Source organism: Euphorbia lathyris, chromosome 4, assembly GCF_963576675.1.
Source record: "Euphorbia lathyris chromosome 4, ddEupLath1.1, whole genome shotgun sequence".
Classification (NCBI taxonomy): Eukaryota; Viridiplantae; Streptophyta; class Magnoliopsida; order Malpighiales; family Euphorbiaceae; genus Euphorbia; species Euphorbia lathyris.
Window position 1 is genome coordinate 96,599,998 of NC_088913.1, and position 71,261 is coordinate 96,671,258.

At 37.3% G+C, this 71,261-nt stretch overlaps 4 protein-coding genes across 19 annotated transcripts; 2 read left to right on the forward strand and 2 right to left on the reverse strand.

Annotated features, from left to right (window-relative positions):
• The first annotated feature begins 2,890 nt into the window (after positions 1–2,890).
• Positions 2,891–9,290, forward strand: LOC136226211 (uncharacterized). Of its 5 annotated transcripts, XR_010687629.1 has the most exons (5): positions 3,286–3,400; positions 4,487–4,678; positions 4,755–8,104; positions 8,652–8,808; positions 8,925–9,290. XR_010687629.1 is itself a non-coding variant. In XM_066014560.1 (4 exons), the coding sequence occupies exons 3-4, from the start codon at positions 4,558–4,560 to the stop codon at positions 7,781–7,783; spliced, it is 3,150 nt and encodes a 1,049-aa protein (XP_065870632.1). In that variant the 5' UTR covers positions 2,891–3,090; positions 3,187–3,275; positions 4,487–4,557; the 3' UTR covers positions 7,784–8,348. The 5 variants fall into 5 exon arrangements, 3 of the variants coding, with proteins under 3 accessions (XP_065870632.1, XP_065870631.1, XP_065870629.1); XM_066014560.1 differs by lacking the exons at positions 3,286–3,400; positions 8,652–8,808; positions 8,925–9,290 and adding exons at positions 2,891–3,090; positions 3,187–3,275 and having other exon boundaries at positions 4,755–8,348; XR_010687630.1 differs by lacking the exon at positions 8,652–8,808 and having other exon boundaries at positions 8,925–9,286.
• Positions 9,291–10,017: 727 nt separating this feature from the next.
• On the reverse strand, positions 10,018–20,628 carry LOC136226212 (uncharacterized aarF domain-containing protein kinase At5g05200, chloroplastic). Its single transcript, XM_066014561.1, has 11 exons — positions 20,469–20,628; positions 20,278–20,386; positions 18,947–19,089; positions 18,204–18,317; positions 17,590–17,778; positions 16,999–17,154; positions 15,277–15,542; positions 15,077–15,174; positions 13,285–13,463; positions 12,779–12,895; positions 10,018–10,392 (listed from the first exon to the last, which is right to left on the reverse strand). Exons 1-11 carry the CDS (start codon positions 20,544–20,546, stop codon positions 10,204–10,206), a joined length of 1,638 nt encoding a protein of 545 aa, XP_065870633.1. The 5' UTR covers positions 20,547–20,628; the 3' UTR covers positions 10,018–10,203.
• Positions 20,629–21,773: 1,145 nt separating this feature from the next.
• On the reverse strand, positions 21,774–28,336 carry LOC136226539 (uncharacterized). Of its 9 annotated transcripts, none has more exons than XM_066015091.1 (7): positions 28,083–28,330; positions 26,308–26,466; positions 25,577–25,703; positions 24,468–24,604; positions 24,163–24,238; positions 23,919–24,045; positions 21,774–22,163 (listed from the first exon to the last, which is right to left on the reverse strand). In XM_066015091.1, exons 4-7 carry the CDS (start codon positions 24,501–24,503, stop codon positions 21,962–21,964), a joined length of 441 nt encoding a protein of 146 aa, XP_065871163.1. In that variant the 5' UTR covers positions 24,504–24,604; positions 25,577–25,703; positions 26,308–26,466; positions 28,083–28,330; the 3' UTR covers positions 21,774–21,961. The 9 variants fall into 9 exon arrangements, with proteins under 9 accessions (XP_065871163.1, XP_065871157.1, XP_065871160.1 ...); XM_066015085.1 differs by having other exon boundaries at positions 24,451–24,604; XM_066015086.1 differs by lacking the exon at positions 25,577–25,703 and adding an exon at positions 22,974–23,043 and having other exon boundaries at positions 22,024–22,163; positions 23,948–24,045; positions 24,451–24,604; positions 28,083–28,336.
• Positions 28,337–32,503: 4,167 nt separating this feature from the next.
• Positions 32,504–59,365, forward strand: LOC136225839 (uncharacterized). Of its 4 annotated transcripts, XM_066013961.1 has the most exons (21): positions 32,507–32,661; positions 33,118–33,239; positions 34,214–35,024; positions 35,155–35,358; positions 35,482–35,543; positions 36,586–37,048; positions 37,449–37,649; positions 39,594–39,849; positions 40,790–41,030; positions 41,610–41,779; positions 47,286–47,846; positions 49,308–49,474; positions 50,857–51,073; positions 51,188–51,388; positions 51,966–52,082; positions 52,447–52,689; positions 53,568–53,769; positions 54,614–54,813; positions 56,537–56,688; positions 57,082–57,346; positions 58,656–59,365. In XM_066013961.1, the coding sequence occupies exons 3-21, from the start codon at positions 34,216–34,218 to the stop codon at positions 58,911–58,913; spliced, it is 4,989 nt and encodes a 1,662-aa protein (XP_065870033.1). In that variant the 5' UTR covers positions 32,507–32,661; positions 33,118–33,239; positions 34,214–34,215; the 3' UTR covers positions 58,914–59,365. The 4 variants fall into 4 exon arrangements, with proteins under 4 accessions (XP_065870031.1, XP_065870034.1, XP_065870032.1 ...); XM_066013959.1 differs by lacking the exon at positions 33,118–33,239 and having other exon boundaries at positions 32,504–32,661; XM_066013960.1 differs by lacking the exon at positions 33,118–33,239 and having other exon boundaries at positions 32,506–32,661; positions 34,084–35,024.
• The last annotated feature ends 11,896 nt before the right edge of the window (positions 59,366–71,261 follow it).

Below are 71,261 nucleotides of genomic sequence, written 5' to 3' on the forward strand. Positions count from 1 at the left end.
TTGTGATTGGACTTAAAGCCATACGTATTGACTGTGGTTTAGGCATTTTGTCGTTGGGCTTGGGTTGCTGTTCTAATCATGAGCTTTGATATCAGCCCTTATATGGTCGTTTATCTCAGAAAGGGGTGATCATGACGTCATCAATATGATATTATTTTGTATGATATCGGTAACATATGTCTGAATGAGTTTTAAAATATAAATACACCTCTTCATTTTGACAATTTTTATAAATTTTCTTTTTTTTTAACAAAAAATATTATATTTTTTTTATTTATAAATCTATACTATGTAGACTTTATTATAGTTTTCCCTAGTTTTACTAGGTCCACCCCTCATATTGGATGGGATTAATGAATTAAAATATGCAAAGGAAAATATACTAAACTGATCCTAACCACCACATTATCATGCATGCTTACTTAGTGGTGGGATTTAATTAATCCAAATAATATCTTAATGGAACTCTTTGCTAAAAAAAATCAATTGGTTTGTTGAATTTATAGAACATTTTGATAACCCATGGTTAGATTGGTATGATTAACTCTTTAAATTTAAACCAGGATTTGGAAAAAAATTAAAATATATACTCTCTCCGTTTTATATTACATCTCTTTCTAAAGAGTTGTATATAAATTAAGGATATTGGAAAAAAGATTTTGCTGCCCTTTATTTATTGATTATTCCGCTATTTATTTATCATATAATAAGTCCATTTTTCTAATTACTCTACATAAACTCACGATTTCCGTCGAGTTTGGACGGTGCGAGCTTTTGAGGGATTCAGCATATTGATGTGGATATTTTCATTTCCGTGAAGACAAAAAAAAATAATTTTCTTGACTAGAAGAGAGAAAGTAAAAAGTAAAAATTTACAGAAATCGAGTTCCACTATGTTCTTTCAGGTTGAAAACCGAGTTGGGAAGAACATGTTAGAAATGAATTTTGGTGTTAGGGAAGAAGACCGATTTGGTGATTCTAATGATGGAAATCGCGAAATGGGAGAGAAGAAAATCGAGTTTGAAAGAATCTACTGAAAATTGATTTCTTAACTTCTTTTTACTTTTTACTGTAAACGTTTATATTTATTTGTCAATGTTAATAGGTCAAATCGCCTAACGATGCGTGCCTCCCAAAGTTGACAAAAAAGTTAAATAAATGATCAATGTGGAAAATAATTGATCAAATACTTGATTTTTAAAGCATGTAAAGTTCAAGGATTAATTTTTGCTTAAATATAACATAGTTAATAGTTTTAATAATAAAATAATAAATAAAAGATGAATATAAAAAATATTATTGAAGACGATGTGTATTACTCACCCTTAAATCAACAAAAATCAATTATTCACATAGAGTAAACTAAGTGGGTGTTTGGTTGCTCCTTTTCATATTCATGTTTACCTTTTCACTTTAAAATGAAGAGTTTTAGGTATTTGTAGCGATGACAACGAGTAGGGTATCCGCGGGTAGTGTCAATCCCAAACCCTTACCTGTTTATTTTTTAATTACACGTTCCATTATCCTAACGGGTATATTTTTGCATCTCATACCATTTCCATTTAATTCGCGGGTACCCACGAGTACCCTTATCTGTTAAGAATCAATAAATAAAATAAAAAATATTACAAATTTAAAAAAGTATAAATTTATTAAATCATTTATCTAAAAATTGAACAAATTGAATCTTAATCAATAAGAATAAGTAGCTTATTGATACTCAATGGTTGAAAAATAAAAGGTTGGGGTTTAAAATCTCAAATATTACAACTAAAAAACAATAGATTTTTTAATATATAAAAGAGTTATGATGGGTAACGGGTACCGGGTACCCTAAGGGGTATTCCCATACCCGTCCCATTACCCTAACAGGTAATTATTTTGATCTCATACCCTTTTTTTTATAAGGTACGGGTAGTCCCATTAGGGTCGGGTAGTGTCGGGTACCCGCGGATACACTGCCCGTTGCCGTCCCTAGGTATTTGATTAGTGACCCCCTGTTTGCCTTTTACACCTAAAACGCAGCTTTTTACAAAAGCATAGAATCTCTGTTTTTTTTTAAAACAGCATTTTCAGACAGCAAACAACAAACCGTAACAACAAACAGCAAATAGCAACATTAAACACTAAACCGTAACAGCAAAACAACAACAAACAGTAGGCAAAACAAACTGGCCCTAAAAATCTCTTCAACTTATTGGTACTCAATGGTTGAAAAACAAAAGGTTGGGGTTTAAAATCTCAAATATTACATCTAAAAAACAATAGATTTTTTAATATATAAAAGAGTTATGATGGGTAACGGGTACCGGGTACCGGGTACCCTAAGGGGTATTCCCATACCCGTCCAATTACCCTAACATGTAATTATTTTGATCTCATACCCTTTTTTATAGGGTACGGGAAGTCCCATTAGGGTCGGGTAGTGTCGGGTACCCGCAGATACACTACCCGTTGCCATCCCTAGGCATTTGATTAGTGACATCCTGTTTTCCTTTTACACCTGAAAAACAACATTAGTTGTTTGGTTTAGTGACCTCATGTTTGTCTTTTACACCTAAAACGCAGCTTTTTACAAAAGCATAGAATCTCTGCTTTTTGAAAAAACAGCATTTTCAGACCGCAAACAACAAACCGTAACAGCAAACAGCAAATAGCAACAGTAAACACTAAACCGTAACAGCAAAACAACAACAAACAGCAGGTAAAACAAACGGACCCTAAAAATCTCTTCAACTGATATTAATTAATCAAAATTATGCATAATCATGATTATGTGACACAAAACAATCTTATCTTACAAAGTAAGCAAACCTGTTTAAGAAAATGATTAAAAAAAAAAAACTCTGTTTTAATCCCCAAAAAAGAAGCAGCATCAATATAACGGTCCAGACAGGGAAACCATGAACACCACACCACAAACTCCCTCCCTCTCTCTCTCTCTCTCCCTCTCTCCTATTAATAAAAAACACACACGTAGAATGAACAAGTAAGCACTGAAAAAAAGTTGGTTTCCAAGCTTTAAATGCTGGTCGGCGCCGACTTATTCTATCATCTCCTCTAAACTTCCGTCCGACGATGGAAAATGAGGTACAGAAGAAGAACAGTGGACTTTTATTTTCATTTTCCTTCTTTCCTCTAGGGTTGACTCCATAAATCAACATACTAATCAAAATTATTGATTAGTCTTTTTTAACTTGGAGTTCAAGATCGACCTAACGAGAAATTCAGGAAAGGAAAGCAGAGATTGAACTTCTCTCTCACGAAAAGAACAGGTTCGTTGTTATTTCCTCAGAATCCCCCAAATTCTGCATATATAGTATTAGAAAAGTAATTAGCTCATATCATAGCACTTGTTTTCTTCAATCGATGAGTTTCCAGATGAAATTGAATCTTTTAGGTATGGATTTGACCTTTTTTTTTTTTTTGTTTATTGTTCTTTTCACTGGATTTCATGTTTTTTAATGGTGATATGTTGTTTGTTTCCTGTAATTTGTTCTCTTTTGTTTCGTTGCTGGTTTCTGGTTCTTGTTCTCTTGTTTTGTTCTTTTCTTAATTAAATTTCTGTATTCCCTGATGCCCCCAATGTTTGGATCTGTGCCGTTTTTTTTATTTAGTATTTTTAGCATCTTTTGGTGATCTCTAAAACTGTTCCTTGTTTTACTAATCCTTGTATGCAACTGCAGTTTGTCGTTGACCACGGCATCAGTGGCTTTTCCGGGTTTCGTGTCCGATTCTTTTCGTTTTCATTACCATTTCCTAGCTATATTGTTTTAGAAATAACATTTCCGGCGTCTTTTTCCGGTTCGGTTACGGTTTCCTAGCTATATTTCTTTAGAAATAATGTTTCCCGTGTTAGTTTCGGTTTCAATTTCAGTTTCCCTGCAACATAGTGGTTGGCCTGTTATATGTTTGTTCAAAATTGGTCTGTCTCATGTTAAAAACCAAGAATTTCACCTGTATTCTTCGATAAATGATCCAAAATCCCTGCTCAAGGTCAACAGGAATGATGCATATTTTCAGGTTCTGGTGTTTGATTTCTCTTGCACATTGTCTTGCTTTCAAAAGAGTTCCCTGTTTCCATTTCCATTTCACGGTGTTCGTGTCTGTTTCCGTGCAACATAGTTGTTGACCTTTTAGATGTTTGTTTAAAATTGGTTTTTCTCATGTTAAATACCAAGAATTTCATTTCACCGACCTGAATTCTTCGATAAATCATCCAAAATGCCTGCTCTAGATCAGCAGGAATGATGCATATTTTCGGCTTCTTGCGTTTGATTTCTCTTGCACATTCTTTTGCTTTCAAAAGAGTTCCACAAGGATGCTTTACTTCATTCTTTTACCTCTTGGATTGATAGTTCTTAACATAAAACATAGCAAAATTACTGAATTTTTTAGTCCTATACTTGCTGAGATTTTACAGTTCGCAATTATCAAGAACCATAACATAAATTACCTTCTAATTTGTGGTTGAATCTGTTATCAGGTATTAGGTGCCAGAATCAGAGGCGAAAACCGACGCCTAAACTAGTTGGATTTACGCAAATTTATAAGAACATGAGCAGTGGAACAACAGTGAATGTTCGATTAGTTAGATGTCCTAAATGTCAACGTCTTCTCCCAGAGATGCCCGACATTCCTGTATATAAGTGCGGGGGCTGTTCCACAACTCTTCAAGGTACAAATCTCAATAAGAACCATTCTTTCATTCCATGATTTTGACAAGATTTTAATGAATCCTCTCCAACTTGCAGCAAAACGTCGAAGACAAACGACGTCCAGCTTACCCGAAACACATGCTGAGGAGACTAACAAATCGGATCGTGTTTCTGAAGTTAAGGAATCAAGCAGCTCGAGCCATGAAACAACTCTTCATCGTGCAGAGGAATGCGCTTCGGACCAGAACTGTGGGACGGATCAAATTCAATCTGGAAATATTAACGATGACGATTTCACAGGAAAAAGCATAGTGAGTGAGAATGAAAGCAACATGAGTGATCAAAAGGGTTCTGAGGATAATATTGATGGTGTGAAACTTGAATATAACGGGTCAAATGACAGCCAAAAGAACGGAAATAATGACAATGAAGCTGGAGCAACTGATGCTGAGCAAGTTATGGGTGCACCTTTATTGACCGAAGTCAGCAACAACGGTGGTCATCAAAATGATTCTTTGACTGCGACTTCCAGTGAAAGTGGAAGTAATGACAATGAAGCTGGAGCAACTGATGCTGAGCAAGTTATAGGTGCACCTTTATTGACTGAAGACAGCAACAACGGTGGTAATAAAAATGATTCTTTGACTGCGACTTCCAGTGAAAGCGGAAGTAATGACAATGAAGCTGGAGCAACTGATGCTGAGCAAGTTATAGGTGCACCTTTATTGACCGAAGACAGCAACAACAACGGCGGTCATCAAAATGATTCTTCAACTGCGACTTCCAGTGAAAGCGGAAGTAATGACAATGAAGCTGGGGCAACTGATGGTGAGCAAGTTATAGGTGCACCTTTATTGGCCGAAGACAGCAAGAATGGTAGTCATCAAAATGATTCTTCGACTTCGACTTCCAGTGAAAGTTGTTCATCTAAGGAACTCGCTTTTCTTGAGAATGGAGAGCTTCTCCAGTCCGCATCAGTGAGGACGCATTTAAAAGTCGAGGATAATGATGAGAGCTCATCATTTGCAGATAAGGTAAAACCAGAGGCAGAGACAGACGCAAACAGTGAGATTGATTCTACTCGCAAGAGATCAAACAACGGGGAGCTAGTTGATACAAAGGAAAGTGCTTCAGTTATCACTACTCGCTCGCCATCAAGAGAGAGCTTAATATCAGATGTGTTTGTATCATCTCCCGATGAACAGCTTAAGCAGCCTCAAGAAACTGCTCACTGTGCCAGGGAACCGCTGGAGCAGCCTCAGGAAACTGCTTTCCATGGCCTTGGTCGTTTAAGGTCTACAGATACATATTATGCTTCTTCAAATGAACAGCTGGAGCTGCCTCAGGAAACTGCTCTCCACGGCCTTTACCATTTAAGGTCTACAGATACATTTTATGCTTCTCCAAATGGACAGCTGGAGGAAACTTCTCTCCGTGGTCTTGATCGTTTAAGGTCCACAGATACATTTTATGCTTCTCCAAATGAAGAGCTGGAGCAGCCTCAGGAAACTGATTATCGTGGCCTTGACCGTGTAAGGTCTACAGATACATTTGACCCCGTCAACCCTAGCTCTGAGCTCAGTGCTACTCTTGTAGATCTGTTGAAATCTCCAACAACTAGAAGTACCCGTGCTTATTATGATGATGGTGTCTCTTCGTATGAAGAGACTGGTGATCAATTACCTAACCGGTACAAGCATGGATCTAAACACGCTTATAAGGTTGCAAACCATGTTGGTTCCGATGTGAATTCCAGAAGGGATAGAGTCCCCATCAGCAGCAATTACGAAACACAACAGCATTTCAGGAATGCTGCAGCAAATCTACCTGAGAGGCCACGCTATCCAGGTAGAAACTGGGTAAATTCAGAGAGAGATGAACATCTGCCTCATCATTCTTTCCGTAACAGGGAGTCTCTGGCTACTTCGCATCAACTTCCGAATGAGTTGTATTACACTTCCAACATCGACAGGCTTGCAAATACGGACCAGGAGAAGCTGAAACTGTTGAGAATGGTTTTTGAATTGCAGGATCAACTCAACAAGGCTTCTCTGAATGATAAAGCAAGTGGTACTTGGAAAGATCATCGAGCTCCGATGTACTGTAACCATGAGGTTGAACCGGAAGAAAGTTTCCATAACTTAGTCCATCCGAGATATTCTGGACAACAAATGAGAGATGGAAGCCACTGGTCTCAACAGAGAAAATACTCACACATACCATTTTCAGCAGAGGCGGCAATTGGAAGGCACCAAGCTGATCATTCCTTGTGTTGCTCCCCCCAAGAGCGGAAATGGTCTGCGCAATTGCCTCCTTCTGGCCTTGGTTACAACGAGGGACGTTGCAAGGTACACTCTCGTCTCAATCGTTACAGTTCCTATGGCTCTTGTCCCTCAAGTCCTCAACGGCACGTAGACCCTCAATACCCTCAATTCGCTATGTATAATCGTGGACCAAAGCCTGACGACCAGAGGCACAGAGATTACGGGGTTAGAGAGTATTTCAAAGAGAAAAACCATTTGCCTAAGCGACACCTCAGGCCCTTAGCAGGTGGAGCACCGATCATAACTTGTCCTCAGTGCATGAAACAGCTGATGCTACCTGCAGATTTTCTCCTCTTGAAAATGCGGTGCCATCGGTTAAAATGTGGTGCTTGTTCAGAGGTGCTTAAGTTTTCACTTGTAAAAAACACTCATCTAATACCTTATATGCCGGTAGCAGAAGCCCCTCCACCAAGCGAGGTTGATGAGCATAGCGACGCTATTCATAGAAGAAACTTCACTTCAACATCTCATGTCACTGATTGTCCTTCTGTATCGTGTTCTGATGACTGTGGACGGACTTTCTGTAAAAGCTGTTCCCAGCGCAATGGTCTCGAAAGAAAAACATCATATCATTCGGTTGAGCATGAAAAAGAGAGAAAGAGGTCTTATTTGAATGAGACTTCAATCAAAGGTAAAAAACCTATGGAATATGAATCAGCTGGTCCTTCTACTAGTAAATCCCAATCAAAGATTATACCATCAGAGATTGAGGAACTGCGAGAAGAAGCAGAAAGAGATGAAAGTTCGCCACTTCATCGACTGATGGGTTATTCGTCAGCTCGTGAAGTGATATATAGTTAAGCGTGTCAGACAAGCTCATCCTATCCAGAAAATGGCCTAATGTACATCCTGATTCATGTTGCTCTCTGAAGTGGCGGAGCCAGGATTTGAGATTAGGGGGGGACTAATTTTAGTCCAGCAGTGGGGCGGCAAGAGAGGGGCGGACTTTGATGCTGGCGGCGCGGTGAACGAAGAAAGCAAGGAGGAGGAGTGAAAATAAAGAAAAAAGAAGGAAAGGGTTCAAGGGAGAAAGAGGGGGCTAATTCCAGCGGAGGCAGCATCCTGCTCCGGTGCGTCCAAGCACTGGGCTTCTTCCGCCACTGGCTCTCCGACAAAGTTACGGTACGCTTGATACTACGTTTATGCACGGAATCATTGTGCTTTCTGTTCATTATTTTATTTTTTCTTCATTTTAGTACAGGTTAAATAGGATTGATCTTAGTTTTTCTAAGGGACTTTTAGTATATTATAAGAAAGATTTTTTATTTATTTTGCAAGTGTAGATGTTCCACAGAAAATTGCAGTGTCATTTGTTTATCGGGATATGTTCAAATAAAACCTTTGTGGTTTGACGTTGTGACGATCTCTTATTTGTGGTGGTTGGTACCATTAGCAATTTTGGGTTGATTTTGTAAAATTTGACCGATAACGATAGAATTTTTTTAAGAATTAAAGTTGTTAAGTAATATATTTACGAACCACATTTTCTATTTTTTAAAATCATTATTTTGGAGCTCTCTCTCTCAGCATTAGCTTTCTTTCTCTAAATATTAATTTTCTTAAAAAATTTCATTTTGAGGCTGCTAATGATCAAAGTTCCATCTTTCTCTTGTTCATAAATATCTCAGCAAAGATCATATATTTAGCAACTGTCGGCTTTGATTTCCAGGAAAATATGTTCAACATTGAACTATTGCTGTTTACTCGTATGGAGAAGAAAATATGATAAACATACTTGTGAATCTTGCAAAACTATTGTTTCCACCATATTTTATCCGATTGGGTTTCTCGAGTCAATTCGGGGCACGGGTTAGCCGGAAGGATATGTATGTAATTTCCATTCTCATGTAAAAGAAGTATTTTTATCTGGGAATATTTTTTAATTTTCTTTAATCATAATTTTCACCATGGAAATTATTAATTAGAGGAAAATGGAAAATAGGAATGTGGAAGCAATAAGGTTACACTAAGGAGAAGTCACAAGAGGTGGAGGAAGTCATTTGCAAGTTATAGCTTACTGGGGAAGTGGGAATAAATAGAGGTTACGACATCCATTTACAATCTCAACCGATCAAACACAACACTCAAATGATCAAACTAGCTCAAATAGATATCCTTTATTACATCTTAGCATTGATTCTACACCGAGTTAAACCATCTACTTTATTTTTCATTCAAAAATACCTTTCTCGAATTGTTCTTTTAATTTTCTACAACTTTATCAATACAATGTAATTCTTTTTAATGTCTACTGCTTGTTTAATTGAATCTCATGCCAAGACTGGATTGAGTACGAACATTGTATCAGTTCACGTTCTTTTCTAGAGTCACAATCTCCTGATTGGAAATCAAGATGGCGCAAACATCCTTGATTAATTTCCAATTATTTATCCTTTTCAATGGAAAAACATTCCCAGAATCAAATTCTTGCTATCACTGACCCTTATTGTCAGCGCAAAACAAAATCAGAATCCTCAATCAATTTCCACTCGTTTGAAATTTTGATACAAAAGTCCCCGACACATTCGCAAATCTACGTGGAAGAAAAGGGTAAATTACACCCATGGCCACTGAACTTTACGCATTTTAATATTATTGCCATTGAACTTCAATTCTTAACGGTATGACAACCAAACTTTACACTTTTTAACACCGGTGGCTACTCAACTTTAACCAAGTCCTCAAAATAACCGTTAACGACCTCAAAATAAAAATATTCAAGAACTAAAGTTGTTCAGAACGATATTTACTATGAAACAACATTTTTTTATTTTCCAAAATCACATTTTTTGGAGATTTCTCTCTCTAAAAATTAAATTTCTCTCTCCTAACCAAACAACACTTAAATGACCTCAAAACGAAAATTTTCAAGAATTAAAATTCCTTAGAATATCATTAACTATTCGAATTTTTTATTTTCAGACCGTCAGTTGTCGTTTTGAGGCATTGAGTGACCACCGGTGTTAAAAATTGTAAAATGAATAAAGTTCAGTGGCCATGGGTGTAATTTACCCTGGAAGAAAATGCCATACATATAATATAAATGTATCCTTTCTTCTTGCAGCAATATATTTCATTTACAGAAAACGTGTAGTTACATTTCTTATTTCTGTGCTTCTATAGATTTGTATGAGTAGCTCTAATTATATTATACTATATTTTTATGGTCAAAAGCAAGAGACCACAAAACAAACCTATTGTTTAGACTACGTATGCTCGATTCATTTGAAGGTGTCTCTATATCTGCTGCTGCTGCTGCTTCGACTCGAAACAATTGTAATCCTCTGATCCTGAAGCATGTTCAAGTTCGGGGCTAGAAGCCGAGTATACCGATCGAAATAAAGAAGTTGTTTCAGAAGAAGAGCGAATTCCCTAGGAAATCTGAGTCCATATGATTCACTCACTCGAATCTGTTGAAAAACAAGAGAAACAAACACCAGTTGTTAGATTGTGTACATTATTCCCAGGCAGCTGCAGGAGATTTGCCCTTAACTTTGGATGTTGCAGAACAATAGACTAAGTTATTATAAGAAAATTTGTTATGTTGACACGAGACGAGTAAACTTAAAAGGGATAAGTTATAAGTTATTCCGGCAAAAAACTCACCGCAATGAGTTAATTATACGCCAACTCAGCGCCAAAAGACAGTTGATTATATACTACTAAAAGCTATGTTCGATAAGGATGCGATTTTTTAAACAATATTGTGGCTTAGGATGTGGCATATGGCACAAATGTGGTTGCCACGAGTCTACCATGGCAACCGCGTTTGTGACATTCACTAAAGTTTGAGATCCATTTCACAAATGTCATTTTCTTACAATAAAGTCATTCCGGCAAAAAACTCAACGTAATGTTAATATTGCATAAAAAATAGTTGATTATATGTCAACTAAGCGTCAAAAGATAGTTAATTATATACCAACTAAGCACCATGTTCGAAAAGGATGCGATTTTAAAAAAAAAATTGCGGCTTAGGATGTGCCACATGGCACAAATGTGGTTGTCATGTGTCTACCATGGCAACCACGTTTGTGACATTCACTGAAATTGACGATCTGTAATGTCATTTGCTTACAATAAAGTCATTCTGGTAAAAACCTCACTGTAATGTTAATGGGGGGCACAAAGGACAGTTGAATTATATGCCAAAACTAAACGCCAAAAGACAATTGATTATATACTAACTATACGACATGTTAGATAAGGATGCGGTTTTTAAATTTTTTGTGTGGTTTAGGATGTGCCACATGGCACAAACATGGTTGTCATGTGTCTACCATATAAGCAGTAAAAGTCGGACATATCTGATATGATGGTTAGTTGGCATGCCTATAATGATCATTCTATGCCACGCCAACATTCCCAACATGTTTTGCACACAAATTGACCGGAATGACTCGTTTGAAATCAAATGTGAAATTCAGTGTTTAATTCAAAGAAAATGAAGTTGAGTAACATTCACTGAAGTTTGCACCACATTAACTGAAGGTTGAGATCCGTTTCACATTTGTCATTTTCTTAGAATAAAGTCATTGCAGCAAAAAACTCATCTTAATGTTAATGTGGCACAAAAAACAGTTGATTATATGCCGACTAAGCGCCAAAAAACAGTTGATTATATACCAACCAAGCGCCATTTTCAATAAGATGTGATTTTTAAATTTTTTTTTTTTGTGGCTTAGGATGTGCTACATGGCACACACGTGGTTGCCATGTGTCTACTATATCAGCAGTAAAAGTCGACATGTCCAACATGGTAATTAGTTGGCATATATTGATCTGTCTTCTATGCCACATAAACATTCCCTGGACGTTTTGTACACAAATTGACCAGAACGATTTCATTGAAATTAAATGTGAAATTCATTATTAAAAGAAATTGAAGTTGAGTAACATCAACTGAAGTTTGAGACCTATTTCACAAATGTCATTTTCTTATAATAATGTCATTCGAGCAAAAAACTCACAGTAATGTTAATGTGGCACAAAAGAAAGCTGAGGCCAAAAGACGATTGATTGTATACCAACTAAGCGCCATGTTAAGGACGTAATTTTCAAAAAAAAAATAATTTGTGGCTTAGGATGTGCTGCATGACACAAACGTGGTTGCCATGTGTATACTATATCAGCAGTAAAAGCCGGACATGTCCGACATGGTGATTAGTTGGCATATAATGATCAGTCTTCTATGCTACATCAACATTCCTGAGATGTTTTGTACACAAATTGATCGGAATGACTTCATTGAAATCAAATATGAAAGTCAGTGATTTTATTAAAAGAAAATGAAATTGAGTGACATTCACTGAAGTTTGCACCACATTCATTAAAGCTCGAGATCTGTTTCACAAATGTCATTTCCTTACAATAAAGTTATTCCGGCAAAAAACTCACCAGAATGTTAATATGGCAAAAAAGACAGTTGATTATATGTTAACTAAGCACTAAAAAGACAGTTAATTGTATACCAACTAAGCGCCATGTTCAATAAGGATGCAATTTTTAAAAAAGTTTGAGGCTTAGTAACCACATGGCACAAACGTAGTTGCCATGTGTCTGCCATATCAGCAGTAAAAGTCGGACATGTTCGACATGGTGATTAGTTGGCATATAATGACCTGTCTTCTATGCCACATCAACATTCCCGAAATGTTTTGAGCACAAATTGACCGGAATGACTTCATTGAAATCAAATGTGAAATTCAGTGATTTTATTAAAAGAAATGAAGTTAAGTAACCTTTATTGATATTTGTTTTCATTTCTCAATGAATGAATTAAATATACTATCTTACCACATTAAGAAAAAGTGCATTCATTTGCCTTTCATCAACTAGTACATTGGCAGAAACAGCAGTTGCATTTGTATTACCATCTCTTGCTGTTGCAACAACTACTTCTGTATCCAGTTCCTGCAAAAAAAAAAAAAACATTGTTTCAAAGAGGACCCAAAATAAAAGAATTAAGGGTCAATTTGGCCCCTGAAATTGGCGGATAGATTCAGTTTAGCCCAAATTGAAGTTTAGGTATCAAATCTGTTCTGAAAGTTGGTAATATTTGACAAATTAGCCTAAATACAATCAAGTTCAATACTAAAATATTTGTCATATTTGGGCTAATATGTCAAATATTGACAACTTCAGGGCTGAGTTGATACCTAAACTTTGATTTGGGCTAAACTGAACCTATCTGCCAACTTCAGGTGCCAAATTGACCCTTGCTTCCAAAATAAAATCACAAGTTTGATGAGCATTTCAATGTGAGCTTCATAGCTAAGCATTTTTGAGCAATTAGTGCTTGCCTGTAATGATGAAAATATCTTTTCCAAGTCATTTGCAAAAGCATTGACGTCAACATCCTTACTTGTAGCTCCCATTTCAATCAAGGCAGATGCCATTGACTTGTATTCTTCAGTTGAAATTGATGATAGAAACACTTCCATAGCCGCCCATGTTTTTGGGGATATCCGTCCGACAATTCCTGAAGAATGGATTCTGTGTTGAGTTGAGAATGAATAAAAATACTAGCTCATATGCACTTAGCAAAACCATCATAAAAATATGCAGTATTCCTGAGCTTTTATGGGCTAACCCATAGTTATTAAAGGCACACGGCGCACTAAGACACAAGGGGGTCCTAGAGCCATGGCGCATTAACAAAAATAAAATTTATACAACTATAAATGATAATATTTAAACTATAAGAAATTATAAATTCTAAATCAAAAATACTAAACCATAACAGTATTCTGTTTGTACACATGCATAACATAGTTGTTAATGTTTGTTTAAGTGTTTGTTACTGTTTGTACACGTGCGGATTAGCATAGTAATTCTATACGTAGTCGAACACAATTCTGTTTTTATAAACATAGTACAAACCTAGTAGTGATAGTACTAAGTACAAACATTGTGGAATCAATCAAATATCAATTCTCAATTTTGTTTGTACATGTGCATAATAATTGAGTGCAAACTCAATTCTATTTGTACAAACATAGTACAAAGTACATACACAGTGGAATAAATCAAATATAGATTTAGAATCAGAGCACAGAGCACTAGAACCAAATAGTAAACAGAAGCCGAAGTTTATTAAATCATTGTAATGTTGTCAGCTGTGTGGCTCTGACTCTTACTCTTCCAATTCAAACGTGTATCTTTTGTTTTCTTTCTTTGTTTTTTATTTATTTTGGACCCTTAGATGTGTCTAATCCAAGGGTGAACATAAACCTACAGTAATACACTTTAAAAAACCCTAAATACATACATATGCCACCGAGGTGTGCCATGGCGCGCCTCTGGTCTCTGTGCCTTGGTGCACAAAGGCGCGCCTGGCGCGTCATGGAGGGTGGCGAGGCGCCAGGCCTGGAACCTTGCGCGCCATGCGCCTGAGGCACGCCATAATGATAACTATGGCCAACCCAGCACCTATAGAATTACAGCTTAGACACTAAGATATATTTTCTACAATCGGATCCAATTCTAGCTTGTCTTCCCACTTCAACCGCTATTACTTAATCATGTTCTCAAAAGAAGAATAAAGGCTTGATACATTAGTTACCCCTGAACTTGTCCAAAAAGCTTGATTGCCCCCTGAACTTGCTTAAAATGTAATGATTAAGTCCCTAAATCTATAAAAACGCCATAAAGGTGTAAAGAGTAGAAAGTTAATTTGTTTTGAAAATTTAGAATCGCGAATCAAGCCTTTACTTTTTAAGTTTTGATTTTTTTTTTACCGATTTAAACAAATTGAAATATATATCACTTTAAACAAGTTCAAGGGGCTAATGGATCAGTGTAAAGCAAGTTCAAGAGGCCAATAGGTCACTTTAAAAAAAATCGGCCAATAGGTTATTTTAAGCAAGTTGAGGGGGCTAATGGAACACTTTGTAAGTTTAGGGTGGCCAATCAAGCTTTTGAGATAAGTTCAGGGGGGCTCATGATGTATTAAGCCAATAATAAACATAATATTTAGTGTCTGTTGATTTGCTGATAATGCATTACGTTATGTCAAAAATGATTCTGAGACTTGAAGACTAGATTCCAATTTTTGGAAACAAATCATGAATAGAACGTTCTGAAAAGACATACCAAAATCGAGAAATCCAATACGACCATCACGTAAGATCCACAAATTTCCTGCGTGTACATCTGCATGGAAAGATTCACATGCAAGCAAACTACCAAACCTGCATAGTAATTAAATATACGATTTACGTCTTCTATCTGATACAGGATCTGCAAGATATGCATGAAACCTCAAGAACATGTTAACATCATGGTTAACCTACCACACATTTAGAGCAGTTATAAGACTGGTCTCTGGGCTAGAAACAAATGAACTTATGGAGTCCAGATCAGTAAGAGGCACTCCGTACAGCCTCTCCATGGTCAGAACTCTTCGTGTGCTGCAATGATGGTAGACTTTTGGGGCAGTGGCTTGCCTTGTTAGTCCCATAGCTACTAAATAATTCCTGAAGGATTCAACATTAGCAGCTTCCTTATAAAAGTCAACTTCTTCAAGCATGGATTCCCTTATGTCTTTGACAATAGCAACCTAAGAAAAAAGACAAGGAAACAAAACAAAAATCTAGGGCTTAATATATGTCGGAGATTAATATAAAAACTAGTTTTGGGCCTTAACTACGAGCTTAAACTTTTAGTTCAATCAATTAATTATTAATTCCATGACATGGTATCCGGGCCTCTTAGACCGAGTGGTCAAGGGTTCGAATCCTGACAACCTCATTACACATGGTGTGATGGCCTAGGTTGTTCACGCTTCAAGCCAAGACATTCATGTGAGGGGGTGTGTCGGAGATTAATATAAAAAATACTTTCGGACCTTAACTATAAGCTTAAGCTTTTAGTTCAATTGGTTCCATAACAATATATATCAGGAGCCCCCTGAACTTGGCCAAAACCTATGAAGCACGGACACGGGTGCGGACGTGGGTGCGGACACGGGTGCGGACACGGCAAACGGCATTTTTAGAAAATATGAGACACGGGTGCGGCGGGGACACGGCAAATTTTATATAATTAATTATATATATTAGATATAAAAATATATAAAAAAACATGCTAAATCACAAATCGGAATCGTGATGTTAGGAGAAGAACCCAGGAGAAGAATCGCAGCGCATGAGAAGGAAGAACCCAGGAGAGAAGAAATCGTTTTTGATTATTCCCAAACAAAAACGAAATCGTGATGTTAGGAGAACTGCGATGTACGCAGCACAGGGGTTGAAATCGCGATTTGCGCGGGAAAGAGAGAAGACCTAATTCTAATTCGTGCGATAGAGATTATAATTTAGGATTTTTGACAAATTGCATAATTGATCCTTAAATTTTATAAAAAAAATTTAAAAAAACCCTAATTTTTAACTTTTTTTTTACCCTAGCCGTGTCCCCAGCCGTGTCCCGCCGTGTCCCCGCCGAGTCCCCGAGTCCGGCGAGTCCGACTCGGCCACGGCGACCCGGGGAAGAGTCCGTGCTTCATAGGCCAAAACAGTTGATTGGCTCCTTGAACTTGCAAAGAAATCTAGGTGGTCAATAAGTCACTTTAACCAAGTTCATGGGGCTAACGAGACACTTTATAAGTTCAGGGGGCTAATAGACTTTTTTGGCCAAGTTCAGGGTGCTCCTGATGTATTAAGCCAAAATCTAGGTCAAATACTTGATAGAACTAAGAAATAAAAGATAGAAGGAAAATGCAAGTATTACAAAAAAAAAAAAAAAAAAAACCTCTATGGTAACTAGAAGTTATAGAAGCTATTAAAAATTTAAGAGGTAATGAAACACAAAAATCTAATCTACCATCATTTGAATAAAAATGTTACATGCATCATTAAATTGGGTTAACTTTTGCAAATTTTGAGAATTGTCTATATGTAAATCAAAAGAGTACTGAGGCCCCAAGATATGTAAAATTAAACACATAGAAAGTGGATAATTTACTGGAAAAAATGCAAAACCACTTGCAAAAATAAAATATCAGGTTAACATTTTACCAGAGATGCTCGGCTGAGATCAGGGCTTAAGAACTCCAATATGCGAGCGACAACATACACGAAGTTCAAATCTGCTACTAATATATCTTGTATTCCAGGCTTGAGGACCTTTATGACCACATCTTCTCCGGAGCCTTTGAGCCTTGCCCCATGAACCTAGAGAGTAGACAATATAGTCAAGAGTCTAACCATAACCACCAAGCATCATAAATCATAAATCATAGGCATAAGGTACCAAAATGACCTCAAGGTTTTTGGGAAAGTACCAATTTAACCCCAACGTATAAAATAACACTATTTTAGCCACAACATTAAATGGTACCAAGTTAGCCCTGCGTAACGAAACTAGGGGCTACATTGGTACCATTTCACAAACGTTGAGGCGTCAAGTTCCGTTATTCGGGACTAAATTGACACTTCCTCAAAAACCTTGAGACCATTTTGGTACCTTATCCCTAAATCATAAATGGGATTATTAGAATTTGATAGGGGATGAGGAAAGGTAGAAAAGGAGACCAAGCTCCAAGCAAAGGAAAATATAACAACACCAATAAGAATTGTAATAATAACAATAAGAGTAAAAAGTGATACCTGTGCTATTGAAGCTGAGGCAATTGGTGTGGGATCAACATATTCATAGACACTTTCTATTGGCTTTCCTAATTCTTCACGTAAGATTGCTTGAATTTCTTGAAAGGGAACTGCAGGAGCTCTATCAAAGCAGTTCTGAAATTCTTCGACATATTCAGGTGGGAACAATGTTGGAGCTGATGCAATGAACTAGAAAATATGCGGGATACAAAGTATTAGACAAATAATAACTTGTGTTATATAAAATAAAGATAGATAATTCCATCGCATTGCATAAAAGAGAAGCTTTTTGAAATACAACCAATAGCAGCTTAATGGGGTTCATCAAACAAACAAGGGATAAGTCCACTCTTTGTGAAGTGTAGACGTCTAAGATTCATAACTGAAAAGAAAGTTTGATGAATTATTTTTTCAAATTGATCCAACTTGCCAATGTTAGGGTAAAGTCACTCTTTGTTGCCAATATTACAGGTAAAATTGTACCATTTAGACGTTAAGAGTAAAATTACTATTGGTTGTTGTCACGTTAAAAGTATTTTTGCACCTTATTCCAACAAACAAATGAATAGGTCCACGCACATGATGGAAAAAACATAAGAAATAATAGGACTTACCTGACCTAATTTAATATAGGTTGCTCCCAAGCGTTCAAACAATCTCCTCAAATATAGTGGGGATATTAATCCAAGCTGCAGTTGAGTAGGCAATCCGGTAGACGAGTTTGCTGACTGCAAATTTAGCAATTGTAATCTGGATTAGTTTGCTCAGTGCCACTGACAACCTAGAATCAGCCTTTTAGGACCTCAAGGATTAAGTTAAACGAATAATGAGAAAGGGAAAAATAATCTTAATGCTAAAGAACTAGAAGTGATTGCAAAATAATCTTACTTATTCATACAATTACCACCAAAATGAAGTTAGATAGAAAATAAAGAGGCTTAGTACATCCCTAGCCCACTGTACTTGGCCAAAAAAGTCAATTGCCCCCTATACTTTTAAAATGTTCAATTTACCCTGAACTTGTTTAAAGTGACCTATTAACACCCTAAAATCCAAATGGCGGAGTAAGAAGAGATTTCGGAAAAGTTGAAATGTGTACAATTTAAGCAAGTCCAGGGGGCTAATAGTTAGATCAGGGAGTCAATTGGTCAATTTTAAGCAAGCACAGGGGTAGAACTTTTTTAAAGTACAAGGGCGGCAGTTGACTTTTTTAAACAAGTAAAGAGGCTAAAGATGTATTAAGCCAAATAAAGAAGTTCGAACTCATATTTAATAGTATCATCTTTTACTCATTTATTGCATATGCAGAGTACAATACAAGAAGAAGAAAACAGAAATGAAAATCTGGGTAGGCTACCTTTGAGACATCAGCTAGCCACTCACTACCAACCCCTATAAATGCCTGAATACCTTGAGCCAACCTTAAGGCTCCGCGAGGTCCAGTATCAATAGATGTCTGGATAATATCCTCCACCAATTTAGGGAAGTTTTCAATGCTTTCTGAAATTAAAATTATGTCAGCTAGCTTGTATGTGAATTTATTGTAGAATGAAGTGTACTTGTAGCTAATTTTGAACAATGCTCATCCAAAAGCAAGGCTTTGGCCTTTGGCAATCATGACAACAAATATGAAATCAACCATAAAATTGTCATACTATTTAGCCTTTTTTGCTTTTCAGTAGGGTTGTAATTGATTTGAGCCGAGGCCTGCTCATGTTCGACCACAAAGAAATTTGACGAGTTCAAGCTCGAGCCTGAGCTAAAATCATTTTCATGAGCTCATTTATTTATTTACACGAGCAACTCATTTATTTGTTTACGAGCCTTGCTCACGAGCAGCTCATTAATTTTGTTCATGAACTTTGCTCACGAGTAGCTCATTAATTATGTTCATTTGAATTTTTTTTAACTACATAGTTTTGAAACCCTTAAAACTACATTGTTTTACATTTCTCCCTTTATTATTGTCATGGAACCGATTGAACTAAAAGCTCAAGCTGATAGTTAAAGGTCCACTTCATATTAATAGCTGACACACCCCAACACGCAAAAGCACACTTGGGCTTGAAACGTGACAACACAGGCTCATATTACCATGTCCTGCAAATAACTCAACAAATGGAGCTGCCAGGGCTCTGATACCATGTCATGAAACCGTTTTAGCTAAAAGCTCAAGCTGATAGTTAAAGGTCCACTTCATATTAACAGTGGACAATTATAAATACTATTATGAAAAAATAATCAAATCAAGCTTTCTCACTAGCGTGTTCATGAACATGAACATTATCTTAGAGCTTGTTCATAGTTTCGCCGTGCTTACCAGTTTATTTATAAATCAAGCGGAAGGAATAGGGTCGAGCTTTTATCAAGCCAAAAGAGCGGCCCAACTTATTTACAGCCGTATGCAGTAAACATATGACTATAGGTAAATTCCTATGCAGTAAACATCAAGTAACAAATGTGATGATCTATAAAAGAAGAAGTAGGTTACGAATTTGAGAAAACATGTAAAGAAAATAACTCAATTGATTTCGAGGAAAGCTAGGAATAAGCTATGAACATTTTCACAAACTTGCAAACTTTCCCCAAATTGAAGTTCACTTCTGTAAATCCACAAGAGATAACAAGGCCAGATATCTTAATTTCAAGAAAAAAATACAATCATGGCATTAGATATTTCAGGAATACCTTGGAGGCGAGAAGAGGACCGATCTTGCGCTTGTGAATATCGCGCAAAAAGAGTAAAAGCCTTTGAAGAGAAATTGAGTTTCCTCGATCTGCTATTTGGCACAGACAACTGAGAGGCAATAATCAACACAATCGAGCAGAGATATTAGAGGGGAGACACGAATTATTGAAGAAAAAAGGAAATTAATCACCTGAGGACAAGAGCAGGGACTAAACAATGTGAAGGGTCGGCCTCTAAGGGCTGATAGAGAAATCATGGCCATGGCCATTCTTTTTGAGTAAGTTCTGCAGAAATGGGAAGCTGATGAGTAGAGGAAGCAGTTGCAGAGTGGAAATATCTTCTCTGGTACGACGGGGACACGTACCGCCGGAAATGAATAAAAAAATATGACTGTTAGTAGGCCACGTGGCTGGCAGTTCATTGCTAGGTTTCTGCTGGGTAAATTACACCAGTGATCATTGAACTTTACTATTTTTACATTATGGCCACTGAACTTTAATTTTTAACGGTATAACCACTGAACTTTACATTTTTTAACACTAGTAGCCACTCTACGCCTCAAAACAACTTTTTCCGGCCTCAAAATAAAAAATTCGAATAGCTAATGATATTCTAAGGAACTTTAATTTTTGAAAAATTTCATTTTGAGGTCATTTAGGTGTTGTTCGGTTAAGAGAGAGTGAAATGTTAGAGAAAGAATGCTCAAAAAAATATGATTTTGAAAAATAAAAATATAGTTTTATGGTAAATGTCGTTCTGAACAACTTTAATTTTCGAATGTTTTTATTTTAAGGCCGTTAACAATCATTTTGAAGAGTTAGTTAAAATTGAGTGGTTATCAGTAGTAAAAAAGTGTAAAGGTTAGTGATCAATACCGTTAAGAATTGAAGTTTAGTAATCATAATGTTAAAATGAGTAAAGTTTAGTTTTGTTTTAGGGGTTAAATATATTTAATTCATTTGGAATTGTTGTAATTTTTGGAATTATACCGTAGTAACATTTGAAGGCCCAATGTTATTTGTAGGATGGGATGGTTGATTAGTGTAGCGGGGCTCGTAAGCTCTTTACTTGAGCAACGAACTAACGACCCACATTTTGCTCTATCGGACAAGGGTGGATTCATGTGCTTGCATACTCATATGGTAGAATTCAATTTTGTTGTCTAACCTTTTCTTCTTCTTGTGCCCCTCATAGGCACGAGATGAATCGCGCAGCGTCTCTCGTGTTTCAAGTAGACCTGTCTACAGTCAAGGCCTAAATTGATACATTTTTTTAAACGTTAAACCTATATTGGTATTATTTTGTACGTGGAGCCTAAATTGATACTTCCCTAAAAATCATAGATCTATTTTGATACCTTATCCCAAAGTTCAATGATCATATCATTAAGAATTGAGGTTCGGTGTCCACAATATTAAAATGAATAAAGTTCAGTAACTATGGGCGTAATTTACCCATTATTCACCTATATAATATTCAAACAACAAAAGGCTACTGCTCCAACTCGAATCAAGTAATTTCATTCTTAAAAAGGAAGACTTAATTCTGTAATTCTGAATTAATAACAATTTCTTAAGAAATAATTTACAAATGAAGAAAATCCAATACAAAATTCAATATTTTCATGCACATTTAGCATTTCAAGTAGCTTGAATGCAATGGAAGGGCTTCATGTATGAAAATCTAAGAATCTGTATCTGATCCTGAATTGGATTCGGAATCTGATTCGTACTGAGGCGGCTTCACTCTATTTGTATTCGCTTCTAACGGGGGAAGGCCATCTTCATCACTTGAATCAAGTTCATGATTAACTTCTTCCTCCTTGATGCTCTTCTGTAGACTCCCATTAGTATCATCCGAAGTTGTCGACTTGAAACTTTCAGGCCTGCATTCCGGTTTTTAAAGGCGGTGTTGAAGAAGATGAACAATTTATTAACAACAAAGAGAGGATACAAATAAAAGAACACGAAGGAATAGAAGATCGCAACATGAAGTGTCGAATAAAGCATGAGTTAAATGCACCATTGATCAACTTTCATAGTTATCTCAAAATGGCTACAATAAAATCATTGAACATTAAATTGTCTCGATAAAGTAACTCATGTGACTTCAAAAGCAAAAAGACACTGCAAATATGACGTGGCTTCCACATAAGAAGTAATCAACTTTCACCGCAAACCGAAATGACATGCGACCGCCACCTATCTGAGCAAAACGACATGTGACCTCCACCTAGTTGACACAGTCAGCTAGGTGGCAGCCACGTGTCATCTAGGTAACCGTAACAGCCAGTGTTATTTCGATCAGCGGTGAAAGTTGACTGCTGATACAACAGCCACGTCAATTTTCCGGTGTCTTTTTGCTCAGAGTGGCTTTGGCTTTTATTGAGACAAATTGAAATCGAGTAACCATTTTGAGACAACTATTAAAGTTCAATGACCAACAACAGTGCATTTCACCCAAGTTAAATCTCATCAACATACTAACTTAGCACTGTTCTCTAATACCGAATTTCATTGTTTAATAAGCAATAAGGATTGCAGATATGTGCTTCCAATGATAGTATGCTAACCAAATAGGCAAAAATGGCAAGATTTAGGCAATCTAGACAAGAAGAACGAGAAAAGAAAATAATCAATCAGTAAAAGGACGACAATTAAATGTACCAAATTCCGAGCCATATCTTACAACGTACTTATTAAAGACGCACTAAGATGCCAAAAAGTCCTGTAGCCTATGAGCATGGCACAGCAACACAAGACGCACTAAGAAAAATAATAAATAAAATCATAAAAAACAACAATTAACATTTCTAAAATGCAACAAATAATCAAATACTATATCCAATTATCCATAACCTTAATCATAACATGCATGACATTTATTCCAAATCAACTACTAACTCTTGAGATTAAAACATCCTATTTATAACTTGGAACCCTATAAAACAATTTGTAGCTTCAAAATTTGCACCTAGGCACACGTCCAGCAAGGCGCTAGACTCAGAAAGGCCCACTCAGGCGCGTGTCTGTATAACGCCGCTTTTGGTTTTTCAGGCGACATGCCTGGGGCTTAAAGCCTTTTGCGCTGGAGACGCGCCTTTGACAACTATGTCTTACATATAGAAAAAGTAAAATCACCAACTAATTCTCTTGGATTCAATAATTCAAGAAGTCCATTAATAGCCACTTCAACAGAAACAAAATACCAGATTAATAGTATGTATGCCTATGAACCAAACTGATATCAAGACTTAATGCAAGTCAATTTGGCCCCTAAAGTTGGCAGACGAGTTCAATTTAGTCCAAATCGAAGTTTAGGTATCAACTAAACCCTGAAGTCGGCAATATTTGACAAAATTGACAAAATTTATGTATTGAAATTGATTGTATATAGGCTAATTTGTCAAATATTGTCAAATTCAGGACTGAGTTAGATACCTAAACTTTGTTTTGGGCTAAACTGAACCGTCTACCAACTTCAAGGGCCAAATTGACCCTTAATTCAAGACATAAATGATCATAACTTGTACAATTATATTTCAAGTCAAGGAAACATTTGAAGATTAGATTTATTGAGTGAAAAATAGAGCAAGAATGCACGGATTATGTCCTAGTTTCGGGATGCAGAGAAAACAAACCACTCAGGAGATTTCTGAAGAGCACGAACTTGTTCGTAAAAGAGAACTTGAGAAACAATACTTCCCACCTTGCTGCCTGATTCTAGAGCTTTTTCTTTCCCACTTTCATTAACAACAACAAAACTACCTGTTTTCAATCAATCCATAGATGAACAATGTTGGAATTCCACATAAAAGCTATCTAATTCAAAAATTAATTCACCAAAACAAAGAAGAGTTTAGTGTTATTTGAAACAAACAAGACCTCGTTTCATCCACATGCTCTTATGGAACTTAGCTGGAAATAATGCAAGTGACTTTTCCCCTCTTGAATCCATCACCTTGATCAATAGATATTAAAACAGTTAATACACCCAACATCAAATACGAAGTAAAGATGGAAATGGAAGCTAATTTACACAATTTAGGAACAAAAAAATGGTGGTTAGTCGTAGGAAGCGATTTCAGTTATCAACTATTATGAAGAGATAAGTAGAAAGAAGAAATTTGATCAAATAAGCATTAGCCCTCAAATAAGATATGGAAAAAGAACCTCAATAAGATTGGAACCTCGAAGAGACACAACTTGCGCGATGCTTTGGCCATCTTCAAGAGTCAAATAATGTTCCTTCGTGGCTCTCTTCAAGTTCTTCCTGCCTCCTTTCATTGTTCTTCTACTTCAATTAGGGTTTTATTCAGGGACGGATCTGAGAAAGGGGACAAACTATATATGTAAAATAATAAATTTGCAAAAAATCAACAATAACAATATAAATTAACTACTCATAGTGATGAACTTGTCCATAACCGAAGATTATGGTCTATCTGCACTAGAGAATAAAATAACTTAATTCTACAACTAAATTCGGAAGAATGTTCAATGCACAAACAAGACATTAACAAGCAAACTATATCCATGAAAGCTAATCTGAATATGAACACAAATCAGAACATATATGGTATCACAACGCTATTCAAACTATAATAGATAAACTCATGAACAAAGAACTTAACAGGAACCTTATAAACATTATGATGTAACAGTACGTACGGGAACAAAAGCAAGATGGTGACTTTGTTCTTCAGTTTCAGACTCATTTTGACCAAAAAAAAAAAATTAAACTTCTCATTTACCCACTGATCACTAACTAATACTACATTTGGAAGTTCTTTCCTCCATTGACACAAATTTCTTAAGTTTTCTCAGTAAAACAAGGATGGGTCCTTAGAAGAGAAGAAAAACACTGTAAAAACTTGATTTCCATAGTCGTAGTAATTACCAAGAACACTATAAAAACTCAATTGCTCTCAAAAGAGAAAAATCTAAATATTTTAGGACGTAACAATTCCATTAATAGGAGCTAGAACCAAAACAATAATCTAGACCAGATGCAACAATGATGTTACCAAAAGAGCCGGAAGCATTAAACATTAAAAAGGACACATGACACATAATATTGTTTAATAGCTAAATAAATGAAGCAGCAAAAACCCAACAAAAAACTTCAAGAAAACCCAAAGTGAAATGAAGAAAAACATCTAGTAACAAAACATGTAAAATGAATGTTAGCAATTAAAAAGAAGAGATAATATATATACAAGTAACAGCAAATGGAGAAGTTTTAAGAAAAATTAAACCAAAAAACCATGATGGTAATTAAATAATATAGCCTTAATACATAATTTGCCTCCGAACTTGTCCAAAAAATTTGCCCCCCTAAACATTCAAAGTGCCTCGATAGTCCCTTCAACTCTAAAACCTGTCGATGTTAGAACCCCGTGTAGTCGTTTAAATTTTTCAAGGACCTGCAACACACTGCATGCAGTTTAGTTGATTACATTTTAGGAACTATGGGAATATTTTACAATGTTATCAGAACCGGACCGGATATCGAATCGGATTTGTAACTGGGTCACGGGTCACTTGATCGGACTGGAAGGCTCGGATTGGTCGGACCGGATGACGTAATAAATAAATAAATATATATTAAAATTATATTTATATATAAAATAATTATAATAAGTCTATTTCAAAAAAAAACAAACATTAAGAAAAAAAGTAGTAAAAATAGTAAAAGCTAATGCTATAGGAACACTGATCTGAAATCATGGATTACATGCCATTAATTATAATATAAATATGCAACTTTTCTACTATCTATATCTTTTAATCATGGATTAATTAATTATATAAAATATGCAACTTTTCTATTTGTATATCTCAACTTGCATCACAGCCTAATAAAATTCATAAACGACAAAGCACTCAAAATTAGACGCATTTCTGTATGAATCAAAATTGGATGTTAACTTTGAATCAAAATTACGAAATACATTGATTCAATACTACCATATGCATCATAATAGTATAAACCATTCCAAAAAAGAAAAAAGAAATTTACCCACAAACCTGTGAAGCGGTGCAGTAGGAGCCGTGAGAAATTTCCACAAACCGGTCGGAGGCTTTGAGGCGGCGCCGGCGGCGGAAGCAAGGTCAGGCAGAAAAAAAGAGGGTGGCGGCAATGAGGGGGCTGGGTAGATCGATTTAGGGTTCTGTTGTATCTGTTTTCTGTCAAATATTTTTTATTTTTAAGTTTTTATTAATTTTTAACCAAAAAATAAAGATAATTTTAGTTTAAAAAATAAAAAACCGGGGTCACACCGGTTCCCGGTTGGACCGCCAGGTCCCGGTTTGACCCCGGGTCTCTCCGGTTATTTGAGTATTCAAATAACCGGAGTGGTTCGGACCGGTTTCCTGGCCGGTTTCCGGTCCGATCGGTCGAACCGGCCGGTCCGGTCCGAACCTACCTGATAATATTGATATTTTAAGCAAGTTGAGCGGGCTATATATATATAGGAACATTTTACGCAAGTCAGGGGCTATGGGATACTGTGAAAGTTCACAGTCAATCAAACTTCTTGAACGAGTTCAGAACAAAATGATGTATTAAGCCAATAATATAACATATTCAAATACAACAGCCAACCGTTAACCCCTATATTTGGTTTTTAACCATTAACAAAATTTCAAAAAATCTAGACTACTAAAAAAAAAAAAAAGGGCGGCCCGGTCGCATTACGCGTCCCCGCTGAGCGAGGGTACGGGGAGGGGTCGCACCACAAGGGTGTATTGGGGGCAAGCCTTCCCTTGCCAATTTAATTGGCAAGAGGCCGCTCCTAAGACTCGAACCCGTGACCTCTGGTCACACGGCAACAACGTTTTACCGTTGCGCCAAAATCATTCAAAAATCACATGCACCGAAAATTATCTGCTAAAACAAATCACATGCACCGAAAATCATTCAAAAATCAATACATGAATTGCATAACAAAGAGAACAATGAGAACTTGCACACTAAACTCAAAATCCCCAATTTTGAAAACCTTGGAGTTTAATTGAAATGCAATCAATTGAATTAACTAACCCCTAAATAACGAAGATGATGAGCAATGAACAAGCTCAGCTTTTCTCCTGGACTAGAACCTAATTCAAGAGAGGAGAGGTAGCAACATGTGGAAGCCTGTTGCGATTTCTCTATTGCTAGGAAAGAAATAGCAGACAGCGGGAAGTAGGGGTGGGCACGGTTCGGTTACCCGGTCCATGAGGTAATAAAATTAACCGAACCGAAACTATAGTTAAGGGTGGGCACGGTTCAGTTAACCGGCCCATGAGGTAATAAAATTAACCGAACTAAAACCAATGGAACCGAAACCGGTCCAAACGTATCAGTTAACGGTTCCTACGGTTAACAGTTAATTTCGGTTTTTAACCAATTTTCAACTGTTAACCAAAATTCAACAAGGTTAACCATAATTTAATCAAGATAACATGTTGAAGATCAAGAGTACCTATCATTGTACTAATGAGTAAATATTAGATAGCATTATATATAGAGGTTTGAAAGAGTGAAATTAGAAATTTTACCATACAAGCAGAACAAAGGAATTGGATTAATCCTTAGAAAATTGCGTATAGGTCCTTAAAATTCAATAATTGGGAACTTAAAATTCATTCTAAATACAATAAGTCAATTATAACTAAGGTAGCAGCTGTTCTTGCTTTATTTCAAAGCTCTCTGTTTATCAATGGCCGAAACAGAAAATACCCAAATCCAATCCAGACATTGAATGAAAAGATAAAGACAGTAAAACCAGCAATCAGCAAACCCAGACATTGCTACTTACTTTAATCAACTACAGTGGTGAGAGATCGGAACCACGGCCGTGCGAAACGGAACGGCGATAATACGAAACGACGGTGGTGCGAGACGAAACAACCACGGTGCGAGACGGAGCGACAGTGGTGCGAGAAGGAACGACAGTGCGAGATCGCTCGGAAGGATGGAGGAACCACGGTGCGAGGAGATGGAATGCTTGGCGGCTTCAGAACAGAAACAGTAAAGAATGGTGATAGGTTTCGTTTTGTATATATTTTTTGTCTGATGCCTATATATATTTTGTTGGCAAAAAGCATATTTAAGTCTTGAACTTTGTCTGTTTAAGAATGAAGTTCCTGATCAATTGTTTTTCTATATTGAATCCTTGATCATTGATTTTGTTATGAATTTGGCTTTTATTTACTTTTTCGTCAATTTTGGGAGAGGAGAAGATCAATTTGACGATTCTAACGTTGAAAATCACAAAATGAGAGAGAGGAGAAGATTAAGTTTGGAAGAACTAACTAGAAATTAATTTCTGTAATTTCTTGTTACTTTTTACTCTCTATCCATCCTAGTCAATAAACTTTAAGTTTTATTTGTCCACGTCAATAAGCTGAATCGCCCTAACGATGCGTGCTGCCCATCTCGATGGAAAAGTTAAATAATGGTCAAATCCATAACAAAATCAATGATCAAGAGCTCAATGTAGAAAAATAATTGATCAGAAGCTTAATCCTTAAAACATGTAAAGTTTAGGGCTTAAATATGCTTTTTGCCTATTTTGTTTCGTACCTATACATATTTTGTATATATTAATTTTTTATTTTTTTAAAATAAATATATCTTAAACCGCGATTTTTGAACATCCTGAACCGAAACCGAATCCAAGTATTTTTTCAATCCTAAAACAAAACAGCCGATTCGGATTATCAGTTTTTCGGTTTGGTTACCAGTTTGTTCGTTTTGTTTTTTTTGCCCACCCCTAACGGGAAGGGAGGGGAGGGGTTAGATTTAGGATTTTAGGTTCCATAATTTTTTTTTGTGCTATTAAAATGAACGATGTCGTTTCACACTTTAAGTGAACTTTCGTCTTCAACCTAAGATCTACTTGCAGAATTACTTTTAGGGGTTTTCTCTTCGGTAACAGGGAGTTTGAGGAATCCAACTTGGATGTAAGTGGACCTGTCCATGGATCCAATACCCATTGGTCTGAGGCCCGTGTTTTTTAGGCCGAATTTAGATAATGAAAATTGATTTTAAATTCAGTTTAGCTTAGGTCCGTTACAACCCGTTTATTTTTTATGCGGATTTGGAATTGATAAAAATAGTATGAACTGGTCCACTCCGGTCCATTTTATTAATAGCAATGAGTTTATTTATTTTGTAGTATAAATTTTATTTTTTATAATTAAAAATTATGTATATCATGTAAGTGGTTTATATGAGTTGAGTTTGAGATTTGATTTGTAAACCCGAGCACAATCTGTCTAGTCTAAGCTCCCCTAAATTAATATCGGCTGTACAGGACTTATACTGAACATTCTTACATAAAAGCTCATTAAGTTAGGCTCAACCCGGCCTATGGACATGTCTAGATATAAGACATGTCCATAGGCCTGGCTACTCACTCGATCCGTATTTTTTGGATCGGATTTGAACATTGAAAATTAATCTTAGGTCTAGGTCTGCTAGAGCCTGAAATTTAACATTGAAAATTAATCTTAGGTCTAGGTCTGCTAGAGCCTATCTATTTTTAGACGAATTTGGGATTGATAAAAGTAGCACGGGCCAGTCTTGTTCAACCCACCTTGTTAATAGTAATTAGTGAATTTATTTATTTATAATTAAATATTTAATTTTAAGTATAAATTTTATTTTTTATAATTAAAAATTATACATATTTTTTTAGATTACTTATATGAGTTGGGTTTGTGATTGGATCAATTACATGAATATCATAATTAAGTAAAAAATTACAATTAAATCATATCACCAAACTTAATTCTTAATATGTCATTACTCTCTATATATTATGATTTTACACTATAATTTAAAAATTCTAAACTTCAATTCATAAATCATAAACCCTAGAAAATATATTCTAGACTTCAAATTTATAAATTCGAATCCTTAAAATATATTAAAAGTACTGATTTTATTAGCTTGACATAATCCAAAATTATGACTTGATATAGTTATAAATAGTTTCTAAAAGATGAATTTCTGTGTAATTTTCCCTAGTTTTTAAGCCTAATAGTTCGGTCCGTCTAAATTAACAGCGGACTGAATTGGACTTGAAATGACATATGGGTAATTTAGTAAAAGCACCTATTTTTATATGTAAAGTAGTCTATTGTTTCCAAATGTACAACAGTTCCATTTACACAACTCCCCACTCCGCGCGTGAAATATATTCGCGTCCTCGGAAGTGGTCAGGGAGCAAAAGAGTAGCCATGCTCCTTGTCTAGATGCAGATAGACATGTTCACGGATCGGGTATCCATATTCTTTGGATAACGAAAATTGATTTTAAACCACAGGCTAGGCCAGTCACGCTAAAGTCCGTCTATTTTTTGGACGGGTTTTAAATTGATAAAAAAAATAGTACGGGTTGGCTCATTCCAGCCCACTTTATTAGTAATTAGTGAATTTCTATATTTATAATTAAATATTTATTTTTAAGTTACTTTTTATAATTAAAAATTATGTGTATTTTTTAGATTTGTTTATATGGTTTGTGTTTGGGATTGATTTTTAAACCTGAGTCAATCCAATCCGAATTCGTCTGAATTAATAGCGGCTTGACTGAACTGGCATGAACATTTTTTACATAGGCCATTAGGCCCGGCCCAGCCCAGATATTCATGTGAATTTTCATGCAACATATGGGTAATTTAGTAAAAGCGCCTATTTTTATATGTAAAGTAGTCGATTGTTTCCAAATGTACAACAGTTCCATTTATACAACTCCCCACTCTGCGTGTGAAATATATTCGCGTCCTCGGAAGTGGTCAGTGAGCAAAAGAGAAGCCATGCTCCTCGTTTAGTTGTAGATAGACATGTTCACGGGGTTAGGTATCTGCCCTCCCTATATTCCTTGGATAACACTTAGATAACGAAAATTGATATTAAACCCTCGACTGGTCCAGCCACGCTAAAGCCCGCCTATTTTTTGGACGGGCTTTAAATTGATAAAAATAGTACGGGTTGGCTCATTCCAGCTCACTTTATTAATAGTAATTAGTGAATTTCTATATTTATAATTAAATATTTACTTTTAATTATAAATTTTATTTTTTATAATTAAAAATTATGTGTATTTTTTAGATGTGTTTATATGGTTTGAGTTTGGGATTGATTTTTAAACCTGAGTCAATCCAATCCGAATGCGTCTGAATTAATAGCGGACTTGACTGAACTGGGATGAACATTTTTTACATAGGCCATTAGGCCCGGCCCGGCCCAGCCCAGCCCAATCTATAATGGATATTCATGTGAATTTTCATGCAACATAGGGGTAATTTAGTAAAAGCACCTATTTTTATACGTAAAGTAGTCGATTGTTTCCAAATGTAAAACAGCTCCATTTATCAATGTTATCAGAACCGGACAAATAAATAATATTTATATATTAAATATATATAATTAATTTAAAATTATTTTTATAAATTATATATATCCAAAACAAATTATAAACAACTTTTGGTTTGTTATTTTTTGTCAACTTGAGACTTAAATACATAACGGATAAATAGAATTTAGAATAACTTGAAGTATGTAAACGTATTCTATGACATGCGATCTTTTTAACGGTATATTATAAACTCAAAACGGACAAGTGGTGAATGAGAAATTGACGCTTAAAGTGAACCATTTGAAATACTTTAGAAGAAGATAAAAATAAACTAAACATTCTTATCCCACGTAGGAAAGAAATGAAAATGTTAACTAGTTTATAAGTAAATGGTCTTCACAAGCCTTTAAGTAATTACTAAGGGAAAGACTCTTTTACGCGCGGGGGGTGCAGTTGTTCCACCATCGGTTAGGAGCGCACCCGCACGACGTGGGCGACGCGAATGCCACACCGAAATGAGCTCTCTTAGCCCAGACTCCTTTTGCTTTTTTTTTTTTTTTTTTTTTTTTTTTTGCTATTTTTACCCCTTTAATTAATTTATTTTCATTAATTAAATTAAATTTTTTTTTAGAGTCAAAACCGGTGTGAACCGGGTTGGCCGGTTCCCGGTTTGACCGCCGGTCGAACCGGGCCACTGCCAGTTCACACCGGTTTTTAGAGCCTCCATCGAACCAGTCAAGCTCGGACCGGACTGCTGTCCGGTTCCCGGTCGAACCAGTCCGACCGGCCGGTCCGGTTCGGTCCGGGCTTGAGAACATTGCCATTTATACAACTCGCCCACTCGCGCGTGATTTATATTCGCGTCCTCGGAAGTGGTCAGGGAGCAGAAGAGAAGCCATGCTCCTCGTCTTTTATTTGTTGAGCTTCTTGATTTTCTTTTGTTCGTTGAGCTTGCTTACAGACTAAAAATCTTCAATTCTTAGCAAATTCTTCTCCAAATCGAGCAATTCTATAACTTCTTTCATAAAACGGTAAGCTGCTTTCTGCGTTTAATCACTGCTATATCATGCTCTGGTATTGGTTTCCATTTCTTCTTTGTGTATTTTCAATGTTGTAGTTTTTTCTTTGTTAACATTTGGGAAGTTAAGCTGTTTACTGAATTTACATTCGGCAGTTCATATCGTTCTCTATTATTTCTCCCATTTTCTTCAGAACTATGTAATTGCTTTCCATTCTGTAGCTTGTATGTGTTTTGTGGGTTTCTGTATGAGTCTGCTTTTTTTTTTTTTTTGTTATATAGTTGGCCTCTGGTTTATAATTCTGCGAATTAAGAATCAAAATGGCCTCTCCAGTTGTCAGTTTAGGGCAAAGGGAAGTTTAGGTATCAGCTCAATCCATAAGTGGGCAAAATTTGACAAATTAGTCCAAATTTGAGTTATTAAAACTGATTGTTTTTGGACTAATTTGTCAATTTTTGCCAATTTCAGGGCTGAGTTGATATGTAATGTTCGATTTGAGCTAAATTGACCATGCCAACTTCAGAGGGCATGTTGTAGTTTTTGCCTTGTCAACATTTGGGAAGTTAAGCTGTTTACTGAATTTGTATTTGGTACTTCATATCGTTCTCTATTATTTCTCCCATTTTCTTCAGAACTATGTAATTGCTTTCCATTCTGTAGCTTGTATGTGTTTTGTGGGTTTCTCTGTGAGCCTGCTTTTTTCAGTTGTTATATAGTTAGCCTCTGCTTTATAATTCTAGGAATTAAGAATCAAAATGGCCTCTCAAGTTGTCATTTTAGCACAAATAGAAGTTTTAGGTATCAGCTCAAACCCTAAGTTGGCAAAACTTGACAAATTAGCCCAAATTCGACAAACTTTTAGGTATTAAAACTGATTGCTTTTGGGCTAATTTGTCAATTTTTGCCAATTTCGGGCTGTGTTGATACCTAAAGTTCGATTTTTGCCAATTTGTCAATATTACTTCTTCCACAGAAAGGTAAGCTTTCTGCATTTAATCACTGCTATATCGTGCTCTGCTATTGTTTTCTGATTCTTAATTGACTATTTTCAATGTTGTAGTTTTTGCCTTGTTAACATTTCAGAAGTTAAACTGTTTACTCAATTTAATTTACATTCAGCAGTTCATATCGTTCTCTATTATTTCTCCCATTTTCAGAACAATGTAATTGCTTTTCATTTTCTACCTATCTGTTTTGTGGGTTTCTGTGTGAGCCTGCTTGTTTTAGTTGTTATATAGTTGGCCTCTGGTTTATAATTCTGGGAATTAAGAATCAAAATGGCCTCTCAAGTTGTCAGTTTATTGGAAATAGAAGTTTAGGTATCAACTCAATCCCCAATCGGCAAAACTTGACAAATTAGCCTAAATTTGATAAAGTTGTAGGTATTAAAGTTGATTGCTTTTGGGCTAATTTGTCAATTTTTGCCAATTTCAGGGCTGTGTTGATACCTAAACTTTGATTTGAGCTAAACTGACCCTGACTCCAACTTCAGAGGCCATTTTGACCCGTAATTCATAATTCTGGTGTTAATATGCAAATTTTCTATGTAATGCATATGTTTTAGTGATGGGTAGAAGAAAGCAAGCCCGCCCGCTTCGTTCTGGTGGCTTAAGTATAGCGAACAATGATGCTGTGGAAGCAGAACCAGATAAGCTGAAAGCATCTGAAACTAACTCTGCAGAAAAGGGTGAATCTGTTGTTGTTGATATACCGTTTTACGTGGAAGTTGATAGGAGTCATTGGGGAGCAAATGAGCACCGTGATATATCTGAAGTCGTGTTGAATGATTTAAATTTAAGAGAAGGGTATTCTAATTTCAGAATGAATTTAGAGTTTTATCAGGAGTCTAAGTATTCTCTAAGGTTTCGGGTGTACAATGTAGATGAGTTTGTTCTCAATCATATTAGGATGGGTCATTGGCCGTTATCCTCCAGTGATATATTTCTGGAATTCATTGAGAAATCTATTGTTGAAGATAAGGAAATGCAATCAGTAATTTGCTCTGGTATTTTGGATGGAACTGATGAGGGTATTGTTGGTCTTGTTCACTTGATAAGTATGAAGTTTTTGACATTAAGACCAGTTCTGGAGTTTAATTGCTTGGAGGAGATGACGTCTCTCAGAATTAGAGTGGAGATACTCGAGAAAGCTTTTGACGCTTGTGAGTCCCTTCTAGATAATACCAGACAATTATGGAAGAAGAGCATGATGAATGTAATGTCTTGGTTGCGACCAGAAGTAACGACTTCAGAGGCAAGGTATGGAAGTACTATGGAAATCAACTCGGTTGCAGATATAGAAGATGACACCTCCAACGCTAGGAAACGTGCGCGGTTCGATGTTGCTGCGTTTTATGAAGCCATTAAACCATCAAAGTGAGTGTGTGTTATTTGTTATCAAATCAATTCATGATTAACTTGCCCCCAAAATAACAATATGCATTTCAAGAGATTGTTTAGTCAAGCATGTACAATGAGTTATGTTTTTATTATACTTTTGGTGCAGATCCGATCCTACGCTTGATGATGACCTGCCTGACTTGCTCCCTGAGTTGAGACTGTATCAACGGCGTGCAGCTTACTGGATGTTACAACGAGAGAAAGGAGAATTAAAAAATTCAGATGAAAAGGAAAAAGCTCAATCTTCTCCCTTATGCATATTGGTGGATTTTCTTGACAATTGTTCAACAATGTTCTATAATCCATTCAGGTATGGTTGAGTGACTCGGCATGGATGGTAAAAGTCTTGATTCTCGTTACAAAACCACCTCCGGCCTCTCTCCAAATGCTAATTATATTTAATAGGCTCTCTAATTTTATAATTTGTTTTCAGTGGCAATGTTTCGTTATGTCCAGAGTTCTCTTCATCAAATATCTTTGGTGGGATTCTAGCTGGTACGTCCACTACTATGCTTTGCGCTCCATTTATGTCATGTTTGGCGATAACCTTGTAATTTCCTTACACGCATTTTTATGCTAAGTTAAAACTTCATGAATTAGGGAGTTTTTTTTAAAGGATAATGAAGCCATTTCACCTCTTTGAGAAACTGAACCTGTATGAATAAGGGTTAATAATGTTTTGACTGCTGAGAATTATGCAAGCTCTTGTTGTATAAGTTCTTGCTGTTCTAGTGATACGTTTTTTGAACTTTAAAACTTGATTTTAAATGTGGGAAGAATTAGGGTTTTGCAAGTATATACAAAAGATAGGCTCCTTTCTTAACCATGTTGTTCATCCTGGAAAAATAGGGTAAATTACACCCATGGCCACTGAACTTTACTCATTTTCACTGTATGACCACTAAACTTCAAAACATAACATAAAAGCCACTCAACTTTATGACTATTAAATTTCAATCAACGCCTCAAAATGACTGTTGACGACCTCAAAATAAAAAGTTCTAAGAATTAATGATATTCTAAGCAACTTTAATTCTTCAAAATTTTCGTTTTGAGGTTATTTTAGGTGCTTGTTTGGTTAGGAGAGGGACATTGAAATTTTAGAGAGAGAAAGCTCTAGAGATGATGATTTTGAAAATAAAAAATGTGTTTTCATGGTAAATGTCGTTCTAATTCTAAATAACTTTAATTCTTGAACATTTCCATTTTGAGGTTGTTAACCGTCATTTTGAGGCGTTAGTTAAAGTTTAGTGGCCATAATGTTAAAATTTGTAAAGTTGAATGACTTTTATGTTACGTTTTGAAGTTTAGTGGTCATACAGTGAAAATAGTAAAGTTCAGTGGCCATGGGTGTAATCTACCTTGGAAAAAAATGAAGGTTTAGCTTATTGACATATCTAGAGATTGATAACATTAAAACTGAAACTTAAGCATATCCTAAAATCGTAATATAACAAGAGATGATAAGACGGATTTGTGAGATTTGAGCTGCAGTTGCACATAATCTGATAACATTTATCCTTTATGACTAGCTCAGATGAGATGGGTATGGGTAAGACCGTTGAAGTGCTTGCTTGCCTATTTGCTCATCGGAAGTCTGCAATTGAAGATGAAATCATCATGGATAAGGCACGGGAAGATGCTGTTAATCATAAAGTTCCTCTTAAGAGATTAAAAAGAGAACGTGTTGAGTGCATATGTGGAGCAGTGAGCGAAAGTAATAAATATAAAGGATTGTGGGTACAGTGTGACACTTGCGATGCTTGGCAACACGCTGATTGTGTTGGTTATTCGGCTAAGGGGAAGAAGAAGAAATCAACACTTGAAGTGCAGAAAGATAGAAAGAGAACCACGGTCAAGTTTACTGAAACAGATGGGGAGCACATTTGTCCGATGTGCTCTGAATTGATACAAGCTACTGACTCTCCAATAACGACTGGCGCCACTCTTATTATCTGCCCAACTCCTATATTGCCTCAGTGGCATGCCGAAATTTCACGGTATAGCTTTTACTTTATTGATTTCGTGCATTTTAAGTATCAATATTTAATATAGATTATGCAATTTTATTACAACGGTTATTTACTTTAAGTTACTGAAAACTTGTATCTACTATGTACCTTTCAATGTTGGCAACAATTCCTTTGGATGTGTTTTTTTGCCTGCATTTGTTTTTCCCTACTCAATCATATAACGCGTCTTGATGTATTACAAACTAGGAAGCACCGAAACTTCTAGGAGGTTAAAGTACGAGTGTCGGACACTCCGACACTCCCAGGACACGAACCCGATACTCCAAAATAAGTGTGATCAGTTGCCAATTATGTTACTAACTATGCAATATTCTTCTAATGCATCAGACTGTTATACTGACTTGATTATCTTAATCTGTTTTCTTAGTCATACACGTCCGGGTTCCTTGAAAACGTGTGTATACGAAGGTGTACGGGATATATCTCGTTCAAATACATCTGCGGTGGATATTAGTGAACTTATCAGTGCAGATATTGTATTGACAACATATGATGTGCTCAAAGAGGATTTGTCACACGACTCTGATAGGCATGAAGGCGATCGACATTGTCTGAGATTCCAAAAGAGGTTCTTACAAACCTTCTGATTTGTTGTTTATGTACAAGTGGTTATCTTTGCTTAAAGAAATGGCTCATCTTTTCTGTTGTTTACATCATAAATTTCATAGTACTAGCAGTTCGTTAATTTTGTTCATGAATTTGCTTGCGAACAGCTCATTAATTATGTTCATTTGAAATTTCTTTAACACAAATAGTTTTGAAACCTATAAAACTAAAATTTCACACAAAACTACATAGTTTTACATTTCCCTCTTTATAGAGATACAGATACTATTGTTAAAAAAATTTGAACCAAGCTTGCTTACGAGCATGTTCATGAACATTGTAATCGAGCTTGTTCATGAACCTTGCTCGCGAGCTTTCGCCGTGCTCAAGCTCGGTTTGTTTATGAATCTAGCTGAACACGGTCGAGCTTTTGTAGAGCCGAACGCCGAGGGGTTTATGAGCGGCTCGGCTCATTTACAGCCCTACATGTTATGGAACCAATTGAACAAAAGCTTAAGCTAGTTAAGACCCAATTCGTACTAATATCTGACAAATATCAATCATGAGAGTAATGAATATGTATACAAGTATGCAAACTTAATTTACATTATGTCTTACTAAACTAGAAACTAGAAATCTCTTTCTTATAAGTGATATTACTTAGATAATTTTCATTGATACTTGAATTAGAAAAAGTATGCAAACTAATTGACATTATAGCTGGAAACCTTCATCCTTATTTTAAGGGAAAAATTCATAATAAAGCCCCTGAACTTTTAGGGGAAGTGTAGTGAACATCTCAACTTCTGTTTTGACGTATTATACAATACACTTAATTTATTAAAATTAAAAATAATTGTTTAATAAATTATAGCCCCTGAACTCTTAGATGGATTTTCTTTTTCTTTTGAGTTCAAGGAGCTGATCTTATGATTTTTCTATTTTATTGTTCAATTAGACTAAGGTGGTTTGGCCATGTAAGACGAGCGCTTGATGCGCCGGTTAGGAGGACTGAAGAGTGGCAAAGGGATGTAATGGTGAGGGGTAGGGGAAGACCTAAACAAACTTGGAAGAGGGTGATAGAGAGTGATATAAGTTTATTGGGGATTGAGGAAAATATGGTAGTGGAGGGAGAGAATTTATGTCGCCGACACGACTTGATTTCACGGTTTTATATGATGGTTCATGTTAGCCGACCCAAATCATTTCGGGACTAAGGCTTTGTTGTTGTTTTTGTCTTGTTCAATTAAAGTTTAAGTGTTAAATTTTCCAGTTCTGTATTAACTTTTGATGTCTTTTCTTTTATGGGTAAATTACACCCTTGGCCCTTGAACTTTACACGTACTTTCCTTATGGCCATTAAACTTCAAAATCGAACATTATGGCCCTTGGACTTTTACATTTTACTAAGACAATAGCCCCTTTTAACGTTGACCACGTCAAAATGACCAATGGTGATCTCAAAATGAAAAATCTAATGATTAAAGTTGTTTAGAACCATATTTCCCATGGAACCACCGTTTTAATTTTCCAAATCACAATTTTTTTGATATTTCTCTCTAAACAACCACTTTCTCTCTCCTAACCAAACAACATGTAAATGATCTCAAAACCAAAAAATTGAAGACTTAAAGTTGTTCAGAATACCATTTCTACCGATTATATAATGGAGGGTTACCTGCTATTGGAGTGATCAACGTTTTAGGTTTTGAAGTTTAGGGGCCATAATGGAAGTGTGTGAAAAGTTTAGGGGTCATGGGTGTAATTTACCCTTTCTTTTATGTATGTAATACATATAGATTGTTTCACAACATGATCACTAAGATTGATTGGATTTCAATGATGACATCTATGAATTTTTGTTTCTTTTAACGGAGATATTCGGGTTCACATATTTTAACCTAATTTGTTTTAAATAGGTAAACTCATTACTTAGTCAACATAATCTATGGACACATTGTTGCAGGTACCCTGTAGCTCCAACTCTTCTGACCAGAATATTTTGGTGGAGGGTTTGCTTGGATGAGGCTCAAATGGTGGAGAGTAATTTTGCTGCTGCAACAGAAATGGCTCTTCGCTTATCTGCTAAGCACCGCTGGTGTATTACAGGGACCCCGATCCAACGCAAGCTTGATGACTTATATGGACTTCTAAGGTTCCTTAAAGCTAGCCCTTTCAATGTTTCTCGGTGGTGGACTGATGTTATAAGAGATCCATATGAGGTGAATGAAACTCTCTCGCAGATCTAGTTTTGCTTGGTGGTTTGATGGACATGATTTTAATATTAACGCTCTATTTTTTTCACCACAACCATTTTCCTTGTTTTGTAATGTTTAGGTCTAGGTCTGTAAAAGAAAATAATTCAAAGGAAAATAAGATAATAGTCAAAGTATCCTAAACAGGGCCAGAACCAAGGGGGCTAGCGGAGAGCCCCCCTGTAATTAAGGTAGACTGCTCTGCTGTGGTATGGAGCTGATGTGAGGAAGAAGATAACCTAATTGTAATTATTTTTATTTTTTCTATTAAAATAGAATAACGGAGAAACGACGCTGTTTTATTTATTAAAACAGAGAAAAAAAAAAGAATTTAATCTTGCCTCTTTGCCTTCCCTTTCTTGTGGCTTCTGAGACATGTTCTCTAGAACATCTTGTTTTTGTTTTATATACATATCTGCTTGCTTTCGAGTAATTTTCAGCATGCTTGAAGTTTTATGTAGTTATGAAAATTTAGTTATTAATATTTGAGCCCGGCTCATTTGGAATCCTGGTTCCGCCACTGATCTTAAATATAATTTAAAGCAACTTTTCATTATATTCTAATACTTGAATTAAAACAAAAATACGGACCCTTAATTTTTTTTCCAAGCCCTTGATTCTGTGCAAAGCTCATTTTCCAGTTTTCCAATTAAAGATAAAAAGTTGAAGATATTTTATTTTCCTAAAAATGGTTAATTATTCTCTGCAAAACATACAATGGTTAAATGATTTTTTGTGCTTTGGTTGACAACTGTGTATTTTGGCGCGCGCCTTCATGTATAACCCAGGCTCTGATGTTTTGTTGGCCTCTACTTCCTTAGTTCTGATTCAACTTTGAGGTGCTTTTTTTTTTTTTTCCGTATTTTGTATTTTGTGCAAATTTCATATTTTAGCTCAACCTTGACAGAGGAGAGATGCTGGAGCTATGGAGTTTACTCATAAATTTTTCAAACAAATCATGTGGCGTTCTTCAAAATTACATGTTGCAGATGAGTTGCAGCTCCCTCCTCAGGAAGAGTGTATCTCCTGGCTTACCCTTTCGGCAGTCGAGGAGCACTTTTACCAGAGACAGCATGAAACTTGTGTGAGTTATGCCCGTGAAGTTGTTGAAAGTTTGAAAGATGATATTCTCAAAAGAAACGTCCCAGGTTGTTAATATTGTCTGCACCCTCATAACCATTAGGTAATTACACCCATGGCCCCTGAACTTTGCACTTACTTTCATTATGGCCCATGAACTTCAGAATCGATCATTATGGCCCCTTTACTTACACTTTACTAACATAATGGACCCTTTTGACGTTGATCAGTATGATCACTCTAAAAGCAGGTAAACCTCCCATTATAAAACTGGTAGAAATGATACTCTGAGCAACTTTAATTCCTGAACTTTTTTGGTTTTGAGGTCATTTAGGTGTTGTTTGGTTAGGAGAGAGAAAGTGGTTGTTTAGAGAGAAAAATATCCAAAAATTGTGATTTGGAAAATTAAAAACTACGGTTCCATGGGAAATATGGTTCTAAACAACTTTAATTCTTGAATTTTTTTCATTTTGAGATCATCATTGATCATTTTGACGTGGTCAACGTTAAAGGAGGTCATTATGTTAGTAAAGTGTAAGTTGAGGGCCCATAATGAAAGTAAGTGCAAAGTTCAGGGCTATGGGTGTAATTTACCCTATAACCATTGAATTCTAGTTTTCTAATATTTTTGTGCATTTTGCTACCAGGTTGTCTGCATTCTGATGCTTCAGCTGATACTTTCATCACTCATTCAGAAGCTGCAAAGCTACTTAACTCACTCTTGAAGCTTCGGCAAGCCTGCTGCCACCCTCAAGTGGGAAGCTCGGGGCTGCGTTCTATGCAACAATCTCCGATGACTATGGAAGAAATATTAATGGTAGGTTAGAATATGTAAATTTGTATTTTCTTCAGGCATAGTCATTAATGGCGCGTGCGCCTGAGGTGCACCAAAGGCTCCAGGCCTAGCGCCTCACCACCATCCATGGTGACTGCGCGCGCCTTTGTGCGCCAAGGTGTCACGGGGCACATCCGAAGGCCTAGCCAATGCCCCGTGTGGCGCCGAGGTTTCCCCGAGTCTCGGCCAGCCAACACCATCCGAAGGGGTCTATCCCCTTTTTACCGAAGGCATTCCGTCAATTCATATATCCGTAATCCGTCCCGGGGGGTTTATTGTGGTTAAACCTCGACATAGAAACAACTCGCACTATGGGCCCACCCAAAGTGTCCGCCGGGATTCCACCCGAACGGAGACATCCGCCTCCCTTCCCGAAGGCCGGATGCCCGACTCTCCTAGTCCCTAGTGGACTAGGGTGGATCACTTAAACCAGTCCCGACAACTGGCCCAGGGGTTGGCGGAGATCCGACGCCTGAGACCCTGTCCCCCCCTATAGTGTGTCTTATACCAACTCGGGTCCTGCTGCCGCCAGACATACAAAAGCCCCATACACCACAAATATTCTAAAGGTACGTCTTGAGGTTCCCGTTTGTTCTACTCGTTTAGGGAGATTCCTTATAGGATATATTAAGCCTATAGCCTTTGGATCATGCGGGGAAAGTTGCCCCATTTGGGAGAATTGGCATGGACATTCTCCACGGGCCCGATCTTCCTGCCGCTGCCTCAATTCCCCGCCGATGGCCAGATTTTCCACAATTCTGCCGCAAACCTTCTGCGATGCCTTTGTTGTGCCCATATTAACACCTTGGTCCATGCCATGGGCTGAGATTTGCCTACGGCCAAATCTCCGCCCGTGACACTCTCCCCCACTTGGATTATCAACGACCTCGTTGATGGATTCGAAAGGTGAACATCGTTTCACCCAGAACAACGATCCAGCTTCTGCAATAATCGACCGCGACTTCTTTATCCACACTTAACTCAACTTGCTTCGAGTTCTCCGACCTTTACCCTTTGAAAACTTTGATTCGATTCCAACCACCATTCCGCAGCTTGCCAAATCTTCAATTGATGAAGAACTCTAGCCACTGCACTTGAAAGATTATACTTCCCCAATAACAGCAACAAAAAAGAAAATTCGTCAAAGTTTGAAAAATGTGAAAAATTTCTTCTAGTGTTTCTAATATCATTTATCCGAGTATTCCATATCTTATACGATTATATCTTTATATTTACGGTCCACATAGGGATTATCCTTATATTATACTTACATCCAAGGCCCTTACGGGTCCATTCCCCCTCCCCCACTTGAGGTATCGCTGCCCTCAGCGATAGGGGAGAAAGGGGTTTGGAACACCGATGACAAACCTGAATACCAACTTGGTCCAACCATCGAATCAATTTCCAACTGACATCACAATTCCCAACTGCCGATCCACCTCTCCATAGCTATCGGACTCAAGACATGCTCCTGATTGTTACTTTATCGCATTCTCGACGATTGTCGACGAACACAACTTCGCAATCGCTCTGCTAATAGCATCTTGCAAAACAAACACTAGCACACCGTATTATTTTGAAAAAGTTTTGTGAATGTTGGTATTTCTATACACGATTAACGTGGGAATTACGCGAGTGAAAGTACGATCACCAACATTCACAAAACTTCCATAATAAAGGAAATAATTCATCAAGAAAATATTATAACGTCAAATTAATATAAAAGTTACCACCCTTGGTTCTGCCTCCAATTGTTATCGTTTTGGGCTACCTCGCCATCTCGCTCGGAAGAGTTCGTAGTCGAACTTGAAACCCAGCATTAAATCCCCCAGCATTGAAAGCCAGAACTAAAACCCTGCATTAAAACCCCCAGCCTTGAAAGCCAGCACTAAAAACCCCGGGGTTTTTCCATCGATCGTCTTACACTCTTCCTCCGTCAAACCTTTGATTAAGCTCGTTCTCACGTTTCAGCTCATTAGTAGACTGCTTCTTATCTGGTTGGGGATGTTCCCAGTTTGCTAAAACTTTTGCTTGTTAACTTCTTAATCATCGGACTCGTTGGCTCAATGTGCTCGCCTGTCTCGAGCTTCCTAGAGTTAAAAGTACCTGCATAAAACACATTTTGTACAACAATATGTCTTGCATTCAATATATTCTTACACTAAAACCATTTTCTACGTGAAACTGCATCCTGCACGAAACGCATTCTGTCTAGAACATATCTTGTCTGTTGTTGAGACTTCTCGAATTCGTCAAGCTAGTTGGGCTTCCAACATGCAAAACTACGTTCATTTTGTTATTGAGGCTCCATCATTTCTATTCGACGCGAGGATTCGTCACACCATTCCGCTTCCTTCCATGTGTGCCTCATTAGGCTCGAGGATTGCTCCTTCGTTGAGTTTGAAGGAATGCACGATCCTGGGTTAGACTTTGGTTTAGCTCCGCCCTCCAAAAGGCTTCCTCTTATGGTTTCCTCAAAGCTCACATCATCACTTTAATACCGGCACCAAACACACGTCCGGTTCGTACATGAGATGTTTTGGGCGTCCCCTCCACAGAGCTCACTACAAACTCGGACAAAGATCTACGAATTATCTCGGGCATCCCCTCGATACATTCATAGTCGCACAACAAGGGTACCCCCGACCCTGATTTCAAACAGGCCTCTGCCTTTATATATTCACAAATTGGCCCCCGCCAATAATTTACTCGAGTGATCATGGCCAAATTCACAACATTTCCACTTTTCCGTCTGGGCCCCGGGGCATAGAAATCCGCACATTCCATTATAGGACCACCTTGGGTCAACCGAGTTCACGCAACATGATTTCACGACCTTCTTAGGTCAAATAAGGCCCTACGAGGCCACTGAATATCCCACTCAAATATTCCACCCGATTCCCACGGCCACTTCCAAAGTCTATCTTTCGTAATGATAGACGAGGCAATAATGCCCATCTGATATACATATCTTCCGTATTACCGTCAATTTTCACCGTATGGATAGTTTCCGATTTATCCGTAACTCATTAACGAGTTTTTCCGATTACCCGAGAAGGCACAAGCAATTTTCCATTGAATCCTGGTAGGCCGAAATTCGGACTACCCAACATCCTACTTCGTCAAACCAGGACCCAACAGTCCATTCTTGCGACACTTCGTCTCATCCCGATTCCGACAATCCGCTTACGGACTCTCCCCCACTTAAAGGGGTAGTATCTTGTATCATTTATTCCCGTTGGTCATTTCCGCATTCCCACAAATTGGGTAAAAGTTTCACAATATGGCCCTGGCAACCCACGGGCTTTACATTAGTTCGAAAAGCATCCCACAATAATCTCAGTTAAAAGCATCGTAAAAATATTGTCCGTCACCATCCGAAGGCCTAGCCAATGCCCCGTGTGGCGCCGAGGTTTCCCCGAGTCTCGGCCAGCCAACACCATCCGAAGGGGTCTATCCCCTTTTTACCGAAGGCATTCCGTCAATTCATATATCCGTAATCCGTCCCGGGGGGGTTTATTGTGGTTAAACCTCGACATAGAAACAACTCGCACTATGGGCCCACCCAAAGTGTCCGCCGGGATTCCACCCAAACGGAGACATCCGCCTCCCTTCCCGAAGGCCGGATGCCCGACTCTCCTAGTCCCTAGTGGACTAGGGTGGATCACTTAAACCAGTCCCGACAACTGGCCCAGGGGTTGGCGGAGATCCGACGCATGAGACCCTGTCCCCCCCTATAGTGTGTCTTATACCAACTCGGGTCCTGCTGCCGCCAGACATACAAAAGCCCCATACACCACAAATATTCCAAAGGTACGTCTTGAGGTTCCCGTTTGTTCTACTCTTTTAGGGAGATTCCTTATAGGATATATTAAGCCTATAGCCTTTGGATCATGCGGGGAAAGTTGCCCCATTTGGGAGAATTGGCATGGACATTCTCCACGGGCCCGATCTTCCTGCCGCTGCCGCAATTCCCCGCCGATGGCCAGATTTTCCACAATTCTGCCGCAAACCTTCTGCGATGCCTTTGTTGTGCCCATATTAACACCTTGGTCCATGCCACGGGCTGAGATTTGCCTACGGCCAAATCTCCGCCCGTGACACAAGGCACATAGATCAGAGGCGCGCACGGTGGCATATGTATGTATTTAGGGCTTTTAAATGTTTTATTGTAAGTTTATATTCACCCTTGAAAGAAACAAAGAAAGAAAACAAAAGGCACACGTTTGAATTGGAAGAGTAAGAGTCAGAGCCGCACACAACTGACAACACAATGATCTAATAAACTTCCGCTTCTGTTTACTGTTTAGTTCTAGTCTCTGTGCTCTGACTCTAAATTGGTATTTGATTTATTCCATTGCGTTTGTACTTTGTACTATGTTTGTACAAATAGAGTTGCGTTTTCATTCAATTATTGTGCACGTGTATACTACAAACAGAATGAGAATTGATATTTGATTGATTCCACAATGTCTGTACTTCATACTGTCACTACTAGGTTTGCACTATGTTTGTTCTATGTTTATACAAACAATTTTTTTTTCACAGATGTATACAATTATTATGATAATGCACGTATACAAACAGTAATAAACACTTAAACAAGGCCTAATACAACTTTAGGCCTCTCAACTTGTCCAACAAATTTAACTGCCTTATACTTTTGAAATGTCCTATTTACCCTGAACTTGTTTAAATCGACCTATTAACCCCTAAAGTACAGGTGGCAGAGTAAGGAGAGATTTTGGAAAAGTTGAATGTGTACAAACAGAATGTTGTCATAGTTTAGTATTGTTGTGCGGATTTAGCGAAAGATAAATAAACGGAAAAGCGAAACACAGATTTTACGTGGTTCACCAATGTTATGTTGGCTAATCCACGGGCAGAAGGAGAATAGCTTTTATTAAGGAGGCGGAAATCAGATTACAAATTAGGGTTTACATAATAGAGTATTTATAGTACTCAATCTAACCTAATCCGACTTGGACCCCACGATGTCGCTTCCAAGTAGAAAACCGAAAGCCAATACTAATCCGAATAGGAAACAAGATATACCGTCGGGCCGGGGGCGACTTTGTCCCCCGGACCCCAGGCCAGGAGGCACATCGCCCCCCTGGACCCCCGACTCGCCGACCGCGCAGCGAGACCCCGTTGCTTCCTGTCGTAGTGTGTAATACAGATTCAAGGCATTACGACAAGTATTGATAACATTTTGATTTAAAATTTAATAATTAAATTATTTTGAGGGACTAAACAGTGTATTATTCAAATAAGAGTACTAAATAGTGTTTTAAGTAAACATATAAAGACTAATAAATTATTTACCCTTTATAGTTTTATAGATTATATTTTTGTTAATGCACCTTGTGTCGCTTTGGCGCTATATGGATCCAGGACCCCTGTGCCTTAATGCGTGGGTGCCTTTAATAACTATGTCTTCAGGAACTTTTAGCTATTACTTCTTATTCACGGGGACTTTCTTATGCAGGTCCTTATTAGTAAGACCAAGATAGAAGGTGAGGAAGCTCTCAGGAAGCTGGTTGTTGCTTTAAATGCACTTGCTGGAATAGCTATAATCGAGCAAAAATTTTCTCAAGCTGTATTATTGTACAAAGAAGCATTGACTCTAACTGAAGAGCACTCCAACAATTTCCGCCTAGACCCATTGTTGAATATTCACATTAATCATAACCTTGCTGAAATACTTCCAATGGTTACCAACTATGCATCCCCACTCTCCTCACAAGAAAAGAAGTTGCAACCGAATCTCGAAAATACCTCTAAGATACACAGTGTTGAAGAAGACTCTGATATAAAGGCTGTAAAGAGGCAAAAAGTTAATGGAGAGGACAATTCAGATTTCACTGCTGATGCTGGGAATATATTTCTTCATTTAAATGGTTGCAAGGGAGGGGATGATAAATCTAGTGTGTTATTCAGTGATCAATCTTTGAGGGCATCATGTGCGGAACTAAAACAGAAATACCTATCTGTGTTTACTGCGAAGCTTTCTATGGCTCAACAAGACTTCAAAAAGTCGCATATGCAGGTACGCATCCTCCATGCTAACGTTTGGTATATTGCATCGAGTAAAGAATACGTGTATGCTGTGATTGCTATCAATATGTGTTGCTGCAGAATGCAAATTATTGTCTCTGCTCTCTGTGTAATGCAACCCATGGATTCACACATAGAGTACCACTTTGCAGATACACTCCTCCTGAGTGGCCGTTCCTCTAGCCATAAAGCATAAACCTGTAGTTGTTAAAGGCGTGCAAGGCTCAAGGTAGTGAGCCTTGATTGCGCAAAGGTGAGGTGCAGTCTAAAAGGCCCTCACCTTGTGCACCTCGCATGGGCTTCGGAGCCTGAGTCAAGGTGCGCCTCAGTAACATATACTGTTTTCACTAGGGCTTTTTTCTTTTTTTACTGTTTTGTGTAAAACAAATGGTTGATTAATCTCAACCACTAATCTAATTTAAATAAACTTGATCTTTACCCTTGATCTAAATAAGAATATAAGAGACAAGACAATGAATGGTTATTAGTTTAGTAGCATTAATGAGGTACTTAGGTTAAGACGTTAAGTATATGTTAATGTCTCTATGAAGTATGGACTTAACTTGGTGTTTTTGACATTTAGTATTATGTTTTTATATGGTTTTGTCTTGTTTGTGTGGTCATAAGTGTGTTTTTTGTTTTATGCTGCATCTAGTAATACTATTAGTATAGTGCCTTCTATGCTTACTTTGTTTTTTCCACCATTGGATGATGGTGAAAGTTGACAAAGTTCATCTAATGGTGGAAAAAACAAAGTAAGCATAGCCTCTACCTGATAAATATTGATATGCTGTAACTAGTAATAGGTTATATATATATTTTATTTTATTTTCTGTGCGCCATGTTCCTCAGGCACGCGCCTTGAGCCTAGGGTCCACAACCCCTTAGTGCCTTGGTGTGCATTTAACAACTATGCATAAACCTTTAAGCAGACATTGCTCAATTTTTCAAATCGCACGGCACTATGGATTCTCTCTCCTCATAGAAGCTGTAGGATGCAGGGTAGAACCTCTTGCATTTTAGGATCAGTTCATATTCAAATTTTCTCGTGTTGTTTGAGTTGTTCACTCTATGAAACACCATAAGCCTAATATTCTGGCTAGAGTTGTTTTTGGGTTACACCTGCACTCAGCCCAGGGACGGATCCAGGGGGGCGCTTGAGCACCCGCTGGTTATCAGAAAATGCCGAAAATTCTGTGGAAATTGTGTATAAGGCTTTAATTTTTTATGTAAAAACACCAAAAAAATACAATTTAGCACCCATAAATCACGAGACATCACCACAAGCACCCCGTGGCACTGAATCCTGGATCCGTAACTGACTCAGGCCTTCAGGTATTTGTGAGTGCAGCACGAAACATGTTGGATCACTTTTTTATTATCTCCCACCCTCCATTTTCACTTATTTCTTTTGAACGATCTGAGTGTAATAAATATTCATATTCTTTTGAAGGTTTGTTCTGCATTTAATGAGCGAGAAAATCAGCATACAACATGGTGGTTGGATGCTCTTAGTCACGCTGAGCTGAACAGTGACTTCTCAAGGGACTTGATAAGAAAAATTGAAGACGCTGTATCAGAAACTCTAAACAATTTGAGGTCATCCAGAATACCATCCAGGTCAGCATCTGTCTTTCACTCTAGCATAACATATTTTATAGGATATATGGATGCCTACCACCCTAGCATAACATATTGACCATAGTTGTTAAAAACGCGCTTTACGCAAGGCTTAAGGTAGTGAGCCTTGATTGCACAAGGCGAGGCACAATTTAAAAGGCTTTCGCCTGGGCTTCGGAGCCTGAGTCAAGGCACGCCTCAATAACATGTACTGTTTTCACTAGGGTTTATTTATTTATTTTTACTGTTTTGTATAAAACAAATGGTTGATTAATCTCAACCACTAATCTAATTTAAATAAACTTAATCTCAACGCTTGATCTAAATAAGAATATCAAGAGATATAAACAAGAATAGTAACACATACTGTTTTCACAAGGGTTTTTTTTTTTTTTACTGTTTTATGTTAATGTCTCTATGAAGTATGAACTTTACTTGGTGTTTTTGACATTTAATATTATATTTTTATGTGGTTTTGTCTTGTTTGTGTGGTCATAAGTGTGTTTTTTGGTTTATGCTTTAACTAGTAATAGAGTATTAGTAATATTGATATCAAATATTGACATGCTTTAACTAGTAATAGATATATATATTTTTTCTTTTGCGGTGCCTTGAGCCTAGGCTCCAGGATCCCTTAGCTCCTTGCGCCTTTAACGACTATGATATTGACATGATCCAGTGTAGGACTTTAGACTCTTGATTCCTTGGAGACTACTAATGGTTTATAGTTGAGATCTTTTGAAATGCTTTTTATTTTCAGAGTATTTGACTAGCTTCATGATTCCTGCATTTTTAGGAATTAGTTCTTATCCTTTGGTTTACAATGTGACTTGGTGATTTTTGTGGTTATTTTACGAGTTCGGCTCCGCAATTAATAGGATGACTTAGATTACTAGAGTTCATGTTTTTTTATCATTTCCTTCTTTTGCTTCTAATTTATTTTTCTAATCCTTGTTTTGATTAGTCTTGGAGGTTACCATGTCCCCTGCAGTTGATTGGCTTTTCCTCTGTAAGAAAATTTCCTTAGTAATCAGAACATGATTCACCCAAGATTAAATAGAATAAACAGAAGACCTCTATAATTCACTTAAATATGTAGTTGTATTAGTTTTATCTTGAGCTTGCAAATGATTTAGAGCCAAAAGCACGAAGCATAAGTCGAAGGTACATTTATATCACCAATTAAGTAAGTGATTGAGGTATATTTTTGCTGGAGATGAAACAAAAATGTTATTATATATAACGTTGAAGGTCAATAAATGCACAAAAGATGAATTCTTTGATCTGTTCACCAGTTTTGTGATTTTACGGAGAAGCTAGTATACATAAGCGTTTGTTTCCTTTTTCCTTTTAGTAATTGCACTTCATTTTGTCAACTCCAGTTTCCGAAGCATTAGTGCTTTAAAGTACCATATACAGACTCGTATGGACCAACTCGAGACCTCTAGACAAACATTAATTGACCGCCTTCTGGATATCGATCAGACAATGGAGAAACCAAAAGAAGATGATATAGAACGTGTGAGGTATTGTCGAAGTTGCCAAGCTACTGATGATGGGCCCATGTGTATACATTGCGAACTAGAGGAACTATTTAAGGTTTGCTGCTGAACTGCCTTATTAGTTTGATATTTGGATGTTTAGTATGCTCGATAGTCGAAAAAGAACTAGAGGAAGAGTGTTGATCTTCATAATTTTCCTTTCTTTCATCAGGATTATGAGGCTAGACTGTTTCGTCTTAACAAGTCACATGGAGAGGTCATTACATCTGCTGAAGAGGCAGTTGATCTACAGAAAAAGAACTCTGCTCTCAATCGTTTCTACTGGAATTTATCCGGGCCAAATAAAAATTCAATGTCATCTTCTGATGTTAATGAAGCGTCAAAGAAAAGAGATGTGGGAGACAGAGTCGTGGTAAGTTCATCTCAAGAGGCCTAACAAAATTTGTTTTCTGCAAGTAATTTATCTTTTTCTTGGCATTGCTTATGACATCCAACAAAATGAGCCTGAATTTTCCAGGTCAGAGAATGAAATTTATTGTTTCAAATATTGAATAATGAGACAATAATGACTGGTCATCAATTATCTACATGGTGTTGTTAAATATTATCATAATTATTAAAGGAATACTTTGAATTCTTCCATGAAAATCAGCAAATCCTTGACTTACATCCAGAGTAAAAACTTAGTTTAAGATATGGAGAGGCCTCTTAAATATAGAAACAAGGAATCATTTGACTTTGCAGGAATTCGTGATTGAATGCAAAGGAATATATCAACTCTACATACATCTTAACGAACTTTTCATTTTCTTTTCATGGTTTGCTCAGTGAGATTGTGCCCCCATGTACAGAACATTGTCAATCTTATTTCTTTTGGGAAATCATCTGTGTTGTCATTGTTTTTGGTGTTGTTTATTGCATATACTTCCAGGATCTCACAATCTGGCATATTACTTGTAGTTCTTTTATTAATCGTGTTAATTTGGTAGGTCTCAAAATCACCCTCTGAATTGGAGGTTGTTCTTGGAGTCATAAGGAACTACAGCAAAATTCAGTTGGGAAAGGAGGGAATCTCAGCAGCCAGTAAGCAGATAAACATTCTGGAGGTATGTGTGGTTTTATTCATTTTTTCTAGGATTAAAGCCTCATTTTGCCCGTGTCGAAATCGTGACAGCTGGCAAGAATTAACAACTCCCTCAACTTTCCATCCATAGATGGGCTAAATGTCACCAATTTGTATACCTCAGGGGGCAAATGTCACCAAATCATAGCACAGGGTGTAAAAGGCAAAATTTTGAATAGCATAGTGGCCAAATAAGGCTTTAATCCTTTTTTCTACTAGCAATTAGCAAAACAGCACTCCCTTGATATGACTAAAATCGGCAACAATGTTGCATACTAGCTTCCTATATTGTTAAACATGTGATGATGTTTAATTCTTTTCGATAAATTTTGATTTACTCTGTGAAGGCCATGAGGAAGGAATACAGTAATGCCAGGTCCTTAGCAGTTGCTCAAGCTCAACTTCTGCGTGCTCATGATGAAATTAAGATGGCAACATCACGCTTACACCTACAAGAAGATGAAAATGATAACTCGATTGATGCTTTAGCTTCACATGAACTAGAGTCTGCTAGCGTGCTTCAGTCCAATGAGAAGTTCATTTCCTTGAACCTCTTGTCGCGTATAAAAGGAAGGCTTCGTTACTTGGAGGTACTCACTCAACCTTTCAAAATCCGGTATATAAATAACTATCTTAGTAGAATATGGTAGCTCCTGTTCAGTAGCTGCCTTTTGAAATTATCTCTCTTCTTGCAACATAATGTTTTGAAATTTTGCTCAGCCTTTTGCAAAATCGCTATAAATTATTGTAAAAGAAGTATGTGAAGATTTTAGTATTATAAAATGCCAAGTTTTGGAGCATGCAAAAGCAGAACTACTTGCGAACTTTTGCTTAGAATGTTGGTTAGATTCTATAAAAATACGACACAGGAAAAAAAAACCACTGAAAAACAAGATATACTACACTGAAAAATAAGGTGATGCATTTATGAAATATTGTTCCTTTGCAACGACATCGTTTTTCCCGCATTCATAACAAAAACTAGTCAAGCACCTGCAATGCAATCCAACCCAAATTAGTATCCTCAATTGTTTGACATAATCGTTGTTAACCAAAAATGACGCCATAAAATATGACTACAGTAATAAGATTAAATTAAACAATCCTTAATTGGATTTTATATATCATTTGTTGAGGTTAATTCTATATACATGAAGCTTAAATTAGTATTAGTAGGTTTTAGGATAAGTTTCATATAGACCTGTTCATGGGTCCGGATATTCGCTTGGCAATGCCTAGACCCGTGTCTAATGGGCCGAGTTTGGACAATGGAAAAACAGAACAAGTTAAAGAATTATTGTCTTTCCATTCTTGTGAATTCAATTTCAAATGTTGGTGAACCCTATAATTGCCAGAATTGCTAAACAGAAATTGCAAAAAAAAAAAAATTGTAACCCTTTAAGTTTCGTTAAATTGAAAATGTGATATCGCCTTGGTTTTCATTGTTCTTAATGTATAATATTTTCAGGGTTTGATATCATCCAAACAGAAGCCATCAGAAAGTTCAAATGATTCCGCAGTAACTCAAGAAATGGCTATTATGCCATCATCTACAGAGAAGACAAGTGAAGACATACCTAAGGCTGATGAAGAAGCTTGTCCAATCTGTCATGAAAAGCTTGACAATCAAAAGATGGTTTTTCAGTGTGGCCATTTTACTTGCTGTAAATGTAAGTTGGGCATTACTAGTTTCATTATTGTTTTCGGAATGCCATATAAGCTATGCATGGAGAATAAAAGGAAGAAGGTATACAGATTGATGAAATTATAGTTGTTAAAGGCACGCCTTACGCAAGGCTCAGCCTTGATTGCACAAGGCTAGGCAGTTTAAAAGGGTCTTGCATGGGCTTCGGAGCGTGAGTCAAGGCGCGCTTCAATAACGTGTTCTGTTTTCACTAGGATTTTTTTTTTTTGTTTTTTTTTTAATATTTTGTGTAAAACAAATGGTTGAATAATCTCAAGCAAGCACTAATCTAATTTAAATATACTTAATCTTAACTCTTGATCTAAATAAAAATATCAAGGGACGTAAATATACAAAGACTAGAGAGGGATTAAGAGTAGAGTCACGTAAAGAATAGTCTCCATTCAAACAGAAAATACAACACACAGAAACAGAAGAAACTGCGACACAATGAATTGTTATTAATTTGACAACATTAGTTAGGTACTTAAAAGGTTAAGAGACATTAAATATATGTTAATGTTTCTATGAAGTATGAACTTGGTGTTTTTGACATTTAGTATTATGTTTACATGCGGTTTTGTCTTCATAATTATGTTCTTAGTTTATGTTATAATTAGTAATAGAGTTTTTTTTTTTTTTTTTTTTTTTTTTTTTGAATAAAGTAATAGAGTATTAGTGATATAGAAATCAAATATTGATATGCTTTAACTAGTAATTAAGTATATATTTTTTTTTGTTTTCTGCGCCTCGTGTCCCTCAGGCGCGTGCTTTGCGTTTTGTTTTCAATGTTAACCCTGAGCCAGTTTCCATTTTATGATCATTCTTAGGTTTCTTTGCTTTGACTGAGCAGCATGATAAGTTCCAACGCAAATGGGTGATGTGTCCGACGTGTCGGCAACATACAGATTTTGGGAACATTGCTTACGCAGATGATAGAAAAGACAAATCTTGTCATTCAGCTGTCACAGTCAAAGATTATGAAATATGTGAAGCATCTTTGAGCGTTCAAGGTTCATATGGAACAAAGGTATCATTTATTCATTGCATTATCGCCTATTGATCCTAACGTTTTTGGAAAGTGCAAATTCGGCTTGAACATATGAAATTGTTCAAATTTAACCTTAACGTTTTCAAGCAAGATCAATTTTAGCCTTGTCTAATAGAAAATTTGAACGGACTGGTGTGATAGTTATTTGACTGTCATATCGGATTTTCTAAACAAATTTGTCGATAAACTGAAGTAGTTTTGTAGATTTTTGGTTGGTTATTTGTAACTATTTTAGTAACATATTAGACATTTTAGAGACTTTGACAAATTTTTGTGATTAATTTATATGTGGCGGACAGTCAATTTTAGCCTTATCTAATGGAAAATTTGAACGGACTGGTGTTACTTAGTTGATTGTCATGTCGAACCTTACAAACAAGTTTGTCAATAAACTGAAGTAGTTTCGTAGATTTTTGGTTGGTTTTTTCTAACTTTTTTAGTAACATATTAAACATTTTAGGCACTTTGACAAATTTTTATGATTAATTATATGCGGTAGACTTGGTTTTTAGCATTTTAACAGATTTTGTTGTAACTGTGTTACTGATACAATTAAATGTTTTAGATTAATTGATTTTGGAATGTCCGATGTGATAGTTAAATAAAAGGTGGTACCAAAATGGCTCCAAAGTTTTCGGAGAAGTACCAATTTAGCCCCAACTTACAAAAAAAACACCATTTTATGCTCAACATTTGTGAAATGGTACCAATTTAATCCTGCGCAATGGAAGTTGACACTTTAACGTTTGTTAAATGGTACCAATTCAGCCCCAAGTTCCGTTACCCACAGGCCTAAATTGGTACCATTTTACAAACGTTGAGTGATATCTTGTACATTGGGGCTAAATTGGTACTTCCCCAAAAACACTGAGTTCATTTTGGTACCTTATCTCGTTAAATAACAGTAAAACCTATGAAGCACGGACTCTTCCCCGGGTCGCCGTGGCCGTGTCGGACTCGCCGGACACGGGACTCGGCGGGGGCACGGCGGGACACGGATCGGACACGGCGGGACACGGCAATATGTAAAAGTTTAGGGGTTTTTTCCCAATTCCATCTCTTCTTCTGCGATTTGTACTCTCTGTTTTCCAATTCCATCTCCTTCTGCGATTCTCTGTTTTCCAATTCCATCTTCTTCTGCGATTTAGGAATCGTCGCGATTCTTCTGTGATAAATCTTTCTCTTACTTCTTTTGTTTCCAATTCCATCTACTTATTTGTGATTTAACAATTTTTTTATATATTTTATATCTAATATATATATAATTATATATAAAAAATTTGCCATGTCCCGCCGCACCCGTGTCTCATATTTTCTAAAAATACCGTTTGCCGTGTCCGCACCCGTGTCCGCACCCGAGTCCGTGCTTCATAGAGTAAAACAAGCCTTGTTAAATTTTTGGTAACATAGGGGCTAAATGGGCCTGAGTTGTGCACGTTGTAAGCCCAATGGGCATGCGGGGTGAATTATGCCTTAACTATTAGCTTAAGCTTTTAGTTTAATTGGTTCCATGACAAATTTGATCCATTAAGTACGTTAGGGCTAAATTTGCACTTTCCTGAAAAACGTTAGGGTCAAATTTAGACCTTATCCTTATGTTTTTTATGTACAAAGAGGCTTCATATTCTGCTATAGAATAACTCATTTTAACTGTTCTCTTTTCGCATGTTTTGCATGTTTTGGGCATGTGGGAAAATTGAAGATTGGAGCAGTCACTAGAAGAATCTTGTGGATCAAATCTGCAGATCCTGAAGCAAAAGTTCTGGTTTTTTCAAGTTGGAATGATGTTCTTGATGTGTTGGAACATGCTTTCAATGCTAATGGCATCACATATATCCGGATGAAAGGAGGCAGGTAAAAGGATATATAATTTGTTAAGCATCCTTGATTACGTAATATGGTATTGTTTTCCCAGACCCTAAAAGAAGCGTTCCCTAAATACAAAATTGCTTTTCTTAAAAGCTGGAAAAGCTAGGAAAGCTGCTTTTACGATTGGGAAATTTGTTGTATCAAAGTGCTCACTTCAGTCTTTATTGGACAACTTTGATACAACATAAGAGATTGGGAAATTTGCAGATAAAAAAAAACTTCCATTTTCAAATTGGAATTGTTCGGTATGTGAAAAAATTCCGGTAATCATAAAGTGTTTTACATGTAACCAAAATAATTGAAAAACAAATAGAAATTTTTGAACTTGAGTTGATCTTGTCATTTATGGGCTTCATTTTTGTGGCTTTGTGAGTGTAGGAAAGCTCATATTGGCATCAGCCAATTTAGGGGACAGAACAGCAGTCCGACACAGGCTCGAAAAAAGCGAGGCGAGAAAGAAGCACCAAGATCCATACAAGTTCTAATGCTGTTAATCCAGCATGGAGCAAATGGGCTTAATTTGTTAGAAGCACAGCATGTTGTTCTGGTTGAGCCATTACTTAATCCTGCAGCAGAAGCTCAGGCAATCAGCCGAGTACACCGAATTGGCCAGGAACATAAGACGCTTGTCCATCGTTTTATAGTAAGTGCTTGTGCTGCCTCATTTCATTTGCATTGCTTGAAAATTCATCTCGAAAAACCTAGGAAGCACCCACACTTCTAGGAGGTTAACGAATGCGTGTCAGATACTCCCGACACTCCTGGGACACTTTGGGACATGTATCAACCTAGGAAGCACCTACACTTCTAGGAGGTTAACATATGAGTGTCGGATACTCCCGACACTCGTGGGACACTTTGGGACATGTATCCGACACTCCAAAATAAGTGTCCCCTTTTTTTCTTTTCTTTTTTAATAGGGACACTTTGGAACACTTCGGGGATACGGATTCTAAGTTAATTAACTAGAATATACGAGTATTTTTTTTATTTTACAAAAAAGATGGTTTGATATATACAAAAATAAAATAAAACCCTAATAAAAAAAGAAATCAAAATCTAATGAAAAGAATATAGCAGTCGTCCCATTTTTGGTAGTTTAAATAGTTTGAAGTATTAAATGTTTGGGTAAATACTTTATTAGTTCCTACATTTTTACCTAACATACTGTTTAGTGCTCCTATTTTAATAATACATAGCCCTGTTTGGCAAATAGTTGTTAGCTGATTACATTAGCAGTTTGTTTAGTAAAACTTAGTTGATTGCTAACAGTGGTTTGTGTAGAATGACAAATAAGGACTTGGTAAAGCCTTTATTTGGAGTTAATGGGTAGTAATTAGGGGTAAAAATGTCCTTAAAAATAGATGGGGAATAAGCTAATTGAAAAAGCTACTAAAACCAGCTTTTTCAAAATTAGCTTTTTGGATGCAATAAGCTCTTTCAAACCTCTCTTCACCAAACACCACTATTAGAGGTTTGACTAGTTAAAACCTCTAAAGTGGAAAACCTTTAATTTTACCCCAAAAAACTCTTTACCAAACAGGGCCATAGTTTAGTATTTAAATTTTGTTGTATTCAACAGTTTTAGTCTCTACATATAATACAAAAATTTGAGGGACTTAACAGTTTAATAGAACAAAAGTTAAAGATTAAACGGTGTATTATTAGAATATAATGACTAAATAGTATGTTATATAAAAATGTAGGGACTAATAAATTCTTTAACCTAAATGTTTCTTTTCGATGAATTAATGACTTATTATAGATGTTATTTATGGTTATAATGACTAATGAATGTTATATATATCTACATATATAAATTCACGTCCCTTCCGTATCTGTGTCTCGTATTTTTTTTAAATGTCGGTGTCCGTGCTTCCTAGGAAAAACTCATATTTAAAGATCACACACTCGCATTAAAGATCCGTCTTTTTTTTTTTTGGTGATTTAAGGTGAAGAACACAGTGGAAGAGAGCATATATAAACTAAACAGAAGCAGAAACAGCAGTAGCTTCATAAGTGGTAACACAAAGAATCAGGATCAGCCGCTTTTGACGTTGAAAGATGTCGAATCCTTATTCGCGACCGTAGCAACATCAGGAGTTCCGGAAAGGGACGAAGAAGAACCAACTGAAAGTCTAAGACATTTGCCTCCTGCTACGGCTGCTGCTATCGCAGCTGAGAGGAGACTGAAGGAGAATTCATCATAATTTTTTATGTTTATCGTTATTTTTTCTCCCCGAAACAAGCGCAAAACATCTAATAGATCGGCAAGAAAAAACATCCGACGAGCAGCTGTTTTGTATTATTCTGCTCAGCTTCTCTCTCACCACAGTTTTGTATAGTCCTGTAACTGTTAGAATAGAATTAGCTTCTTCTTGTGTATACCAAAAATGCCAAAATGGCCATTGTAACGGGAAATTATTAGAAGCATCCGATTCTCCATGTCAAATGGATGATCTTCCATACATATTTTGACATGTGTAATACGGACACATATATATTATAAGAGGTTCCACTATTTTATTTATTCAGTGGGGTCATAACACACGTGTCCAAATATGAATTGAGGGTCTTTCAAGTGATATGGAATTAATATAAGAACTCTGTTGTAACAAAAAAAAAAAAAAAAAAGAACCAATTTAAATTGTAGGGTCATTAATTTCCTTGTGTCATCTTTTTATCTCAAATTGTGATTGAATACTGCAGGTTGGTTGGAAACGGTTCCTGAAAATACTCCGACAATTAAGCCAGTGAGAGAATAATAGAGAGAGAAAGTATGTAGAGAGAGATGAGAATACGATCATTTACTTGGATGATGTTATGGTGTGTTTATAGATGTTGAATGTAACGAAATGTCCACAACGCCCTTTTTCCAAATGAAGGAGTGGAGTCAGACGTTATGTTTATTGGTAGCAGTGGGGTCCTTGTATATTTAGCGTATGAGGCTTTGTTGTTCGGACTGTGTCAACTCGACCTGGCTTGGTCTTGTATGAAGTGCCTTATTATATCCAATTCGACATGGCTTGGTCTTGTATGAAGTGCCTTATTATATCCAATTCGAACCATGTTGCCTATAGAGTTGTCCATTCTCTCATTCGATGTAAAAGTAATAATGATAAATAGGTATCGTTATCTAAATATCAAGGTTGTAAAAAATGCCAGTTGCTAGTTGGATGGTTAGAGCCTTCGAGAATTAATCAAGGATTAGTCGGAGATTAATTGGATTTGTATTTTTGTATTTTTTATTTGTTAATCAACAAATTATTGTATAAATTTAATTAAAATATGTATTATACTATTTAAAAACAGAATATAAAATTATTTAATTTAGAAAACACGTATATTTGGAGCATATATCTTCAAAGCTTTCAACAACAATAACATTGAAACAATTCAAAAGTGAATTATAATAAAGAAAAAAATCGCAATAAAAAAATGTTTATCTTCATCATTGTTTAGGTGGCTCGTAGGCGGTCCAGAAGGTCTAGACGGAGCTTAAGCGGCTTGGAGTAAAAAAAACGTCTAGAAAGACTAATCGAAGAAAATCGGGCGGATTTTTGTTTTCGAGCGCCTAGATGGTCGAAACGGCCTTCGTTTTCTACACCCCTCGACTTTCTTTGGTTTGAATTATTACTATTTTTTCAAAGAAAAAAAATTGTAAACAAATATCACTTCATCACAGCATTGTGCAAATTTAAAAAAAAATAAAAAATATTACTTCATCGCAAATTAAATACTAATAGTTGTGAATAAATATTAATAGGCTAATATTCATTTGACTCCCTTTCTTTTTTAAAAAAGTTAAATCAATTATTGAAAGTTTCAAGGTTGATAGTTTAGCAGTTTCCATCCAAATGACGACTGTTCATCTGATAGGCTGGGAAAGACCATGTGATAGGATGGTGAAGTTAAACACCGATGGGTCGTGTAAAGAGGACGGAAGAATTGCAGTCGGCGGTGTATTGAGAGATGCAGGAAGTGCTTGGTTGTCAGGTTTTGCTCAGAATCTGGGTTTGGGCTCTTCTTTTATTGCTGAGCTCTAGGTATCTTTTCTGGGTTTAAGGTGGCATCGGATCTGGGGATTAGGAGGCTGCTCGTGGAGTCAGACAATCTCGAAGCAGTTAAGATGATTTCTGATAAAATGGCTCTGTTGTTTAGGGAGCTAGAATTTAGTTAAAGCAATTAGAATGATTTGCTCCTCATTCGATTCTATCAACTTTTGCCATGTTTTCAGGGAGCAGAATCGGGTGGCAGATCGGCTTGCTGCAGAGGACCATGAGAGGGCTTTGGGCGTCTCTATTTTCTCTTCTCCTCCTGATTTCCAGATATCTTTGTTTTCTGAAGATAATGTAGGGGTTAGTTTTCCTAGACTAATTCTGGGTTAATTTGTTGTGGTGTTTGTTTTGTCTTTACTTTCTTTTCCTTACCAAAAAAAATTAGGAACCCTAAACTACCAAAATCATCAATGAGATCATTGAACTAAGCAAAATCATTAATTAAGTCCCAATCATATCCTAAAATCAGAAATTATTACTATTAGATATAGGCTGTAAGGGTGTTCAAATATGGATGAGTTATTATAACTCATCCATTCTCCACCCATCCAACCCATGGAATATGCATAGATGAGTTTTATGGGTTGGATGGGTTACAAAATAAATTATTTGACTTAGCCAATTAACCCACCAACCCAACTTTAAAAAAAAAATATGAGAAAAAGTGTGAAAATATGAAAATGTCAAAAATGGAAAATACATAAAAACGTAAAAAAAATGGAAAACATGTGACAAATGGAAAAAAGTGAAAATGGAAAAAACGCGAAACAAATGAAAAAAACGTGAAAACGAAAACAGAACATACAAAATGGAAAAGACTAACATGGAAAATGTAAAACAAAAAAAAAGGATAATTTAAGGTTTTTTTTTTATGTTTTTGTAATTGGGTTGGATTAATAATATATTGAAAGTTTGGTTAGATTTAAAATCCAACAAAATCGAATCCAAAATATAATATATTTTAAGAAAAAAGCTTTAATTATATTTTACAAACTTATAACTAGAATAATTATTTTAATTTTATTACCTCAATACAGAAAATACAATACAATCTAGCAATTTATATAATACAATCTAGTAATTTATATAACTTCAATCTACCAAATCGATTTTTTCTTTTCTGATTTTGAGTTGGGAAAAAACCCTAGCCGCCACACCTCGCCCGCCCCTGGTCGGCGATCTTGAGGTTTCTTGGCCCGCATGGCCACTACGGCCGGCTCAGTCATCGACGACGATTATCTGGATATCAGAGTTCTCTTCAATCCGAAATTAAGGCTGGCTAATCAGACGGTTGTTGCGCAGCCACCGCCAAAAACATACGCCGGAATTTTAAAGAACAACATTATCGAAACCCCTCCCTTATCAACGGCGATTTCTGACATTGGAGGAATCAAGACAGTGAGGATTTCTCAGAAGGCCTATGATAGGCGACTTGCGCTTTGCTCGACTTCTCTAATCGGAAGGATAATCCTGAATAAGGGGGATACGCCATGGAAGGTTGCCGACCTAAAGCGGAATCTTACAAATATCTGGGGGATAAGGGATGAATGGAGGCTGATATCTATTGGACATGGGTTCTATCATGTTATCCTGGGGACACAGTCGCTGAAGAATCTTGTTTTGGCAAATGGAGTTTTGAATGTTAAGCCTGGGATTTTCAGTTTGCAGCCTTGGGTTCCGGACTTTGATCCTTTCGCGGAGAAATCAACAACTGCACAGGTCTGGGTCAGACTGTACTCTCTTCCATGGGAATACTGGGACACACAGATTCTAGCTGACATTGCAAGCTGCATTGGTGGGCTGATCAGGGTGGACATGGCTATATTAGAAGGAGATTTTGGGCATTTTGCAAGAATGCTGGTGGATGTGGATTTAAGCTCTGACTTGCCAGTTAAATTGGGCATTGAGCGGGAGGGCAAACAGCTATGGATTGATGTGGCTTATGAAAAATTGCCAAATTTTTGCAAAGTGTGCTCGAATATCGGGCATATGGCTTACGATTGTAGGCGAAATAAGAAACCAATGCTGGAAATGGATAAAAAAGCCGCGACTACAAGTCTGCAGAGTAAGAAACTTCCTAAGGAACCATCCGGGGTGGATATCCCAGTAAAAAGAGTAACAAATAGAATCATTGGGGACTTACAACTCCATGAGCGGAGTAAAGGCGGCAATGAGGAGAACATTGAATCGGCGATTGCCGAGGGAGAGGTCGTGCCGCATGAAGAGGAAGGGACAGTGGTTTCGGAGGAAGAGCAAGAGGAGAAGGCGGTGGGGGATTCATCGTGGGGTGACCCTGACGATCAAGCTCTCGTGGAGGAGGAGGAGGGGACGATAGTCTCGGAGGAAGAACATGAGGAGGAGGAGGCGGCGGAATCGCCGAAGGATGATCACACTCATCAATTTGTTCTCGTAGGCAGCCCACAACTGGTGGACGGGATGAGCATTGGCAATTTTGACTCGATAGAGAGGTCGACATCTCCTGGAGCGGATAATTTGGCCCCATCTACTCAGGATACCCAGTCATGGGCTGATATGGCGGAGGATGAGAGTGGAGAATCGGCTGGTTCTAAGACGGCTAAGCAAAAAGCAAAGAGGAAAGACACAAAGGCAAGAACAACTCGGGTTAAACGGGTCAATAATTTGCCTAGTAGATATAAATGAATGTCCTATATTGGAATTGTAGGGGGATACACAATCGCGATACACAGCGACATCTCTCTAATTTATGTAATTTGCATAAATCGAATATCTTATGTCTAGCAGAACCTATGGTTGATTTTGCTAATGTTCACGATTCTTACTGGAATAGTATTGGGATGGCTCTGGTTGGCTGTAATCAAAGGAATCCGGTTTCGCTTTGGGTCTTTGCTCAAAAACAGGTAATCGCATCTGTTGGGGTGTCCTGTATTCATAAACAATTTGTTTTATTAAATTTCAACTCTCTCGGAATTTCTAGTTATATTTGTCTGGTGTATGGAAGTGTTTGGGCGAACAGACGTAGGGATTTGTACAGTGAAATTGAATCTCTCAAGCTCAGAATGACAGGGCCATGGGTGGTTATGGGTGATTTTAATGCTATTCTTGGTTCTCATGAGAAAACAGGTAGAGCACCGGCTGCCAGGCCGTGTCGCGAATTCAGGAACTTTATCGAGGGGGCTAAACTTATGGAGGTCGCAGAACAGGGCCTGGCGTTTACTTGGAGAAATGGTCGAATGGGATCAGCTAGGGTGGAAAGTAAGCTCGATCGATCTCTTATCTCATAGGATTTTGCTGATTATTGGGAGACTCATAGTAGCGTGGCACTAACCCGGCATCATTCGGATCATTGTCCACTCCTCTTCAGAAGTATGCAGAGAATTAGAAAGCCTTTGAGGTTTCGATTTCAGAATATGTGGGTGCAACATCCGAATCTGCGTAAGGTTGTTAAGTCATTTTGGAATAGCTATGATTCGAGATTGCCGCCTATGTAGAAACTTGGCATGAAATTAAAACAGCTTCGTGGGATATTGCGCAGATGGAATAAGGAGATTTTTGGCATCTAGACGTCAAAATTGAGGAAGCAAACAGTACTCTCAATCAGATTCAACAGGAAATTGATGAAACTGGTTTCTCTCCTGATCTGCATCAGCGTGAATTAGCCACGCATACGGAGCTGGATGTGGTTCAGAGCCAAAAGGAAACGTATCTTCGCGATAAAAGCAAAATTAAATGGTTAAAAAAAGGGGACAGGAACTCGAGCTTCTTTCACAAAATGGCTACTGTCCGAGCAGCAAAGGCTGGAATCAACTTTCTGAGGATGGATAATGAGATTACCTCGGATCCCCAACGTATTGATGACCATATTGAGGGCTATTTTCGAGATTTGTTCAAGGCAGATGGCAATTTCCCACAGGGGCATGCGAGGATCTTCGACGTAGGCCCGCGGCTTGTTACGGCTTCGGATAATGATGACCTGACCGCCTGTCCAGAAATTTCTGAGGTACGCAGAGTGGTTTTTGATATGGATAAGAACAGTTCTCCGGGGTCGGACGGCTTCACGGGTCAATTCTTTCAGACATGCTGGGATATAGTGGGCTCAGACGTTTATGACATGGTTAAAAGCTTCTTCGACACGGGTCAGATCATCCCGGGGCTGAACTCTAGTTTAATGGCGCTTATCCCTAAATCGGAGGACGCAATTTCTATTGATCAGTTTAGGCCAATCGCTATAAGCAACTTCGGCTATAAAATTATTTCTAAGCTTCTAGTTGACAGACTATCAAGGATTACGTCTAAGATTATTTCTCCCAACCAATTTGGTTTCATTGCAGGTAGAAGTATCCACCAGTGTATTGCTTTAGCGTCTGAAGGTACCAATTGTTGAAACACCTTTCCACAAGATTTTGATTTGACAAAATCATCCATGATTAAGAGGCAATTAAATTTAAAATACTTTGATTTAATTGTACTAATGAGTTTGTTCAATATTGAGTGCAAATATATATATAAAGTTAAACAGGTTAAAAGTCAGCATAAGCCAAAGCTGAGTGGAACGAAACTTAACTTAAGAGAACAAACGAAGCTGAGTGGAGTAGAACTCAGCATCAAGAGCTTCCTTCAAAGTTGCCAGAACGAAGCTGACTAAATAAGTAGACTCCTTCAGAATTATACAAACAAGACATAACTGACTAAGAAGGAACTCAGCATGAACGTTGAACATTCTAAGAGAACAAACGAAGCTGAGTGACAGTCAGGACAACATGAAGGATCCGTTCACTAAAGGACAAAGTCTGCCAATCTTCTGCACCAATAATTGGAACCTCGAAGATACACAAAAGACTAATTCCAAGAGACATGGGTCATTGGATTATAGGTAAAAGACAACTGGCACAAAAAGACAAGCCAGACGCAAGAAGACAAACCTGACGCCTGAAGAAAACAGAGAAATGGAATGGAGGAACAGTCTGAAGCTGACCAGAAGATGTTCCCCAAAAGAGCCGTTTTGGTGTTAACGGTAACAACAATTCAAACGATCCAAATCTGCAATTTCCTTCTATAAAAGGACAATGAAGAACCTTGGATCATTACAGAAGCATCAAGAGAAAAATACAAAGAGAGAAAATCTTGAAAGCACTCAAATACAAAAAGATCTTACACCAACTTTTCTATTCTCTGTGTAAATGCTAGATTGATTTGTAATCATCTAAAGTGTTCTTCAGTTCAAAAAGAACAAGTTTGTGATCAATAGGAATATTGAGAGTGTTAAGCTGAGTGCTTGGTTGTAAGCATTTCAGTGGTAGAGAAATCTAGGTGCTGGGTTGTAGCACTTAGTAGGAGTTGAGTAGACGAATAGAGGAATGTACTCTTGCATATTCAACTGCCTTGTAATCGGTTTGTGCTCTACCTTTAAAGAGCTCAGTATTGGATTCAAAAAGCCCGGAGGACTCTGGGGACTGGACGTAGGTAGAGAGGCCAAACCAGGATAAGTGATACTGAGTAATCTCTGAACTCTCTCTTATATTGCATGTGTTGTTTGCTATATTTACTCAGCACATAAACTGCCTAAGCTGACCTTGAGTAAATAAGTGGTGCTGAGTTAGAAGCTGACCTCCAAGAGTGTCAATTCTCAACTCACAAGAAAACAACTTTAGTCAACATCTGACTAAAGCTGTCTTGAAATATATCTCACCAAGCTGACCAAAAGTTGAGTTAATAAACTCTCAAAATAACTTCCAGTCAGCTTAACTAAAACGAGAAAAAGTTATATTAGTTCCTAACCCCCCCTGGAACTAATCACCAGGGACCAACAAGTGGTATCAGAGCCCAAGCTCACTACTCAAAGATCTAACAATCTTGAGCTGGTCCCTAAAAATGGGTGAGAATAGCACTCGTTTCCTTCCAGGAAACCAAACAACACAGATACTCCCTGAGGGATTATCAATCACTAGACCTCCCCTATTCTTTGGGTCAAACTATACTTTCTGGAAGAATAGGATGAAGAACTTTATACAAGCCACAAACATGAGTGCATGGCTTGCAATTGTTCAAGGTCCACATGTGCCATACAAAACTGTTAACAATGAGAAAATTGTTAAAAGTGAGGCTGAGTGGACAGTGGATGACCTCAGAAAATTACAAAATAATGCTTCGGCTATAAATATGCTTCACTGTGCGTTAGATGCTGCAGAATACAATAAGATTTCAGGTTGTGAGTCAGCACAGGAGATTTGGAAGAAGCTTGAAGTAACCTATGAAGGCACAAGCAAAGTTAAAGAGTCTAAAGTCAATCAACATATGAGACTCTACGAGCTGTTTGAAATGAAGGAGAATGAAGACATCTCAGAAATGAACGCAAGGTTCACAAACATTATAAATGAGCTAAAAAGGCTTGGAAAGAACTTCGCTGAAGAAGAACAGGTGAAGAAAATTCTGAGAAGTCTGCCCAAGAGCTGGCAAGCAAAGAAAACAGCTGTAGAAGAAGCCCAAGACTTGACTACCTACAAATATGATGAGCTGATCGGATCCCTGTTGACCCATGAAATCTCTATGAAAAACTTTGAAGCCAAAGAGAAAGAAAAATCAGAAGATAAGAAACAAAAGTCACTTGTCATGAAAGATGACTCAACTGAAGCGGAGTCAACTGATGATGAGGAATTGGCCATGTTCACCAGAAAGATGAAAAAGCTATTCAGGAGAAATGATAGAAACGGCAAAAGGTCATTTAGAAGAAATGACAAGTATAAAGCTGAGTCAAGTGACAAGTACAAGAAGGACATCTCAAAGTCTGTCACATGTTTTGAATGTCATCAAGTTGGGCACATCAAGTCAAGCTGTCCCAACCTCAAGAAAGAGAAGAAGGGAAGCAAAAAGGCCATGGTAGCCACATGGAGTGACAGTGATGAGTCAACATCATCTGAGGCTGAGCAAAATGAAACAGCCAACATATGTTTTATGGCAGATGATGGAGCTGACCAATCCCAATCTGAGCAAGCTGACCTTTCTGATGAAACTGACCAGGAGGATCACAACAATGAGGTCAGCTTGACATGCGTGGAGAAGTCAAAACTATGGTATATAGACAGCGCATGCTCAAGGCATATGACAGGTGATGAAACTCAGTTCACCACACTAGAGCTTAAACGAGGTGGTAGTGTAAGCTTTGGAGACAACAAGAAGGGTAAGATAGTCGGCTCAAGTACTATCGGAGGTAACCCAACCATTGAGTCTGTCTCATTAGTTAAAGGTCTCAAGTACAATCTGCTGAGTGTAGCTCAGCTTTGCAAGAGCGGCAGAAAGGTTGTATTTGATGATACTAAGTGTCAAATACTCGAGGGAAATACAAATGAATTGATTTTAACTGCCCCTCGTGTAGAAAATGTATATATGTTAAACTTAGAAAAACAGTTTTCTAAAAACATATACTTAGTGTCTAAAGAGGACAACTCCTGGCTATGGCATAGAAGACTTGGGCATGTCAGCATGGACCTTCTTGCCAAATTAGCTAGAAAGCAATTAGTTGAGGGATTACCCAAATTAAAGTTTGAAAAAGATCAACTATGTAAAGCTTGTCAGCAAGGCAAACAAACTAAAAAGTCATTTCATAGCAAAAATATCATCTCAACCAAAAGACCATTGGAATTACTACACTTGGATCTTTTCGGACCTATCCAGCCACTCAGCTTGGGAGGTAAGAAATTTTCCTTGGTTATTGTAGATAATTTATCTCGGTACACTTGGATCATCTTGCTGAGTAGCAAGGATGAAACCTTTGAGATGTTTACCACATTGATCAAAAAGCTTGAAAATGACAAAGACCTAAGAGTAGCTCACATTAGAAGCGACAATGGTGGAGAATTAAAAAACCAACAGTTTGATGAATTTTGTGAAATCAGTGGTATTGACCACAATTTCTCCGCTCCTAGAACACCTCAACAAAATGGGGTTGTTGAAAGGAAAAATAGAACTATTGTCGAAATAGCTAGGACTATGTTGAGTGAAAATAGGCTTCCAAAGTACTTCTGGGGTGAAGCTGTTCACACAACATGTTACATATTGAATAGGGCTCTAGTTAGACCTATACTTAAGAAAACCCCATATGAACTTTGGAAAGGACGAAAGCCCAACATTGGATACTTTCGTGCCTTTGGGTGTAAATGCTTCATACTCAACACAAAAGACAACCTTGCTAAATTTGATGCTAAAGCTGATGAGGCGATCTTTTTATGGTACTCAACAAACAGTAAAGCATATAGAGTATTTAATAAAAGAACTCAGGTTGTAGAAGAGTCTGTACATGTTGAGTTCGATGAAACTGACCCTACAGGTAAGTCAGCTCAGCCTGAAGAAGATGAACCAAGCTCAGCTTCCGCTGTTCAACCAGAAGCCTCTGTGTCATCTATACAGGAGCTGACCCAAGGTAAGCAAGAAATTGAAATATCATTTGCTGACCAATCTATTCCTGTGGAGATTGTAGAAACACCTCTTCCAAACGACTCAACATTGCCCAAAGAAATAAAAATCCCAAGAGGACATACAGAACAGGCTATTCTTGATGCTGCCAACAACAAGTTGATGACCAGAGATCAGCTTAGAAAATACCTTAGCAATGTTGCCTTCGTCTCAGTGCTTGAGCCAAAGAATTTTGCTGATGCTGAGCAAGACGAATATTGGATAAATGCCATGCAAGAAGAACTTGACCAATTCACTAGAAATGAGGTATGGGATTTAGTACCTAGACCTAGGAATCAGAAGCCCATAGGAACCAAGTGGGTCTTTAGAAATAAACTAGATGAGCATGGAAATGTGATTAGAAGCAAAGCTCGACTTGTAGCCCAAGGCTATTGATGGGCGTAAAATCTAGTGGTAGAGTTTCTTACGACGATTAAATGTGTATTGCGGTGAATGTGTTATGTCTATGGATATGGTCTTTACAAATTGCTCTTTGACTCTACTTAGACGCTACGACTACTTAGGGGCAAGTGTACCCCTTCGTATCAAGTAATAATCCGGTTAAGACCGGGTATCGAATCCACGGGATTTATAATTACAAGTATTAGACGACTCGGTTTCGTATGTTATTTAAGCGGTGATTACTTTGGGGTAAAGTAAGACACAACTACACACTATTCCTAACTATTGGCGACACAGATTCGTGTAGCTAAAACTCTATGAAGCGGGGCGTGTATGATAAGTTATAACCACGATAAATAACGACTCTAAATGTATACGGATAATGGTTTATTCTTACAAAGACGACCAAGTGTAGTAAGACCGACCCGTGAAGTACTTAGACTACGTGATTCCTAGTCAAGGCGTGTCTAATGCGGGGGAACTAGAAATTAGGGCCCGTAAGTTCCGTGGCTTGTCAATTCCTACAGTTTCCGGTTTGTCACTTTCGGTAGGGCGACACCTATATAATTCCCTAAAGATAGCCCGGATGGCGGCGGTAATCGCGTGCTCCTACACAATAATCAATTATCAATATCAAAGCAAGCAATAAACATTAACACGTAAAGGGAAATAGAGATTATAAATCATAAATTATAAATATGGAAAGTGTTTAGATGAAATACAACCAAGCCTAGTACATAGGAAGAGTACAAGCTAATTAGCAAGTAAAAAGGGAGAATTCGCCCTTGGAACTAGCTAACCGGACTCAAAGCCGTCTCCTAGGTCGTGGAGGTGGAATCTCGAGCTTGGTGACGAATGATGAAGCGGAACTTCGATGGAACGCCGGAACAACCGAACAAGCTCTCGAGGGGGAGAGTTTAACTACAAAATCTGAATCTAAATTACAAGGAAAGAAAAGAGTATATTATAGCTCTCTAGTATGCAATTGGTGTCAAATGAAGTTCAAGAACTATCTATTTATAGACATCAAGCAAGGGCAAGTTTGTAATTTCACAAAGCACAAGCATGGAGCAACATTATTTGGTGCAGAAATCCCATGATACGCCCCGCGTAAGTGCCCATTCCGTCAGAAATCTCCTGCATGTGGACCAATTCCGTGTCTAATTGTCTCAAACACGCCCTGCGTAGCTGAAGTACGCCCCGCGTGTTTGAATTTCTGAAGTTTTATTGCTTGAATTGGAGCATTTACGCCGTGCGTAGCTGGAGTACGCCCCGCGTAAATGAGTCCCTGATCTTTTTACGTTGAAGAACTGCCTTTTACACCCCGCGTATATAGTGATACGCCCCGCGTATGGAGAGTTGACTCCGGGAGACAATGCAGTCTGACTTTCAGGATTAGGCCAATTATTGCCGACATGTGTCATACGCCCCGCGTAAAATGGTATACGCCCCGCGTATGTTGAGTCAGTTCCACATGGCGTCTGCGGATAAGGCAATCATTACCGACACCATGTTTCACGCCTCGCGTAGAGGCTTATACGCCCCGCGTATGGAGTGGATTTTTGCTCCTTTCCTGTACCTGAAATACAAAACTTGAGAGCCGAGTTAGCTTGACGTTTTTATTTCCTAAACTAATAAAAAATGAGGGAAATAAACTAAAAGTACGAGATT

Excerpts from the sequence above, each read along its gene's own strand:
- LOC136226539 (XM_066015085.1), bottom strand. The coding sequence starts at position 24,564 with ATGAAAGGAGGCAGGAAGAACTTGAAGAGAGCCACGAAGGAACATTAT. Across the intron at positions 24,239-24,450 it reads GAGGTTCCAATCTTATTGAG|GTGATGGATTCAAGAGGGGA; the intron begins GTTCTTTTTCCA and ends CTATTGATCAAG. Across the intron at positions 22,164-23,918 it reads CTTCAGAAATCTCCTGAGTG|GCCTGAAAGTTTCAAGTCGA; the intron begins GTTTGTTTTCTC and ends ACCGGAATGCAG.
- LOC136226211 (XM_066014557.1), top strand. The coding sequence starts at position 3,370 with ATGAGTTTCCAGATGAAATTGAATCTTTTAG. Across the intron at positions 3,401-4,486 it reads GATGAAATTGAATCTTTTAG|GTATTAGGTGCCAGAATCAG; the intron begins GTATGGATTTGA and ends ATCTGTTATCAG. Across the intron at positions 4,679-4,754 it reads CTGTTCCACAACTCTTCAAG|CAAAACGTCGAAGACAAACG; the intron begins GTACAAATCTCA and ends TCCAACTTGCAG.
- LOC136226212 (XM_066014561.1), bottom strand. The coding sequence starts at position 20,546 with ATGGCCATGGCCATGATTTCTCTATCAGCCCTTAGAGGCCGACCCTTC. Across the intron at positions 17,155-17,589 it reads CCTCAGCTTCAATAGCACAG|GTTCATGGGGCAAGGCTCAA; the intron begins GTATCACTTTTT and ends TCTACTCTCTAG. Across the intron at positions 13,464-15,076 it reads TATTGGATTTCTCGATTTTG|GAATTGTCGGACGGATATCC; the intron begins GTATGTCTTTTC and ends TCCATTCTTCAG.
- LOC136225839 (XM_066013959.1), top strand. The coding sequence starts at position 34,216 with ATGGGTAGAAGAAAGCAAGCCCGCCCGCTTCGTTCTGGTGGCTTAAGT. Across the intron at positions 47,847-49,307 it reads TCAAAAAGTCGCATATGCAG|GTTTGTTCTGCATTTAATGA; the intron begins GTACGCATCCTC and ends ATTCTTTTGAAG. Across the intron at positions 56,689-57,081 it reads ATCCGGATGAAAGGAGGCAG|GAAAGCTCATATTGGCATCA; the intron begins GTAAAAGGATAT and ends TTGTGAGTGTAG.